This window comes from Chenopodium album, chromosome 9 (genome assembly GCF_948465745.1).
Source record: "Chenopodium album chromosome 9, dcCheAlbu1.1, whole genome shotgun sequence".
NCBI lineage: Eukaryota > Viridiplantae > Streptophyta > Magnoliopsida > Caryophyllales > Amaranthaceae > Chenopodium > Chenopodium album.
This window is the reverse complement of record NC_137842.1, coordinates 62,424,368-62,496,456: the sequence shown is the minus strand read 5'-3', so window position 1 is coordinate 62,496,456 and position 72,089 is coordinate 62,424,368. Positions and strand designations below refer to the sequence as shown.

Below are 72,089 nucleotides of genomic sequence, written 5' to 3'. Positions count from 1 at the left end.
GACTAGAGGGGAAGCACCCAAAAAAAACAAAGTTAACACAAAAAATTTAAGGCAAAAATTGTCAATATGACATGCATAACAGAAAGATTGAGTAGTTAAAACTTTGAACCAGGTAATCTTCTCCATCTCTAAGTTTGTAAAACAACTAAAGTACAAAAAAAAAAAAAAAAAAAAAACACCTTATGCAAACAAGTCATGGCAAAACCCTTCACATGAATGCCTGAATGCAGCAGCCATAAAACGCTTGGATTTATAGTCATTGCAATTGTCAACCTTTTCCTAAATTGGAATCAATCTCTCACACCAAACAGCCAACACTGAACAAACATAATTAATTTTATAACTCGAGACAACTTGCCTTTTGACCTCGGCAAGTACAATCGAACATACCCTTATTTTATGGTCAAAGATCAGTCAAACCAAAAGATCAAACCAACCTAGGAAGATCTAGATTTAATCACCTTATTAAATATGATCAGGAATAAAGCGTTAAACAACAGAATTTTTAGTAGAGCAACAACTTAACATACATTAATGATAAAACATAGATCAAATGGCTGCATTGGGTAAATCAGGGGCAATTTTATATCATCTAAGTTCATAGGTAAAAGAACAGAAGTGAAACAAAAACTTCATTGTAGATAATTTAACAAGTGGTGAATTCTTTATAAGTGACTTTCCAAAGTCAAGATCTTATGTGTATATCAACATTGTGGACCTTGTGTGTTTTCAAAATCATAAAGCAGACAATTCTTATGTATTTGAAGATTAGGTGTTAACATAAATTATGAGATCAATCTAATATTAAGGACCTTATGGAAAACATAATTCAATGTTCAACAAATCTCCCATCCAGCCACACTAAGAAGCCCTGAACATATCTCAAGGACTCAACCCATGTGCCATGTTTTGAACCATACCGCACAGTGACTTCTCTCATTAACACCCTTCAATGTTGTCTAGATCTTATGGACATCCTTAGACTTGATGACTCCAACAACATCCATACAAATTGTAGTTCCAACCTTGAGTACGCTTACATAAATACGAGTATTCACATTTTTAGGCTCAGACAAATTTGCACACAAATAACAATGAGTCTATGAGCACTTATTTGAAAGACTCCACATACCTAAACCAATAGTCATTAGGCAAATGAAACTAAGTATTCACCTAGATCTTCTAATACAACTAGGATATCCATCATCATCCTAATTCCGATTTACAAGTGAATAGAGGGAAATCAACCAGACCTGGGCACTTACGAAACATATCCCAAGTTGGACTTCACAACATATTGGTTTCATATAGAGCTTGTATATGAGCATTTTGTCACAATCCTTGACAAAGTTATTAGAATCAAAAGTTGCGCTATTTAACACATGGTAATTGGACACCCACCCTCTTAGCATAAGGTGCTCATTGCTCAACAGGTTGAGATTTGGAGCTAACTTTAAGTCTTTATTAAGATATCATGCTTCTTTCATTTGTCATTGTAATGGTCTGATGGATAACACTCATTGACTCATTAAAACATCTTAGAGAAGTAACGCCAATGTGGCAATAGTCAATGTGGGTCTCTTGTATGTTGAATGTTCCCAAGTGGAAGTGTGGAGCTCCACAAAAATGCCTATGCACCCAACAACAATAAGAAAAAAGAGCAAAACACTGCTACTTAATATATTTTCTAAAGGTTTGAGATCAGGAGAATTTTCTTATTCAAAACATTTTTTGGGAGAAACGAATACAACATAACCCGAACAAGAACCTAACGCAATCCATATAAAAACAAAAGTAGGTAGCTTTGTCATAGAAACATCTCCAAAAATAATACTTGTATTGCTCTAACGATCCAATGCAAGGCCATAATTCCGAAATTATCCATCCTATTCACTATATAGTACTCCTTATTTATCAGAACATATTAATCATCCAATCAAATCTACTGTAATTCATCATATCACACTACACTAACTCGCAGTCTCGCACCACATTACACAATATTCAATCAAAATTACTGACTTCCTTGTCAATCAACTGCAGTTAGCCCAAGATAAACAATACCAACGCATAAAAACTAAGAAAACATATTACAGATAACACATATTCGCCAATGCCAATGATAATACATCAAAATTCTCCGAATAAAGACTAAAACTACATAATTGGAGAAATTTACAGAACTGAAAATACCTCAAAATTCTCAAACAGCCCAACAACATACATACTGTATTTCTTAGCAAATGCCTCAGCTTCAACAACTGAATTCAATCTAACAACAGGCTCACCCGTCTTCTTCCTTGCCCAAATCATTATCTCCTCCCTAATCAAAAACCCCATCTCAAAATTTCAGGAAAAAATCCAAATTAATAATGCCTTTCAAATTCAAATTTAACAAAAATTAAAATTAGAATCTTACGCAGAAAATCCACCAGTATACTGCTGAGAAGTGCCATTGATGAAAAGAAGCAGAGTAGGGTAACCCTTAATACCCAAAGACGACGCCGTTTTAGGGTACCTTTCAGCATCAAGCTTAGCCATCAAAAGGGGGGAACCCAAATCATTCAAAAAATTCGCAGATTCAGCGAATTGGGGCATTAATTCAGCACTTCTAGGGCACCAAGGGGTATAACCCAGAAGAAGAACAAACTCATTTTGGTCAATAACTTTCTGGGTATTATCATTATTTAATTCTACCACAATTCTCTGAGCTTTGCTCAATACTCTAGCTTCTGAAGATGGTGATGAAGAACCATGGTCGATTTCATCTTGTTCGTCGAGTGCTAGGAGTTCTTCGAACTCCGATATGTCATCGCCGTCGTCGGCGGCGGAGGAGGTGGGGTTGTCGGCGGAGGAAGATGAAAGAAGGGGGGTTAAGAGGAGGAGGAGAAGGAGGAGAGAGAAATGGAGGGGTTTGGACATGGCGATTTAGGAGAGAGAAAATGTGTATGAGAAATGGAGTGAGTGTGAGTGAGATGCAGAAAGTGATGGCGAAATGGTTTGCGTTGATCGCGGAACTGGAAATGGGAACGATGGAAATTGATGGGGGAAGAGAGAACTTTTACATAATTTTGACTAGAATAAGGGTTTGACTTTTTTTTAATAAGGTGTGTTCGATTTACCTTTAAAAAAAATACTCAATGTGTAGATGACGTATTGAACTATTTATATTATGCGCAAAATAATCCAATTAAGCCTGTGAATTTTATGTCATGGTGACTCTTGATATTGTATAAGTTGACTAACTTAACCAAAAACTTAGGCCCTGTTTGGGAGAAAGCTGAAAGGTGAAGCTGATTGAGTTAGCTGATTTTGACTAGCTGATTTTATTAACTGATTTGACTAACTTATTGTATTAACTGATTATATAAAAGTGTTTGGTAAATAACTGATAGCTTAAAGGTGATTGAGTATGTGAAATGACCAATAAGCTAATTGTGGGGTAGGTAGTTTAGATAGGATTTTAAATTAAATGAGGTTATAAATGTCATTTCACAATAATTAATGAATAAGCTAATTGAAAAAGCTCCTAAAGTGAGCTTTTTCAAAAAGAGCTTATTTAGTGGAATAAGCTCTTTCAATAAGCTTGCTACCAAACACTTGTATTAGCTTGTTTGACTAGTCAATCAGCTAAAGTTAGTCAAATAAGCTAATATACCCCCAATAAGCTTACTACCAAACAGGGCCTTAAATTTATGATCGAAGTCTATGATCGATATATTTATATTATCAATTTTTACTATATTTTACAATACTTTTAGCTTTTCGGGTCTATGATTCAATCATAACATATCAAGACCGATTTAATTAGGGGGTAGTAAAAGGTAAAAATTCATGGTTAATCAAATCGAATAGGGCAAGTTCAAGGGCAATGAATTATTGTGATGAGGTATAAATGTGTAATGTCATAGAAATTCTATCAATATATTAAAACTCATGGCAATGATTGTAACCTTGCCACGTGTCGCCATATCACCTATATTAATTACCAATGTTTCCTCACAAAAATTTATTATTTGTTAGTATTAAGCCGTAACCTTTATATACATTAAAATTGAACTTTGATCCAATAACGCATCTTATATGATAATAAAGTTGTACGGAGTATTATAAAAAGAGTTATTTATGTTCATAATTAAATTCAAAAATTATAATTGTGAACTTATATGTGGATATTTTAACAATAATATGATTACAAATTTATTTCATTTCTTTCAGGTACTCAACAATAATGCATATAGGTGTTAATTAAAATATGTAACCCAAAAATGCATAACAATTTTACATGTTTTTTCTTTTTACCGCAAAATACATTTAATCAAAGGAATTTATTAATTATGAGTTTATGACTGTAAAAATCCTAACAGTTACAACAAACTGATACAATTTATAACATTTAGATTACTGCATAATAAATAATTATTAGTTTTGATGTTCAATTACATTTACAAAATTTAACAAATGATATTATTTTTATAAAACCACCAATATATTTCACTCTATTTTGTTGTACTTTTTAATATACAAGCAATGACCCGGGGCATCGCCCAGGCCAAAACCTAGTTATGATTTCAAAAGACAACTAGGTTAGTCCATTGAGAGGCTTGGTTTTAGCATTAAGAATTTTGCTCATTTAATTTGTTTATAATATTAATAATTTAAGTTAAGCATAATAAATTACGATTATTCTCTATGGATATAATTCATTAATTTGTGCTAATTAAAAAGAAAAACATGATATTATATTCTATTTACATGTTATACTATGTACTTTATAATGTAGCTAAGGGCCTATTCTCTCAGCCTATTTTCAGTTCAGTTAAGTTCGGTTCATTTCAGCTCCAATCAGTTTAGTTTAGTTCAGTTCATACTTTCCTTCTCACATAAAATATTCAGTACAGTTCAGCCCCAATCAGTTCAATTTGGTTCAGTTCAGTTTAGCTTAGTTCAATAAATGTGAACATGCCCTAAGTACTCCGTAGTTAAGTAAAAGATGAGACAAATTTGAAGTGATTAACAATCAATTTTTATTTTTCTTGATTACGTAGGAAATTGTGGAGTGTAACTAGTCAATTTAATCACTATTAAAATCTAAAAAAGTTATGAAAAATTGAAAATGTACAATCTATCTACCTTTTCCGAGTCTTTCATTTGAAAGCAAAGAAAAAAATGTCACTAACAGTTTTGGCGGAAAATATTTATATGAGAATTGATTGGAAGCCAATACATGGACAACAGTGATGTCAGTGGTTATTACATTAGAAGATTCAATGTTAACTTAATAAAAGCCTACCTAAGACCTTAGGAAAATAATCTAATAAGTTCACCAACAACAGATGCAGTGTAACACCCCCAAATCTCCCTTTATGTAAATACTATATTTATACGTATAGAAATACCGTAGAGATAGACTTGGGCGTATTACCGCCACGTGAAAATGTAAGGCTTAATTAATTACTCAAATTGCAGCGGAAAAATAACTAACTTTTATTAATAATATGAATAACCGTAATAACTGTTTCAAAATAAACCAATAAAAACTTGTCCATAAATAAAATTAATTCCTAACTATGTGATCCCCATTCCCGACTCTAGTATGCGCACGAACAACTTCACACCTGAAATCAAGACTGCTTACCAAAATGGTAAACAGGGTGAACCAAAACAAAAAGGAGAACTGATTAGCAAAAACGCTAAGTACGTATAAGTGCAAGGCATGTAAATACTTTTATTAGGCAAACATGCTTTCGAAATAACCATTTAAATTTAAACCTGTCACGAGTCATTTTCCAAAATTAAATTTTCCAAAAATAATTAAACCTTCCAAGGGTAGTAATATCCATCAATAAAAGCTTTCCAAACCAATAGATTTCCAATTTATAAACTTCTCAATTTTTGATATATTTCTAAACCAATTTTCCTCACCTAGGTGTGCACACCCCCCAAGCAAGTTATACTCGAGGAAAGACCAGATCATACAAAGTTCATGGTTTTACTTAACCAGTCCCGGGTAGAGGGACAATTAAAATATCAAATACTCAGGCTCATAATGAGCTGCAATTTAATTGAATCAAGTGATTTATAAATCAAACAACTTTTATTAAATCGATCAACACTTTTAGAGATCAAACCTTCAAATCCTAAAATTATACACCTTAACTCGTCATGAAAATTGTTAACTTAAATATTCATACGCAACATTTATTCAACCAATCATTAAAACAAACATTATACAAAACACGCATTCAAATTGTATCAAGGACTTAGCCACCTATACGTACCTTGATTACGAGAACAAAAAGGTACGACTACTAAACTTGACCACGATCGAGAGACTCCTCCTACACAAATAAAATAACCTTAATTAATATAAGGTTAACAAAATAACACAAAACCAAAATAAAAAACACCATTCTATTATGCATGAACTACCTAAATATTAACCTTTATCAAAATAGTGCTATTAGTATAGTTGGGTGGTCGTTGGTGGCGGAAGAGGTAGTTGTTCGGTGGCAACAACTTGGTTATGGGTTGCAGAGTTTATTTAAGCTAGATAGAGTAAGAAGAAGGGGTGATGAGATAGAGAGTAGAGAAGAGGATTTCTGATTTGGTGTGAATAAGTGGGAAGAATTAAGGGCCTATTTATAGTGTTTAAGGGGTAGTAAGATAGAGTTAAAGGAGGATTGAGATTAACATGGGAACATGATAAATGTAAGTTTGTTAAATGAATATGAGTGAAATTTAGTCTAGGTTAATTCATGTGGGAAAATACAATGGAAAGGATTAGGGATGGAAGTAAGATAGATGCTAATATGGTTAAGAAAGATAAATTAAGAGAAATTAAGAAATTTAAGTTAAAATAGGATAATGGTAAGTAGGCTTCATACTCACGGCCTTTTTTTTTTTTTTTTTTTTTTTTTTTTTTTTTTTTTTTTTTTGAAAATCATAGTTTAAGATAATGATTTGATAATGAAGTAAAAAAAAATATATATATATTAGATAATATCAAACTAAAATAGTTGTATATCATAAAATATGAACTAACCAAAATAATTAATTATTATTGATTTAAAAACTAAAATAAATAATTAAATACTTATTTTTTTGCGCCAAAATTTAATTTTGGCTCCTAATTCAAATAATTGAATAAATTATTAAAATATTTATTTATTATTTTTTTCAAAATTTCGGGGTATTACATGCAGCCTGGTTCGATATATTTGTCTGACTTTCAATTTCCTTGAAAAAAATTATTGGGTGTATATGTATAGTAATTGATAAGTTTAAATAAGTTAAGAAATATGTACAAGTGATTGTCGAGTTTCATATAAACTCTCATAAGTGAAAATCAAATGAACCAAGCACATTCGAACAATTTTTTTTATAAACTTGTTTGAACTTATAAACTTTTACATGAAATTAATTTTGCTAAACTTAATTGAAAAAGCTAGGTTGGCATAAACTGAGCATAATTATTAGGTTGATGATAAAATCTTATTAGAGGAGAATTCTCTAGTACTGATAGAATATTAAACATATTCCCGAGTCTCAAATTCTCAATCATAAGCTTAAGCTTTTGTTTGAATTGGTTCACTAACATGGTATTGGAGCCAGCGCGACACAAAGGTCACTGGTTCAAATTTCATCCACCCCTCCTTTCAAAGTGGAATATTTCGTGTAGGGTATGCGGGAGGCCCATGCTGCATTCACACTTCCAGCTCAAAGGACTCTCATGTGAGGGGGCGTGATAGAGTATAAAACATATTTTTGGGTCTCAACCATCAGTTTAAGCTTTTGATTAAATTGGTCCACTAACAAGTACTTTGTATTATATATCATGTTAAATTGTTGATATTTCTAGATTAACCCTGCACGATTTGAAAATAACTTTCTCATTTTTCCTAACTAATTTCTAATTAAATATAAATATACAATTCTCAAAAGTGCATAATTTTCATATTTAATTAAGAAATTTCAATTAAATTATATTACTACGTATTAACTATTGTTAACAACTCGTAAATAACCAAATAGTATAACATGTAAAATTTAAAATTTAAAAATTCAAATGGAATATATTTTTCAAGCTATGTTAATTAGATAGGGTAACTTAAAAATTAAAAGCAAAAATTATAATTAAAAAAAAAGTGACACATAGGCAATGGTGACATCATCGGTTGTTATTTTAGTATATATATTGTGTTCAGTGCGTTTCTGGTGCGGCTGGCCGCACCATGCGGCAGGGTGCCAAATCAGCAAATGACAAAGTAACCCCACCAACTTAGTAACCCCACTAACCTAGTAACCCTTCCAACCAAGTAACCCCTGACCGGACCAAGTAACTCATGACCTAGTAACCCCTGATCGGACCAAGTAACCCATCTAGTAACCCCTTAAGTAACCCCTTCGACTTAGTAACCCCTCCGACTTAGTAACCCCACTTAAGTAACCCTCAAGTAACCTCACTTAAATAACCCCCCAATTAACCCTTAGTAACCCCTTCAAGTAACCCCACTTAAGTAACCTATCTAGTAATAACCCCTTAAGTAACCCCCGACCTACCCATCTAGTAACCCCTTAAGTAACTCCCGACCTAGTAACCCTTGACCCACCACCACCCCCAAAATTCCACTAGCCCCACCCCCGATACGCCACCACCACCACCATACACCAAACCCACAAACAAACATAGATCCAACCGAACCCACAACCAAACCGTTAAAAAAAAAAATTTAAATCGAACAAATACCTTTAAAATTAATAATGGCTTTGAATTTCACTTCAAATATGGCTAAAAAGACCAAATTCGACCATGAAAACTCTAGATCTAGAGTTTTTATGGCCGAATTTGGTCTTAAAAACCTTTAACTATTTTTCGACGACGGAGTACAAGGAGCTCACGGAGCACGACGACGGGTTGGTGGAAGATATGCATTCCCTTTTTTGGAAAAAGGAGGAGAGAAAGAGGAGATAGCTTGGTAAAGGGGATGATATGAGTGGCTAATTGGAGAAAAAAAAAATTAAAAGAGGAGAGACAAATAGGACACAGAGAAGAGAGAGAAGAAGAATTAAAAAATAAAAAAAAATATATTGTGACTGGCAGTACAGTGCAATCAGCCACATATGAAACTTTGTGTATTATTCTCTCAATAAGATAAGTTTTGAAAATTTTGGTCATGTAACCGATCTAAAATGTCGAATGAATCCACATCCAAAAAGTTCCACCTTATTGGGTTTCGTTTCTTGCACATCCTCTTGGTGATTCAAATGGGACCATCGTATTGTTTTTGATGAGTCTTAATGACTCATCTTGCAAAGAACTAAGTTGTTCGTTGGAGTAGAATATTCATCATTTTGCCTTTCTTACAACGCTCAACATTGTCCTTCTCGAATGCTCCAGTGAAATTTACCAAAATTCTAATATACTAATTTTTAAGATAGGCTTTAATGCTCATAGTGGAATTTGATCTAAACCTTTATCAATTGGCCAAATTTTAATTGTACTTTTGTCACATGACAATCAAGTTCTAGAATTAATTAAATTTATACTACTCCATAATACATTAATTATTAGTGAGAAATTTCTAATGATTAAGTGGAATTAATTAAAGGGATCTTTTAATTAAATCCCATAAGATAATTATAGTTAGGTAAAAATAAACCAAGAAGGGTCATTGTCAGCTGAGATGTTTATGAAATAATTAATGAAAACATTTATAGTTCTTATAATTTCATGTGCTCATGTGCCTAAATGCCTAATTCGATCGTGTTCACACATCCCTTTTTTTATTTTAATTTTTGTGTTGTGTAAATGTCGAAGAAACGTTTCCTACAATCCTACATAGGTTTAGTTGGCATCTCTAGTTCTCTAGAGCTGTATTGTGTTGCACACCATCTAGTCATCTAGTCCCGGATTCTAATACCATGTTAAATTTCAAGACAATATGAAATATAACCCGAACAAGGAGGAGGCAAGATTTAGGATCTTCCGTACTAAAACCAATTGTTAATAGTATGGGTAACTCCTCTACCTAATAAAATTAAACTATCTCTCCTCTTTCTTTAATATGGGACAATCACAAGTGGGTTATAATGGATTTCAACAGAGCCCTCTAGTAAAACTTCGTTCTATGTTATAATTAAGGGCATGTTCACAAAAGTAGGAACTGAGCTGAATTGAATTGATTGGAACTGAACTGATTGGAGCTGAACTGAACTGAAATTCAGTAAATGTGAACAAGCCCTCTAACAATAACATTGGTTCAATTCTCATATACAATAATGATAATTTTTCTTATCATCCGAAACAATGAGATACTATTTTTCTTTTACTAAACAGTAGCCTAATTTTTTCCTTTGTCAATATTACTACTGATGGAGTGTATGAATCAATTCCGAGCTTCAAACATACATTAGCTTAAACTTTTGGCTCATCTCTGCTGGTCCTTTAATATAGTATAAACGTCAATGTAACACAAACGTTACAGGTTCAAATTTCATCTACTTTCCATTTTTCAAGTGGAATATTTTGTATTTTTGCACTGAGTATAAAGGGTCAGCCATATATTTCAAGCTCTCATGTGAATGGACAGCTCTCATTTTTTTTCCTTCGCTAAAACTAGGGGAAAAGATAATAGGCATCCATCATTATCATTCATATTTTTTTCATTAATACTTCTAACACAGGGAAAGAAATCTGAGTTCTTTGTCTACGGGGTTCCAAATCTTGCAACTATAATAACGATAGAGATTTTATCTTTATTTTTTATCTTATTTTTTATTTTACATTTTTTTGACATATATATATATATATATATATATATATATATATATATATATATATATATATATATATATATATATATATATATATATATATATATATATATATATATATATATGCAATAAAAGGTACAGTACAACTTATTACATGTATTAAAATAATTTAATGTTTATTATTTCAAAATATGTATATTGATTCCAGCACAATGATAGGTACAGTATATTTATTATTCATATACCCTTAAATTCAACTCCTATCTATTTTGTTTAGTTGTAAATAAGTATCGAATCAAGAAAAAATCTAGATTGTTGTTTAAATATTGTAGATTCAACCATTTCCAACCTTGAAGAATTTTTATGAATTTCCCTTTTCCATGTAAATGAAAAGAATGAAATCAACTTATACTTACATGTCCAAAATAGTACTCCATATAAAATAGTACTCCGTACTAGTAAATTATATTGTAATAGATGGTTACTACCAATAATAATAATAATAATAATAATAATAATAATTATAATAATAATAATTATAATAAAAAAAAACTTTTAATTTATCTTATCAAATAGATCTCATTATTATTTGTTTTATTGACTCATTGGAAGGATTTTATGTCTACATCTTCAAAGTATATATACTAAGGAGCGAGGTAAGACTGCTATAGGAAGTCATTGTTAAGGGTCATGCGGCCCATGCATGTGTACAATGCAAGGGGCACTAGCTACTGTTAGATAGTTAAAAGGAAAAGATTAACCAGAAATTATTGTTTAATACGAAATAATATTTAACATTGTGCAATGCAAATTAAAATATCCTTGGTAGGCCAAGATAGATTATGACCTGTTATCATCATACATGAACCTACTATGAACCTAACTTAATTAACTCATTCGACAGGTCTAAGCTAAATTTTACATATTGATTGGATTTCGCATGAAATTTAAAGATATACTCTGTATATCATGTTTCAATACTTTTTAATTGTTCAAGTCAGATCAATGACCATCACAAATACAAAAAAATTTATATATATAATCGATCCACATATCTGAATATTTAACATCTCTTATTATGTAGTTTTAGTCTCTTTTCCTCAAGATCAAATACAACCCTATTTTTCGACAATCTTTCCAGGTGACCATTGGCCAATGTCCATCTAAAAAAATAAAAAAAAATTATTGCATATGGGTAGGAGTCTAGTACACTGGTACATAATTACATATACACATTAGCATTAGCTATTAGCTATTCATCTGAATTAAGGGTCATCAACTAACCTAAAAAGGAGTTTACCCTACAACATAAATTATATATCCAATAAATACAATCTCAACCTCAGTTTTCCAGCTTTATTTCCCATCTAATTTCCACAATTCCGTGTGCTTTGCGTCTTTGCAACATCCACACTTCTTTTTCACAATATACCCACGTGCCTTTTTACCTTCAATTAATACAACAACTTGCTACATTCTTTTAATTATATTGTATTATATTCCTATATTATATTATGTTATATTATATTATATTATAAAATTATACTACAACTATAAGATTTTCATGTTGAAAATCTCTCTAGAATCACCAAAAATCACAAACATTTTAAACCCAAAACCATCCTAAAAAAACCATATAGTATATATCAAAATAATATAATTTTTTTACAATATGGTTTATGGTGAGCCAAAAAAGAAAATGATCATATTAGTACCATATCCAGCACAAGGCCATGTAACACCCATGCTAAAACTAGCCTCATCATTATCAACCTTCGGGTTTCGACCATTGGTGGTCTTGCCGGAGTTCATACACAGGTTGATTTTCAATAAAGTCAACGCCGCCACCAAGGGTGGGATCGTGTGTGTATCGATCCCAGACGGGTTGGATGAGGAGAGTAAGTCTCGCGATTTCTTTAATATTGAAAAAGCAATGGAGGATCACATGCCGCCTTACATGGAGCGTCTAATTCGTAAGACTAATAATAATAATGGTGGTGAAAATATAGCATGCATGGTTGTTGATCTACTAGCTTCTTGGGCTTTTGATGTTGGGACTAAATGTGGTGTTGCTGTTGCTGGGTTTTGGCCTGCGATGTTGGCTACTTATTCTTTGATATCTTCTATTCCAGAGTTGGTCCAAAGATGTCTCATCTCCGAGTCAGGTAAATTTTCCGTTTCTTAATATTAGTAATAGTTGCAACATTTTGACCTATCACTATTACGAGATAACATATAAATAGTTCTTGTTAGGTTTCTCTCATATGAATTTTAAGAGATCAGATCTTTTGTAAAGCAAATACTTGTATTTTATAATTTAAATTAAAGTTAAGCATAAAATAACATCAACGTGTAACTTGTAGTACAGTACTAACTTGTAGTACAGTGTATTAGTTTTCGTCTTTTTGGATTAATATCGGAGGTTTCATTTGTACAAGTGTACATCAACAGTACTCTAACCAAATCTAACTACAGAGTGCTTAACTAAAAACAACACGTTCGAGTTATTACTTTATCATATTCGTTTAAAATTATATTAATAGCCACATAACTACTTACGTAGTATTATAGTACAATTAGTTGACATTTACCCTTGGACGAAAGAAAGATAAAATATGTTAATCTCCTTTAAGTTAAGGGCTAAAAGCCTAAAGTAAAGTATACACATGGTAGTAATAATAATACCTGAACTCCTGAAGTATACACACAATACTACACATTGAGGGCGAGGAATAACTCATGTGGTTAGAGATCTCCTCCTAATTTTAGACGATCTTGGATTCAATTCTCATGACATTAGAGAAGACTATATCTATAATGTTGATGTCATGTCGCCATGTTAATACTCCGTACAAAAATAATTATTCAATTATATCGCCTTCTGTTTTCACACGCAATTAATTAAGGTAATAAGGTATATTATCTACTGTAAAGAAGTAAAATCTACTTATTTAAGACAAGATCTTTCTATGCATGTTGACATGTTGTTGATCAAGATTATTTTTTAAAAGGTGTGCCACGTTGTAGCCACGTAGATTATAAAATATTACGAGTATTATATATTTTAACAATAAAGAATATAGGGTGATGTTGACAAATAGTTTTATTTATTTTATTTATTATAAATTCTCAAGTCAATAACTGAACAAGACAACAAGTCAACTTGCGATAAAATACCATGAATCAATCAATCGTATTTCATATCAAGTGATATTAAAATAATTTCATGTATTTTAATCAACCCATGATCCTATGCGTGTTTAAGCAGTGTTCCCTCCTCTAATCTCCATTTACAAATGTCCAAAATAAATGTTGATGTTCTGGTTATATGGTACTCCTTCCGTCCCTAAATTACATTCCTCTTTCTCCACATAATAATAGAGATAAAGAGGAATGTAATTTAGGGACGGAGAGAGTACTATTTTTAATTTAAGCTTCGTTAATGTTCTTCGTTTATTTATTTTTTTTTTATTTTTTAAAATTCATTTCAATATAAAGTGTCAATTTTTTGTTGAATTCATTGCAAAATAAAGGGTCAATGATAATGACAACGAAAAAATTCAAATTTAAAACTCTAATTATCAATTTGACCTTTTGTTCGAGTTGATTCTTTAACCCAAAATCGGAGTCACCATGACAATAGAAGGGCTGGAGTTTAAATCTCATCCATCCCTCATTTTTAAAGTAGAGACTTTTCTTAACAAAAAGTCGTGTTTACCACATAATGTCATATACTCATATAGTCATATTAACATGAAATATTTATTCAAAATTTGTAGGGCTCCCACAATTTCATGGACCAATATCATTTCAACATGACCAACCACTTCTTAAGAGTGAAGATTTACCTTGGTTAATTGGAACTCAAGCTGCTAAAAAGGCAAGATTTAAGTTTTGGGCCTAGACCATGGACCGGTCCAGATCTCTCAGGTGGATCCTTGTCAACTCTTTCCCAAACGAGTCACAAAAGATATGGGCCAAAACTCCAGAGTACGGCCCAACCACTTATTCAATCGGCCCATTAGGCAGTAATGAAGTGAGTGAAAGCCCAACTTTTTGGGAAGCAGATGAAAGCTGTTTGGGCTGGCTAGAGCAACAAGAGCCCAACTCAGTGATATACATATCGTTTGGAAGTTGGGTTAGCCCAATTGGCGAAGCAAAGGTGAGAAATTTGGCCTTAGCATTGGAAGAGCTAAGAAGCCCATTTGTTTGGGTTCTTGGGCCTGAATGGAGAGATGGGCTGCCCAAAGGGTACATAGAAAGATTAGGTCCAAAAGGGAAGATAGTTGCATGGGCACCACAAGTTGAAGTATTGCAACATAAGGCAGTTGGGTGTTACATCACACATTGTGGATGGAATTCTACTATGGAGGCTATACAATGTAAGAAATGCCTCTTGTGTTTTCCGGTGGCCGGCGATCAATCCTTGAATTGTGAATACATCGTGAATGTGTGGGAAATCGGGGTTAAGATGAATGGGTTTAGTGTAAAGGATGTCTGTGACGGTGTTAAAAGTGTGATGCAAGATCGAGAGATGAAGAAGAGAATCGAGGCTTTGAACATGAGGGTCATGGGGGAGAAGGCAAGCTTGGAAGTTAAAGATAATTTGTTAGGTTTCGTGAAAGATCTTAAGAGAACGTTTAATGCATTACAATTTAATATATGAAGCATCATATTGTAAGGAAAGCTTGTGAAGTTTGTGTACTATATTACCTTTCATTTGTCAACTTTGTGAATAAACTATCTTTTTTTGTACTATATATATACCTTTTTTGGGAAATTCTCATTGGTAGCCATCAACTTTTGCTTATTTTCATTGGTAGCCACTTTGTATATGAATTATCTTTGGTAACCTTCAACTTTTAAAATGTTACTTTTGTAACCTTATTTGGTTAAATACCGTTAATTGGCTGTTAAGTTTAACTGAGGTTAGTTTCATAAAAATTAAAAAAGTTTAACTAAGGTTAATTATATTATAATTTGATTAAAAAAAAAAACCCTCCCGCAACCAGTCCAGCCACCCCCTCTTCTCCCCCTTCGCTGCCGGCAACGGCCCACCCTTTCCCGTCGGCGCCCAATTCCCGACACCCCAGCCCCAACCGTCCCTCTACACTACTACTCATGCTGCCTCGGTGCCTCCCCTGCTCCCTCACGCACCAAACCCACAACACTAGCCGACAACCAGGCAACTCCCCACAACCGTCACATTGTAGCTGCCGAACAACCAACCGCCGTCGCACCAACCCGCAGCCAGCAGCTCCAAACCGCCGCAGTACCGAGCAGCGCCGCAAGCTCCAATTATAGCCCAATCAATCCCACCCAACAATCGAATCAAATATCACCACCATGCCCTCACCACAATCGAACCACCATGGAGAACATGGATTACGCTTCAAAGGGAAATTGTTATTCGATGATTACAAAATCATCTTACCTCACAAACTATTTCAATGGATGACAGAAAGCTCAAAAGTCGTTTCAATGGAGAACTCAGAGAGTCAAAGTAAGCTATAAGGAGGCTTAGATCTACCTTTCATCAAACAATTTGGGGGAGAATTCTAAGAGATATAAATAATTAATTAGCAAAGGGAGGAGAGAAAGAGGAACAGTACGGGGGTGGAGGAGGAGGAAAGATGAAAAACATTTTTTTTAACGTTTTTATTTTAACAATTTTAAAGATAATTTTAAAGATTAATTAACAATTAAAATGGCTCTAAATCAAAGTTAACTTTTATTTTAACGTTTTTATCCATATAAGGTTACGGAAGTAACATTTTAAAAGTTAAAGGCTACCAAAGATAATTCATATACAAAGTGGCTACCAATGGAAATAAGCAAAAGTTGATGGCTACCAATGAGAATTTCCCATCTTTTTTTTTGTAAACTACGAATTATAGTTTTTGTTTTGTTTTGTTTAACACTACTTAATAAAAATCTTGACCTACAACTCATTATGATTCCAATCCAGGGCCGTAGCAAGGGGAGGGCAGCTGAGGCGGCTGCCCTAGGCCTCTTGTTAAAAAGCCCAGTTTCAATACAATACAAGACCCCAAATAAATATATTTCGTATTAAATAATATTACGTATATATACATTTAACAAAAAAGAAAGAAAGAAAGCAAGAAGTGTATACTGTACAAACGGGCCTAGACCACCGAAATCTCAGAAAACGGGCCTGTTCCAATCACACACCATTGGCTTCCAATGGCTTAATTCACTTTATAATTAAATGAATTAGAAATCAACAAGTAAATATCAATCATAAAAATATGTGATTGGGGTTTAAGTATATACATTTGAAATATTTCAAATTACTTCGTTATTTTGTATAGCATGTACCATTTTTTTTTCTAATCTTTGGATAATGCACCTTATCAAGGAGTGGTCAGGAAGAAAGACTACCAAAGAACCTCCAAATATGTACACTTAATGCTCTATAATCAAGGGTGTAGATGTGTAGTCGCATTCAAACCAAATTCTAAGTATCTAGTGGTTATGATAATTATGTTTGTGATGGTTACTCTTATAAATTAGCTATACTCTCTTTTTTTTAATTAATGATTTTTTCACAAACAATATCACACCTTGACAATGTCTTATGTAAAGCTTCACCAGCATAAAAGCATTATCTTTGTGATAGAAGGCTAGAGTAGTTTGCACTACTAGAAAATGGCTTAATACCGACGGAATTTTTACGACGGACCTATTTTCTGTCGCAAATTTTAATTTCAGCGACGGAATTAAGTTTGTTGCTAAAATGCATCGGAAAATGTGAATTGCGACGGAAATTCCCTCGCAAAATTTGCGACGGAGTCTATTTCTGTCGGAAAATTAATTTTGCGACGGAAAATTCCGTAGCAAAATTTATTGCGACGGAATTTTCCGTCGAAAAATATTTACCGACAGAAATTAATTCCGTCGCAAATTTTTGAACTAGAAATTAGGTTGCAAACCAGAAAGAAAGAGGAAAAAAAACACGGGGGAAGAGAGAGAAAGAAAGAAAGAAAGAAAGGGAGAAAGAGAGAGAAAGAGGAGAGGACGCGCCTCCGCCTGACCGCCGCCGTCGCCTCCGCCTGAGCGCACCTCCGCCTGACCACCGGATCCCGCTGCCGCTGTTCTCCCCGACGGTAAGCCGCTGTTAGGTTTTTGTTTTTTTTTTTAAATTCGCAAAAGCCGCACTAACCACCGGGGCTTGTGAACAGCCACCACCGGCTTGTAGCAGCCGCCGTCACACCTACCCGGCCGGCGGCATTCCAAGAATTCCGGCTGCAGCGCCGGTGAGGTATTTTTATAATTTTTTTTTTTTTTTTTTTTTTTTTTTTTTTTTTTTTTTTATGTTTTAATTTTTTTATTTAACCCTAACACCCCTTTTGTTTCAAGTGCCTCCACCGTTCCGCCTCCTACCAGAACCACCACCACCTTCATCCTCCCGGTGGTAAATTATTGAACATAATTTGTCTTTTTTTTTTTCATTTTTTTAAATAAAAATTGACATTTTACACCTTAAATAATGCTTAATTGTTAATATTTGTAGGATTTGTATCTTTGCCTTGCTTTGAATCTCAATAAAAAGTGCAGATCTATAGGTTCGTGACATTCTAATTTCTAAAATTGTTATTTTAGTTTATACTTGGCATGTTAGTGACTTAGATAAATGTTAGTTTGGTTTGCTTTGGTTTTATTATAATAAATAATAATGGTTGATATGTTAGTTAAGTTTAATTTGGTTTGGCATTTTTATAATAATGTAAGACATGACATGTAAATTTTGTTTGGTTTAGTATAATAATGTATGACATGATATGTTAGTTTAGGTTGATATTTTATAAAAAAATGTACCGCATGTAGAAGTAATGAAAAGACGACGCGTGAACATCATGTGCCTCCAAGAGACAAGATGGACAGGAGAAGGAGCTCGAGGCTTGGTTTTGGGGTATAAGGTATGGTATGTTGGGCAAGAAACGAGCCACAGAACAAGGAATGGTGGAGCTAGGAACGGAGTTGGTGTGGTTCTCGATGAGAGGTTGGCAAAAGAGGTGATCGAGGTCTATCGGAAGAACGATAGGTTGATAAGGCTGAAGTTGCTATGTGGCAAGGAGATTGTGAATGTTATCAGTGCTTATGCTCCCCAAGTGGGTTTAGATGCAGAAGAGAAACGACAATTTTGGGAGGACCTAGACGAGGTGGTGCAGGGTGTCCACCACTCAGAGAAGTTATATATTGGAGGGGATCTAAATGGGCACGTTGGGGCGAGCCGAGATGGCTATGAGAGTGTCCATGGAGGCTTTGGGTATGGGCAGAGGGACGCCGGTGGTGAAGCTATTATGGATTTTGCCCAATCATATGATTTAATTTTGGCTAATACTTGGTTTAAGAAGAGGGATTCACACTTGATAACTTTTCGGAATGGAGCAAATGCAACTCAAATAGACTTCCTGCTCACAAGGAGCATAGATAGACAAAGTTGCATAAACTGTAAGGTTATCCCAGGGGAGAGTGTGGTCACCCAACACCGGCTATTGGTAATGACTATTCGTCTGAAAGAGAAGGCGAAGAAAAAAGTTAGACAAGAAGAACCAAGGATAAGATGGTGGACCCTAAGGGATGCAAAAGCTAAGGTTTTTACAGAAAAGGTAATTGAAGAAGCGGATTGGGATGGAGAGGTGGATCCGGACATGACTTGGTTACGAATGAAGAACTGTTTCCTAAGAGTGGCCAAAGAGGTCTTAGGGGAAGTAAGGGGAAGAACTTCGGTACAGAGAGATACTTCGTGGTGGAATGAAGAGGTGAAAGCAGTAATTAAGCAAAAAAGGGAATGCTATCAAGCCTTAGGAAAATGTAGGAGTGATGAAACCTTTGCAGCGTATAAGGAGGCTAAGAGTAAGGCAAAGGCAGCTGTTCGCCAAGCAAAAGAAAAGGCATATCAGGAGGTTTATGAAAAGCTTGATTCCAAGGAGGGAGAAAGGATCATTTATAAGATGGCAAAGAGAAGACAAGAGGCAAGGAAGGATATTGGCATGGTGAAGTGTGTCAAAGATAAGAACCAAATGGTCCTAGTGCAAGAGGAGGGCATCAAGGACAGGTGGAAGGGGTACTTCGATGAATTATTTAATGGAAGTAATGGAGTTGCGATAGGAGATACCTCTATGAGTGATGAAGAAATCAACATGGAGTATGTGCGAAGGATTAGGAGAGTAGAGGTGGAGATTGCACTGAGGAAGATGAAACCTAAGAAGGCGGTTGGCCCTGATGGGGTACCGATAGAGGTGTGGAGGTGTTTGGGTAAGATTGGTATTGATTGGTTAACAAACCTTTTCAACAAGATATGGACGGCTACAAGGATCCCACAAGATTGGAGGAAGAGCACCTTGGTCCCGGTTTATAAAAACAAAGGAGACGCTCAAGATTGTTCTAACTATCGAGGAATTAAGCTTATGAGCCATACTATGAAGTTGTGGGAAAGGGTGATTGAACAAAGGTTGAGGGCATGCACAAGCATTTCAGATAACCAATTTGGTTTTATGCCTGGGAGATCTACTATGGAGGCAATCCATTTGATAAGACAAATGATGGAGTTTTATAGGGTAAAGAAGAAAGATCTTCATATGGTCTTTATTGATTTAGAGAAGGCATATGACAAGGTGCCAAGAGAGATACTTTGGTGGGCAATGTTGAAGAAAGGTATCCCACGAAGGTATGTAGACCTAGTTAAGGATATGTATCGGGATGTGTCAACAAATGTGAGGACATGCGGAGGGTTGACAAAAGATTTTCCTATTACAATCGGATTGCATCAAGGGTCTGCATTAAGCCCTTTTCTTTTTGCAACGGTTCTAGATGAATTAACTAGACCAATTCAAGATGAGGTTCCATGGTGTATGCTGTTCGCAGATGATATCGTTTTGGTGGATGAGACTAAGGATGGGGTTAATGTCAAGTTGGAGCAATGGAGGCAAAGGTTGGAATCTAGAGGGTTTAAGCTAAGTCGGAGTAAGACTGAATATTTGGTATGTCGTTTTGGCACTCAGAGGGGGACAAGCAATGAAGTGGTGAGTTTGGATGGAAAGGATTTGACCATGAGTGAATGTTTTAAGTACCTAGGGTCGATCATCCAGAAGAATGGTGACATTGATCAAGACGTGACCCACAGGATTAAGTCAGGGTGGCTTAAATGGAGAGCGGCCACGGGAGTGTTATGCGACCGCAGCATTCCCTTAAAGTTGAAGGGAAAATTCTACAGGACTGCCATAAGACCAGTGTTGCTCTATGGTACAGAATGTTGGGCTTCTAAGAAAGAGCATATTAAAAAGATGGAGGTTACGGAAATGCGCATGTTAAGGTGGATGTGTGGAAACACTTTAAGAGATAGAATCAGAAATGAGGTTATTCGCAAGAAAGTAGGTGTGGCGGGCATTGTAGATAAATTAAGGGAAAATCGTCTGCGTTGGTTTGGACATGTAAGACGGAGACCCGAGGGTGCACCGGTGCGAAGAGTGGAAGAGTGGGACCATGGAGGGATTAAACGAGGAAGAGGGAGACCAAAGATGACTTGGTTGGAAGGAGTGAGGAAGGATATGAAGTGCATGGATTTACGTGAGGATGAAGTTTTGGATCGTAAGGGATGGAGGAGAAAGATTTATGTTGATGACTACACGGAATAATCAAATTTGGTTCATGTTAGCCGACCCCACTTTTGGGATTAAGGCTTTGATTGATTGATTGATTGATTGATGATATGTTAGTTTACATTGATTTAGTTTATTATAATAATGTATGTTAGTTTAGTTTAATTTATTATTATTTAATAATGTATGTTAGTTTTGTTTAGTTTAATATAATGTATGTTAGTTTAATTTAATGCATGTTAGTTAATTTAGTAAAAAATATTTGTTTTATATAATTTTAAATGTAATGATTACTATATAATTGTTTATATCAATTTAATTATGATTATGATATATTTGGTTTACTTATAATGATTGTGTTATGTAATTTGCTTGGCATATTTTTAAATGACCGTGTTATATTTACTTGATATATTTATGAATGAATCATTTGCATCATCATTTGCCTAGATACCCGTTCAAGGCATACTCATTAGGAGTATGTCTTGGCTAGTCCCCGGTTGGGACTGTCCTTGGACGTTTATTCTCACTTAGGTGGTGAATGTATGCCTTGTTATTGATTCTAGGGAATATCCTGGCTAATCATTTCTCTACAATGTTCTCTGGGTACATATGACGGGTTATCTAATAGCCTACATCGTGTACTTGGAGAACATAAGGGAAATGCTGCCGGATTTTCCATAGAATTGATAACCTGGCATACATTCGCTAGTGAGATTAAATGTCCAAGGATGGGTTAGGTTGGAGTGATAAGGACCTTTGGACATCATGTACAATCTTATTATCATATTTTTAACATTTAGATGGTTAATGAATATTCAATACGCGTTGTGACTAATGTGATTATACATATTCATGAGTTTGTGTAGAAGTTGTAATCATGAAACGAACAGAACGTAGCTGGATGTATGAAAGGAAGGTTGGGCATTCTATTAATCCGGAATTTGTGAAAAGGGTAGATGAATTCCTTAAATACGTGGAAGACCATCCCGAGAGTAGCAACCCGAATGAAGTTAGGTGTCCATGTTTTAAATGTAAGAACAAACGACTTTGGGATGCGGAAACTGTTAAAATTCATTTGTACCGCAAGGGTTTCATACCTAATTACTATGAGTGGATGTGTCATGGGGAAGGCTTTCCGGGAGCTCCTGAAGGACCGTCAAATGAATACCGTGAAATGGTTTTCGATGCTTTTGGTCATAATGAAGATCAAGGGCATTCAGAAGAGGCAGAGGAGGAGCCTAATGCACAAGCTAAGCCTAATGCAGAAGAGGCGGATCGATGGACAATGTGGTTGAGCCAACCCATTACCAGGGTTCAATTTCATCTGTACAACATGCTAAAAGGATGGTGAGTTTGTTTTTTAGGCAATTGAAAAAGACAACAATTATGGTTACATTGAAATGATAAGCTTAATTTGGTTTGGTGCATGTACGTTCAAAGGCGGCGGAAAACAATGGCCAGTTACCAACTGCACATGATCTTTTCATGAAGACACACTTCAAGGAGATCCCTAGGAAAGGAAAGGTGCCAGCAAATGCCAAAGTCAAGAACATTGCGGTAACAACTTTAATATAATTTTGGCTTTAAACATATTAATTCGGCTTGAAATGGCTTCACTTTAAAGATATGGACCATTAAACTTAGTACATTTGCTTGCTTATGTGATTTCAAGTCATAAACTCTTATAAATTTGTAAATATGGGATGGTTTGAGAAAGAATGAATTCAAAAGTTAAGAAATAAAGAAAATAGGCATATAAGAACCCATTTTGGCTTGAAATGACTTGATTTTGAGGATATGGAACCATAAACTTAGTAAAATTGCTTCTTTTATGTGATTTCAAGTCATAAACTCTTATAAATATGTAAATATGGGATGGTTTGAGAAAGAATGAGTTCAAAAGTTAAGAAATAAAGAAAATAGGCATGTAAGAACCCATTTTGGCTTGAAATGGCTTGATTTTGAGGATATGGACCCAAAAACTTATAAAATTGCTACTTTTATGTGATTTCAAGTCATAAACTCTTATAAATATGTAAATATGGGATGGTTTGAGAAAGAATGAGTTTAAAAGTTAAGAAATAAAGAAAATAGGCATGTAAGTACCCATTTTGGCTTGAAATGGGTTGATTTTGAGGATATGGACCCAAAAACTTATAAAATTGCTACTTTTATGTGATTTCAAGTCATAAACTCTTATAAATATGTAAATATGGGGTGGTTTGAGGAAGAATGAGTTTAAAAGTTAAGAAATAAAGAAAATAGGCATGTAAGTACCCATTTTGGCTTGAAATGGCTTCATTTTGAGGATATGGACCCAAAAACTTATAAATTTGATACTTTTATGTGATTTCAAGTCATAAAATCTTATAAATATGTAAATATGGGATGGTTTGAGAAAGAATGAGTTCAAAAGTTAAGAAATAAAGAAAATAGGCATGTAAGTACCCATTTTGGCTTGAAATGACTTGATTTTGAGGATATGGAACCATAAACTTAAGAAAATTGCTTCTTTTATGTGATTTCAAGTCATAAACTCTTATAAATATGTAAATATGAGATGGTTTGAGGAAGAATGAGTTTAAAAGTTAAGAAATAAAGAAAATAGGCATGTAAGTACCCATTTTGGCTTGAAATGGGTTGATTTTGAGGATATGGACCCAAAAACTTATAAAATTGCTACTTTTATGTGATTTCAAGTTATAAACTCTTATAAATATATAAATATGGGATGGTTTGAGAAAGAATGAGTTCAAAAGTTAAGAAATGAAGAAAATAGGCATGTAAGAACCCATTTTGGCTTGAAATGGCTTGATTTTGAGGATATGGACCCAAAAACTTATAAAATTGCTACTTTTATGTGATTTCAAGTCATAAACTCTTATAAATATGTAAATATGGGATGGTTTGAGAAAGAATGAGTTTAAAAGTTAAGAAATAAAGAAAATAGGCATGTAAGTACCCATTTTGGCTTGAAATGGGTTGATTTTGAGGATATGGACCCAAAAACTTATAAAATTGCTACTTTTATGTGATTTCAAGTCATAAACTCTTATAAATATGTAAATATGGGATGGTTTGAGAAAGAATGAGTTTAAAAGTTAAGAAATAAAGAAAATAGGCATGTAAGTACTCATTTTGGCTTGAAATGACTTGATTTTGAGGATATGGAACCATAAACTTAAGAAAATTGCTTCTTTTATGTGATTTCAAGTCATAAACTCTTATAAATATGTAAATATGAGATGGTTTGAGGAAGAATGAGTTTAAAAGTTAAGAAATAAAGAAAATAGGCATGTAAGTACCCATTTTGGCTTGAAATGGGTTGATTTTGAGGATATGGACCCAAAAACTTATAAAATTGCTACTTTTATGTGATTTCAAGTTATAAACTCTTATAAATATATAAATATGGGATGGTTTGAGAAAGAATGAGTTCAAAAGTTAAGAAATAAAGAAAATAGGCATGTAAGAACCCATTTTGGCTTGAAATGGCTTGATTTTGAGGATATGGACCCAAAAACTTATAAAATTGCTACTTTTATGTGATTTCAAGTCATAAACTCTTATAAATATGTAAATATGGGATGGTTTGAGAAAGAATGAGTTTAAAAGTTAAGAAATAAAGAAAATAGGCATGTAAGTACCCATTTTGGCTTGAAATGGGTTGATTTTGAGGATATGGACCCAAAAACTTATAAAATTGCTACTTTTATGTGATTTCAAGTCATAAACTCTTATAAATATGTAAATATGGGGTGGTTTGAGGAAGAATGAGTTTAAAAGTTAAGAAATAAAGAAAATAGGCATGTAAGTACCCATTTTGGCTTGAAATGGCTTCATTTTGAGGATATGGACCCAAAAACTTATAAATTTGATACTTTTATGTGATTTCAAGTCATAAAATCTTATAAATATGTAAATATGGGATGGTTTGAGAAAGAATGAGTTCAAAAGTTAAGAAATAAAGAAAATAGGCATGTAAGTACCCATTTTGGCTTGAAATGACTTGATTTTGAGGATATGGAACCATAAACTTAAGAAAATTGCTTCTTTTATGTGATTTCAAGTCATAAACTCTTATAAATATGTAAATATGAGATGGTTTGAGGAAGAATGAGTTTAAAAGTTAAGAAATAAAGAAAATAGGCATGTAAGTACCCATTTTGGCTTGAAATGGGTTGATTTTGAGGATATGGACCCAAAAACTTATAAAATTGCTACTTTTATGTGATTTCAAGTTATAAACTCTTATAAATATATAAATATGGGATGGTTTGAGAAAGAATGAGTTCAAAAGTTAAGAAATGAAGAATATAGGCATGTAAGAACCCATTTTGGCTTGAAATGGCTTGATTTTGAGGATATGGACCCAAAAACTTATAAAATTGCTACTTTTATGTGATTTCAAGTCATAAACTCTTATAAATATGTAAATATGGGATGGTTTGAGAAAGAATGAGTTTAAAAGTTAAGAAATAAAGAAAATAGGCATGTAAGTACCCATTTTGGCTTGAAATGGGTTGATTTTGAGGATATGGACCCAAAAACTTATAAAATTGCTACTTTTATGTGATTTCAAGTCATAAACTCTTATAAATATGTAAATATGGGATGGTTTGAGAAAGAATGAGTTTAAAAGTTAAGAAATAAAGAAAATAGGCATGTAAGTACTCATTTTGGCTTGAAATGACTTGATTTTGAGGATATGGAACCATAAACTTAAGAAAATTGCTTCTTTTATGTGATTTCAAGTCATAAACTCTTATAAATATGTAAATATGAGATGGTTTGAGGAAGAATGAGTTTAAAAGTTAAGAAATAAAGAAAATAGGCATGTAAGTACCCATTTTGGCTTGAAATGGGTTGATTTTGAGGATATGGACCCAAAAACTTATAAAATTGCTACTTTTATGTGATTTCAAGTTATAAACTCTTATAAATATATAAATATGGGATGGTTTGAGAAAGAATGAGTTCAAAAGTTAAGAAATAAAGAAAATAGGCATGTAAGAACCCATTTTGGCTTGAAATGGCTTGATTTTGAGGATATGGACCCAAAAACTTATAAAATTGCTACTTTTATGTGATTTCAAGTCATAAACTCTTATAAATATGTAAATATGGGATGGTTTGAGAAAGAATGAGTTTAAAAGTTAAGAAATAAAGAAAATAGGCATGTAAGTACCCATTTTGGCTTGAAATGGGTTGATTTTGAGGATATGGACCCAAAAACTTATAAAATTGCTACTTTTATGTGATTTCAAGTCATAAACTCTTATAAATATGTAAATATGGGGTGGTTTGAGGAAGAATGAGTTTAAAAGTTAAGAATTAAAGAAAATAGGCATGTAAGTACCCATTTTGGCTTGAAATGGCTTCATTTTGAGGATATGGACCCAAAAACTTATAAATTTGATACTTTTATGTGATTTCAAGTCATAAAATCTTATAAATATGTAAATATGGGATGGTTTGAGAAAGAATGAGTTCAAAAGTTAAGAAATAAAGAAAATAGGCATGTAAGTACCCATTTTGGCTTGAAATGACTTGATTTTGAGGATATGGAACCATAAACTTAAGAAAATTGCTTCTTTTATGTGATTTCAAGTCATAAACTCTTATAAATATGTAAATATGAGATGGTTTGAGGAAGAATGAGTTTAAAAGTTAAGAAATAAAGAAAATAGGCATGTAAGTACCCATTTTGGCTTGAAATGGGTTGATTTTGAGGATATGGACCCAAAAACTTATAAAATTGCTACTTTTATGTGATTTCAAGTTATAAACTCTTATAAATATATAAATATGGGATGGTTTGAGAAAGAATGAGTTCAAAAGTTAAGAAATGAAGAAAATAGGCATGTAAGAACCCATTTTGGCTTGAAATGGCTTGATTTTGAGGATATGGACCCAAAAACTTATAAAATTGCTACTTTTATGTGATTTCAAGTCATAAACTCTTATAAATATGTAAATATGGGATGGTTTGAGAAAGAATGAGTTTAAAAGTTAAGAAATAAAGAAAATAGGCATGTAAGTACCCATTTTGGCTTGAAATGGGTTGATTTTGAGGATATGGACCCAAAAACTTATAAAATTGCTACTTTTATGTGATTTCAAGTCATAAACTCTTATAAATATGTAAATATGGGATGGTTTGAGAAAGAATGAGTTTAAAAGTTAAGAAATAAAGAAAATAGGCATGTAAGTACTCATTTTGGCTTGAAATGACTTGATTTTGAGGATATGGAACCATAAACTTAAGAAAATTGCTTCTTTTATGTGATTTCAAGTCATAAACTCTTATAAATATGTAAATATGAGATGGTTTGAGGAAGAATGAGTTTAAAAGTTAAGAAATAAAGAAAATAGGCATGTAAGTACCCATTTTGGCTTGAAATGGGTTGATTTTGAGGATATGGACCCAAAAACTTATAAAATTGCTACTTTTATGTGATTTCAAGTTATAAACTCTTATAAATATATAAATATGGGATGGTTTGAGAAAGAATGAGTTCAAAAGTTAAGAAATAAAGAAAATAGGCATGTAAGAACCCATTTTGGCTTGAAATGGCTTGATTTTGAGGATATGGACCCAAAAACTTATAAAATTGCTACTTTTATGTGATTTCAAGTCATAAACTCTTATAAATATGTAAATATGGGATGGTTTGAGAAAGAATGAGTTTAAAAGTTAAGAAATAAAGAAAATAGGCATGTAAGTACCCATTTTGGCTTGAAATGGGTTGATTTTGAGGATATGGACCCAAAAACTTATAAAATTGCTACTTTTATGTGATTTCAAGTCATAAACTCTTATAAATATGTAAATATGGGGTGGTTTGAGGAAGAATGAGTTTAAAAGTTAAGAAATAAAGAAAATAGGCATGTAAGTACCCATTTTGGCTTGAAATGGCTTCATTTTGAGGATATGGACCCAAAAACTTATAAATTTGATACTTTTATGTGATTTCAAGTCATAAAATCTTATAAATATGTAAATATGGGATGGTTTGAGAAAGAATGAGTTCAAAAGTTAAGAAATAAAGAAAATAGGCATGTAAGTACCCATTTTGGCTTGAAATGACTTGATTTTGAGGATATGGAACCATAAACTTAAGAAAATTGCTTCTTTTATGTGATTTCAAGTCATAAACTCTTATAAATATGTAAATATGAGATGGTTTGAGGAAGAATGAGTTTAAAAGTTAAGAAATAAAGAAAATAGGCATGTAAGTACCCATTTTGGCTTGAAATGGGTTGATTTTGAGGATATGGACCCAAAAACTTATAAAATTGCTACTTTTATGTGATTTCAAGTCTTCACTTATATGTTTATTTGCTTTACTTGTAACTTATGTTGTTGGTTAATTGTTTAAACTATATATTATTGTGTAATGTCTTTCTTGTAGGAGAACTACCAGAAGAATGTTGAAGAAGCCACCACTCAAGGGATTAAAAAGAGTCCTAATGAGTTGTTTTGGGAGAGTGTGGGTGGTCGCAACAAGAAGGGTCGAGTGAGGGGACTTGGCCAAAGTGCAGAGCTGTAATTTGGAAACCGGACGGGTCGAGGTTCTAGGTCTTCACAACAGTACACACCGTCTGTTGTTAGTCAGATGCAGGACCAGATGGACCATAGGGTGGAGGCTCTTCGTAGTGAGATACGCAATGAACTCCGGAGTGAAATACGAAGTGAACTTCGGAGTGAAATGGAAGTTGAGATGCAAGCTCAAATTCAAGCTGAAGTAGCCCAAATGGAAAGGAGGGCCGAGGAGAGGTGGAATGACTTCATGAGACGATTTGGCAACGACACCTGTTCCACCATTCAGCCTCAGCGACGAGACCCTAGGGATGACCCGGGTAGTGGAGGAGCAAGCCAGGGTACCCCTGCAGTTTTTTAGCCTAGCTTAGGTTTATGTAGTACGGACAAGTAGTTAATTAGAATTTATGTAGCATTTGATGATTTTCCCGCTTTTGTAGAATTACTATATATTATGTAGCTTTTGGATATGTTTAACTTCAGAATAGCTTTTGTGGAAATATATATATTTATATTTCCGAAATTGGTTTATGATTTTAATTTTCACAGGTATTAGGTGCAGAAACATAGGTTATTAATGCTGGACAACTAGAATTGTGGCTTTGTGAATTATATTATGCGACGGAAATAATTAATATTTAGTTTGTCGGAATTGATTTGCGACGGAAAAATGAAGAATATTCTGTCGCTGACACAATCCTTAACGACGGAAACTTCCCTCGCAAAAGTTAAAAGTTTGCGAGGGATTTAAATTCCGTCGCAATTAATATTTTAGCGAGGGAATTTTCCGTCGCAGTTAATATTTTTGCAAGGGAATTTTCCGTCGCAATTAATATTTTATCAAGGGAATTTTCCGTCGCAAATAATATTTCAGCAAGGGATTTTTCCTTCGCAAATAATATTTTAGCAAGGGAATTTTCCGTCGCAAACTACCGACGAAAAACAATTCCGTCGCAAATATTGAACTTTAGCGAGGGATTTTTCCGTCGTAAGTTATTATTCAACGACGGAATTTTCCATCGTAAATCTGCGACGGATAACACTTGAAAGTCAGATTTTCTTGCGACGGATGATATAACGTCGGTATTTCCGTCGTAAAAGACATTTGCGACGGAATTTCCCTCGGAAATTCTTTTTTTTCCTACGAAAGGTTTTGCGACGGACCGTTACGACGGAATTCCGTCGGAAATGCTATTTGCGACGGAATTTGGCCTTTTTGCAAGGGAAAATTTCCGTCGCTATTTAACCTTTTTCTTGTAGTGTTGGCTAGTTCTTCGTCTTTTAGGTATGAGGGCAGGGGTTAAATCTCACCAAGCTCATTTTAAGAGGGATTTCCCTTAAATTCACCCTTTTTAGGATGGACCTTTTCTTTACCATAAAATAAAAAAATAAATAAAAAAAAACATATATTTTTTAATTCATCTACCATTCATACGACAAAGGGTCATAAATTGAAGGAAAATTTGTTAATTACTACCTAAAAAAAGGGGTTTTTGTGAATTACTACCCCTATAAAAAAAGTTGTTAATTACTATCCTAAAACTTATGAATTCTATAGATTGTTACCATTTTCCCTAATCAGCCCCTAATTAGGTGATTTAATCTATTAATGATATCATTATCCGGCTAATTTGTAATTAGTTACTTTTAAGACATGATTAATTAAATAAACCCTAACACCACCTCTAAACCACCACTACACCACCTCCGGCAGCCCCCTTACCCCATCCCCACCATCTCCGGCAGCCTACCCCCGCCCCGGCATTGACCCAACTTCTAACCGCCTATTGCGCCACCTCTAAACCCCCCAACAATCCCTCCAACCCTCGAAAAAATCCCTCCTCCCCACCCCACCGGCGACCCTAGCCCCCTCCCCCTTGCCAGAGAACCCTATTAGGCCCGCAGGTAGGGGATGGGGGTATCGTGAAAGGAAGGTGGTTTTAGGGTGGGCAGTGGTGGTTTTAGGGTGGGGAGTTGGAGGAGGTAGGTCGGTAGTGGGTGGAGGGTGGCCGGAGGTGGTGCAAATAAAGGTGGTGTGGAGGTGGTTTTAGGGTTTAATTAATTATTTAAGGTTTAAAAACAATTAATTACAAATTAGCCGGATAATGATATCATTATAGATTAAATCACCTAATTAGGGGTTGATTAGGAAAAATGGTAGCAATTTATAGAATTCATCAGTTTTAGGGTAATAATTAACTACTTTTTTTTTTAGGGGTAGTAATTCACAAAGACCCCCTTTTTGAGGTAGTAATTAACAAATTTTCCTAAATTAAATAAGTTGTAATTAAATTAGAAAAGAAAAGAAATGCAATATAAAAACTTTTGAATACACAAGACATCTAGCTAGTTATCTACAAGTATCACTAATTCACTACCTACACTTCCCAAAGGCCAAAACTATGATAACAATAACAAATTGATAACTCTTGCATCAGCCAAATTAAGCATTTGATCAAAAGTATGAACAAGTATTCTTCCTAAATTTGATAGGCTTGGTGCTTAGATAATCGACTGTAATGTTACAGGATACGTGCAAACGATGCTTCGTTTTCACTAGCTTCCCAACGACATATCCTCGAGAATGGATCTCCGTTTCGAGAATGAACGGAACCTGGCCACCTTGCTCGTTAGAGACATCTACGCTTGATCCAGCACCATACAACGGTACTTTGTCTCCGTATACTGTAATTGAAGTAGTCCTTCTACTCTTTCTTGGCTGATAATGTTTCAGTAACTGTAATGATCACAAGTATTATTATAATTGTCGTTTTTTCTACATAATAGGCTACATTTCTTTATCAGGTCGTGATAAATTTGAATTTACTATAATGGTAAAAAATAAGTACTGCTATATGTAGAAACAGAATACTGACCTGACCAGTAGCAACTGTAATCTCCGAGTAGAGAAGAGCAATGGGGGTTGAGCTAACATGGATGCCGAAAAATGTGGCAGGATTGTGTATGCCTAGCTTCAGTGAGCCATTGAATGTCATTACTCTTGTTGGTACACCGGAAAAATCTGTTGCCTCCGACACAGAGAAGTAGTGTACTGATAAGCTCTGCCAAGAAGCCAAGCCAAGCCAAATTTAGCCAAATTTCGAAGAACAAATTTAACAAGTTGGTTTTGTTTAATTTGTTTTAATGTGTATTGTACATTTAACAAATATTATACTAATTACGGAGTAATTATACGTAATGATTTTTATTTTAAGGTATAGTGACGGTGGTCTAAACAAAAATTGACTACTAAAATCAATATCAATTGTAACTCTCTCAATCACCTTTTTCTTATCTCTTAGTGTTTTATGAGTTAAATAAGACAAGTAAAATGAGACAGATTTGTATAAAACGTTTGTAAATAATGATTCTTTTTCTTTTATTTTGAATATTATAATGAGTTTATCACACTTCCCCTTGTTTTCTTGTGCCAACAAGGAGTTTAATGATTGTCCATAGATTTATAACACAATCTCTGGCACATGACCTAATAATGAGATTTAATTACACAAGCTAAATGAAGAAATTAATAAAAGCAACTTAAAACCACGATATCCTTACCACTCTTAACGACCATGTTTAAGCTATTTTGATCAACTAATTATCCTTTTACATTTTTTTGAAGACAATTATCCTTTTACATTTTAATCTCTTTTAAAAACCGTTTTCAAAATTAAAGAATGTGTTTTGAAACATAGTTTAACTCAAAGTCTACCAAAGTAGTAATGACCATCTTATAATTACTTAATTAGTTAACAACCTAATAAAGTATATACTAAAGTAACTAAACCATATTAAGCTAGTGGATAATATTGAGATTAATAAATTAACAAAAACAAAGAACCAAACAATTGTCCTTTGCTAACAACAAAAAAACTAATTAACATAGTACTTATCAATATATGAGCAAGACAATTAGTAATAAAAGACAAGAAAAATAAAAAAGTTATTACCTTCAAAGTGACTTGAGTTTTAAAAGGTCTACTAGCACCCCAAATGATCAAGCAAAACAAAGTAAACAACACAACAAAGCTAAACACCGCAATTAAGGCTTGAACCCTTCTTGACAACCCTTTCTCATCAACACCATCATAGTGACCTTCTTCAAGAATTACATTACACTCAGGCCAACCTTTCTCATTCCTCCTTCGGCTCCCTTTTCGCCCCGAGGAAGACCGAAACACACCCGAAAACCGGCTTGCGGATGAGTTCCTTGAGTGCCTACCCATGGAAGGATGTGAAGGGGACTCCATAGGACTATTGTACATAGGTGTTGCTTGTAATGAAGCCGACTTGTTATCTCCATCATGTGAGTCTCTTGATGGACTTTGTACATAGTATATTGGCCTTTTTGGTGATCTTGAAGGTGATGATGGTGCTGAACTTGTTAAATCTGACTCTGATTTTGCGTGTATCATTCTTGTATTTTGGAGATAAAATATGAGAGTTGATGAAAAAAAAAAAAAAAACAGGGGAATTTAATAAGGGAGTAGGGAGAGTTTTTATTTTTGGTGGAGGGAGGGACCAATAATAAGTGAAGCAAGTTGTGTTAGTCGCGTTTTATATACTTTTTATCGTTATAGCCATTCGTACAAGATTTTATGTAAGTGAAAAATTACAAAGAATTAAAATAAATGAGTGATCATGTGGCCCAACTAAGGAGAAAAGGTTCATTATTAAACATGGAGATAGGGTATGTAAATTTGTAACCCTATATAGAAAATTTAATAGTAAATTGAGACGAAGGGAATTTTAAAAAATAAATGGATGAGTGACTATGTGAGTATGTGGCCTAGCAAATAAGAAAAAAGGTACAAGTATATATATGTGAATTGAAAACCTTATATGGAAAAGTTACGAGTAAAATGAGACAAACGAAATAAAATAAGCATTTACAAATAATAAAAATTGAAAGATGGCCAACAGAAAAATATGCTGTAGTAGGTGACAAGGGATACAACAGTATAAGGATTAAAGAGTGAGGACTAGACTATATATACCTCAAAATTACTACCACTAATATTATAGTGCAAGTGCAAGTGCAACTGCCTTTAACTTGTGTGGATATGTTCGATTGTAGGGCTAAAAGTGTCGGCAACCGACGAATTTCTACCAAATTATGATAGAGATCGAATTAGAATCTCTTTTACAAAAACTAGACAATGCAAGGTTATGTTGAATTATTAAAGATTATAATTAGCATGTCATTGTGATGGGATTTCCATATATACCTTAATTTTTGAAATTTGACTTTGTTTTAGGTTGGGTGGTATGAATGACACGAGATATGACATAGTTTCATTGCTGGTAGGTGTAAATTAAGTTGTCTATTCATTTAGCAATGTCGAGTTAGATTAAAATATTTTACATAATAATTTTTAAAACACTAATTAAACAATCTATAATCTAAAGAAGATAATATATACCTAATAACCTTTTATATTAGAATCTACACCTATTAATTTTAAATATTATAACTTGGATTATTGTGAGTTATAAAATGAATGCATAATGATCTTCAAATAATTTTATACATAATAGCAAAAAGTGACCTACATATAAATAACAACAAAATGTAACACAACTTGTTTCCAATGGCAACAAACAAAAAAATATGTTATCATCTAGCAACATTAGTTTAGACAACTTATTTCTAATGGCAACAATTCAAAAATTCATTGCCTTTGTTTGTTTCTAAATCAATAAAAATAAAATTTTTGTTGCCATAGTTTGTTACTATATGGCAACAAGAGAAAAATATGATGCCATATAGTAACAACTAGTAAGAAAATTTGTTTAAAACAACAACAAATAAAAAACATTTAGCCATTAATTATTAAAAAACTAAAGCATAAAATGTCGATTTTAATTAGGCAATGAAAAAAATTATAAGAGCAACGTTTTAAAAATCTGTTGCCAAACTTATTAGTTGTTAAAAAACTTTTATTTTTGTAGTGAATTGGTGAACTTTTCCTATTGTTACATCACTATTGTAACTATTTAGGGTATAGGAGTACGTATATATATAATGCAATAAGGAACACATATTATTTTGTCAATATTGTCTCCATCATCCATTGATGTGTGTATTTTATTTTTATATGATGAAAAAAATAATAATAACTTAAGGTGCAAAATCATCAAATGTTATTGACGTTTATGGTTCATGTCTTTAGCGGTTTAACTTTTAAGGTTATGATAAATACTACAAATATATAAAACAAGTTAAACAACCCATGATTGGTATATATCATTATATCCTGGATAAATGAAAGAAAGCTAATCAATTGTATGATTAGGATATGAATGCGATTAAGCAAACTTAGACAAATAATGAAATCCTTTTGAAAGTAATTGATGAAAACTTATGATAATGATATGAATTGGACTATAATTCCTCAAGATTTCATTTTTTCAATATAAGTCTATTTGATGGAGCATCAAGTTCTGATAGAGATTATGCTAATAATCTCTTTGTATTCTGTTAATATTCTTTATGTATAATTAGCATTTATTGTATTTCTCATATTAGGTTTGTACCACCCCTTTATATATACGGTTGAATGAAAAAGCGTCCTCAAGGAGAATTACACAATCTTATTATCTTACAAGTTCGACCAAAATTGAAACTTGAATTATCTCGAGTCTTGAATGAAATACTTTAAAATCAAGGAAAAATATTGCTTACTACTACATATCTTCATTTTCAATTGTAACATTTAAATTTGACATTATCTATTATGAGTATTTTTTTTTAGGTAATAAGAATAAAAGGTTTTTGAGGGGAGAGGCAAAAAAATCCAATCCCTTAGATGAGTTCCATAAGATTTAATCTTTAGACATAAATTTGAGGTGGATAACATTTGTGGGATACTACTTCTCTACCCCCTCCCCCTCCCCCTCCCCATCCCCCTATAACGATATACCAATTTATGTAACACTTTTTATGATTTAAAAAAAAATTACAAAGTATTAAAGAATGGAAGAACTAAATTTATGTAACACTTTTTATGATAAAAATAAAGTGCATAGTATTAAAGAATGGAAGAACTAGATGCAACTCCAAAATAGTGGACTGTAAAGCAAGAAAGCTCTCCAAAGACTTCCTTACCTACCAATAATAGAAATCAAGAAATGAGTACAAAACCAAAAGAAAAGTGAATACGACAAAGTATTAATACACTATACACCTTTTAATTATAATAGCCAGCCAATAACATTGGTCCACATTGGATTAAGACTAAACACCTTGTATTTTAATATTTTAAAGTTTGATATGTATTTGCAAATACATATCAAACCTGTATTAGTACTTCCTCAAACAGCTTTCGTTGCCCAAATTATTAGTGGAATAGTGGTAGTTACTATTACAGTTATCCGTTTACCCCATCTCATGGATCGACATCATAGCCCAAAATATACAGTGGTCACTCTTAAGCGGGCCTATAGTTTAATATTGGGCTAAGTTTGGGCCTAAAAAGACTTGGTCTTTCATTCATTTTTAGTGGACACTTCGTTATAGTGTAAGCTTATAATAATGCTAAATTCTTCATCCGTTGTATTTTAGTATTCTCACGTAGTATCATATTTTCATGTTTGCCAAATTGTCAATATATGAATTTAAAAAACTTATATCTTCAATATCATCAAGACAAAGTTATAATGTGACTATATTGAAATATAATATACATTGTGACGAATATTACACACGACTATGTTTATTCTCAAGTATAAATCACAAAATGAAGCTAAAATGAGTTTGTAAATAGTGAGATAAAATATTTATGACCATTTCTCTCTTTCCTATTTTCACAAAGTTTAATTTGCAACTCTAAAAGTCAATCAAACCATTTTAAAAATATTTAATGCTTTTTAAAAAAAAAAAAAATTTTAAAAAATTTAACGGATATTCGATGCTTATTTTGTCATGCACTCCTAAATCGAATAAAGAAGATATTTAATGCTTATTTGTAGCCTGAGTACATATATATGGCATTACATTATCAAAAAATAATACACTCCTCTCATGAATATTTTATTTAGGTTGAATTTAATCGAAACCTAGATATTTAGATGGAGGATGAGCTTTGATCTCTGCATAAAATCAGCTCCAATCTAAATATGATTTATGCAAGGACGCAAGGTAAACTATCAACTAGCAAAGTGTCACAAATTAAGGTTTTTTCTATTTTTTTTTTTTTTTTTTTTTTTTTTTTTTTGGTAATAAAGGATGTCTAGAAAGGTTGTTAGATGATTAGATCATGCCTCATTCATTATGAGAGGAATAGGGGACTATCATGTCTATCAATATTCTCGCTCAAAGATAGTGCATAATCTTTCTTCATGAGGATTCCATATGTGTAGCATAATTGTTGCATCTCGATTTAGGACATACAATGCCCCTAATTTATAAAAGTACAATAGAACCTTAATTAGCTTATCAAAAGGTTTTGTGTGAGACCGGACTCATGTGAGACCGGGCTCAATAACAAAAGTCTAACAAAAAAGTGTGGGCTAACTAAACCCGATCGCGAGGCCCGCAACACCAATTACATGACATGACAGTAATATTCTAATACCCGACAATAATATTCTTATACATGACACTAATATTTTAATACCTGACAATAATATTCTATTACATGACAATAATATTCTAATACCTGACAATAATATTCTTATACATGACACTAATATTTTAATATTTGACAATAATATTCTAATACATGAAAGTAATATTCTAATACCTGACAATAATATTCTTATACATGACACTAATATTTTAATATCTGACACTAATATTCTAATACATGACACTAATATTCTTATACCTGACAATAATATTCTAATTCCTGACTAAAATGGTCTTATTCCTGATAAAAATTATCTTATTCCTTACTAAAATTATCTTATTCCTGACTAAAATATCTTAATCTTGACTAAAATTTTCTAATTCCTGACAAATATAAACAATATTTATATTAATCTAATCCTGACAATACTAATCTAATACCCGACAATAAACATTTAATACCAAACAATAAACATTTAATACCTGACATTATTTTCTCCTTCCCTACTGACCTCTTCTTCCATGGCTACAATATTTTTCTCTCCTCATTACATCCCCAAATTGGAAGTGGATAACGAGAATACTTCTCAGTCTCAGAGAAGATTCTAGATTGAAACATTGGAGTATAAGCAGAGCTCCATACTTGCGGCAAAGCATCCTAAACGAAAGCTCAGAGCAATCAACCATGGGAGCAACTATCAATTTAGGCCGACCCAACTTCTTCTAATGGGCCCAAGCCCGACACTGTGAGTTGGGATTTGTTGGAAGAAATTTTTGAAGAGCTTAAGTTTCCTACAGCTTTTATTAATTTCATATACGAAATCCAATCAAATCAGTGACAATCGGCCAATCTGTCACCCAACTTACTTAAACAACCTAAAGGCGGTAGCGTGTGGTTAGAGTAGCCATGAATGAGAGCTTTGGAAGTTGAACAATGTGATGGTTATGGCGGAGGAGAGAGAATCTCATTATCAGATCATTGCTTGCCGGCAATTTCTTGTTGCGGGGGAAAGCAACGGTGGTGGAGGAAGAAGGTGGAAGTGGATAACGAGGTGATAATGGTTGGATTTGGATTTTAGTGAGAGTTGGTGAATGAATGGTGTTGTGAGTGTTGGTGGCGGACTCACGGTGAGTCCGTCTCACCCAAAACTTTACCCTAGCTTATTTCTGTCTAACAAAAGGGATACAAAGTGATATATCATTGTCTTCGTTCAAGTTGCATGCTCTAAAGCTTATCACGATTTGGTGAATATGTCCAATATGATCAGTTTTCTAATTAATCTAAGCTACATTCGATTGGGATTGGTTTGGTTAGTTCAAGTTATGTTCAATTTAATCTAGCTCGAATGGTTTAAATTATGAGACTTGGATAGGCGAGTAAGTATTAAACATTATTATGCTCAATTCATCATTTATGTAAATTTTTCATTTGATTCGAACTAAGGTATAATTTCCCATCAATATATGTATATAAAGTTTCATACTAATCTCATATATAAATTACTATAAAATTAAACCATTTTTTTCAACCAGCTAGTCTGAATATTCAATGAAATAATTCGGTCAAACCAGTCAATATAGTTTATTATTAACAACTAATTACCCAACAATGACTTTTATCGATCTTTACTCTTTTTTAATTTTTCTTACCCTACTTTCATAAATGTCATCTTTATCTTACAGTCTTACACATCAACCACTTGCTTGAACACTCATATATGGCTAACAGTAAAATGGCCGGTGTTAAATATCACACATAAATAGTTTAAAAAACGAACAATGTAGTAAAATTTCTCGGAATCCAATGCATAAAGATAACAACATAACTTCCATGCAACTTTAAGGAAATGCATGTGGCATATCTTAACATCAGACAATGCAACTTCAATACTACAAAAAATTAAAACTTTGACAAAAGTGTGTTAAGTTTGTGGATTCCTCTTGCTTTTTTTTTTTTTTTTTTTTTTTTTTTTTTTTTTTTTTTTTTGCATGAATATGCAGAGTCATGTACACAGATCCATCCTCTTTTTTGCTTTAATTTCTTCCTTTATAAAAGCTTTGCTTGATGAAAGAATACAATATTATCTATAAAAATATATATTTATATATAGAGTAAAAAGCAACATTAAAATAATGTCATATTTAAAGAGAAGCAAAAATGGTTGGAAAGACAACATTATGTAGAGAAAAAAAAAAGATGAGAAGGGTTGGCGTATGTAAAAGTAGCCATTTTTTTTGGGATGTAAAGCCGTTGATAATTTAACCATTTATTTACCTGCAAAAGAGAAAGAAGTATGATTAATCAGAATGTGAAAAAAAATAATTATCAAGTAAATTATGTAGTTTTGACTTATAATATGACAACTAAATCTAAATGTAAGTAGTGTAAAGGAGTATAAAGCTTACTACTTCCAGCGAAAACTCGGCAAATGAAAGTGAGAAATATGATGACAATCACAATTGCAGCTAGTAGTCCAATTACCAGTGCAAAATTTTTCACTCCCCTATTTTTGTCATCGGTTCCTCCTACAAAGAAAAAAAGGAAAATAAAGATAAATGAGTAAGTCAAATTTACAAACTAATGTTACAATGATATGGATCCTAGTCATTAGTCACCACAAAGCTAAGAAATTAAATTAATCAAAGTCTAAATTAAAAGTTTAAAACACAACAATATAAGTATATAACATTACATTTACATGTATACGAAGTACTATATGGTCTATCTTTACTGTTCTCAAAAAAATTATGGTGTATCTTGAGTGATTATTTATTGATTGTACTACGTATTAGGTTAATTATGGTCCAAGCTTCCAACTACGGAAATGGACATTTTCAAAAAGTAACTTCACATATTCATAGAATTTTGTTGTGAATGACTCTTGCTTTAATTAATTAGAGTATATTCATAACATGAATTATTTTGCTAAAACTTGCCTTTTTGTAATTTTACTTTAAGTTACATTTATTAAAGTTAATTTTTTTTGGTGCATAGAGAGCTACATGTGATAGTAAATCTTTAATTGACCTATGATATCAACGTTCAATACATTAACCAATTTAATTAGTTGTCATTCACTACAAGGACATGCTAAACATCTAAAATTCTAATACTCCACATATATACACTTTATATAATACTCCGTATTATATAAGCTTATCGATTATATAGAGTAGAAAAATAGTATTGACTTGTTTCTCCATTCACACTTATGTGATTTATCAGTTACGATAGCAAAATCAAAACTTAGTTAAGCTTAGATAAAAGTATTCATATTGTCATAACAACTATAATTTAAGTAACATATTATTGTCTAAATGTCAAGCATATGTGGAGAATACAAGTAATGAATTCATGTTGCACTAGCTACGAAAAAAGAACAGAGAGAGTATCGATTAAATCATTTTATGAAAGAAGTGGTTAGATAATAATTTGTGTTTATATATATTATATAGAAAAACTTACCAATACCATTATTATTGAAATATCCACGACCACCTCCAATAGTATACCTAACGTAACATTTTTCCAAATACATATCACCATAACCACTCGTAGCACATTCCGTCTTTACTTGATCAACACTCTCTTTCAAGCAATCTTGACATTGTCCTTCACTCAAATCCCCTACACACTGCGCAATCACCGCCACATCCTTTGACCCGCCGGCTCGATAAAACCCTCCTCCGTTCCCCACCACCCCTTCCAACACCGCGTCACGGTTCGCAATCTTATCTTGGTTCCCCGTAGGTTGTCCACACTTTTTCATCACCACGGTCTTATCCTCGGCCCCGATGAAGGTGTCGTTGTCGTACTTAACGTAGCACCCTTGGAGTTGGATGGCCCCGCCGCATGACCCGGGGCATAAGGCTCCTAGACGGCTAACCGAGTTGGCTACGCACGTGGCGCAGTCCGGCATGGAGAGGTCGCCACGGCATTGGTAGAGGCCGTAGACGACCTCGTGCGTGGAGGTACCGGCGATGGCGAAGTGGTTGTAGGCCATGTAGGTGGCTGAGTTGACTAGGGAGGTGAGGAGGGAGTTGAGGTTTGAGGTGTAGGCGACGTCGGAGGAGGAGTATTTGAGTTGGGAGCAGCCGCCGTAGACGAAGGAGTTGAGGGTGGAGGAGTCGGAGGCGGTGGCGAGGGAGAGGAGGAGTAAGAGAGGGAGTATTGGAAGTGAAGTTGCCATGTGATGATAATAATGCAAGGGTTTGAGCTTTGGGAGGAAAAGGGAAAGAAAATGATGTAGAAAATGAAGTTGGTAATGTTGGAAGCTTACATTAGCATATATCACTTGCTAGGGTTACTTGTTTTTTCTAATGTTATGTTATGCTTCCAAAGTCTTTAAGGATAATGTTAGGGGTATTATTGTAAAACTATAAAGATATATATAGAGTATTAGAGTGTGTAGTATTATCATTGATATATATACTTCTTACAATCTTACTGTTAGGATCGGAGTATAGGAAAATATATTATTGTGATATATTTTCCATATAGATATTATGATATTATAAAAGAATAAATAAAATAAAATGAAATGTAGGTATCATAGGACGTTGTAGGATTATGTCAATTTTTTTTTTCAATAGATCTCTAGCTAATTTGATTTTGTTTGCCCAAGTAATAATTATCCCTATGTTTCATTTAATTTTTAATCTAAAATTTTAGCTCTATACATACATTATTGTCTACATCATTGGATTTTCTTAGGTTCAATAACATGATTTTTACATATGAAAACAATTAAAATTAAAAAGTACAAAATAGATTTCATTATCTACCAAAAAAAATAAGGCCTCATTTTAATTACGGAGTATATGATATATACTTGTACTGGAGTACTAGACATGGTATCAAGTTCACACCAAATTCCAAGATTGACTCAACACTTAGCTTAATTATTAAATTGGTCTTAACTAGTTTAAAGTCAAATCACAAACAATAAACATGGTATTTGAATCGGATTTGTAACCGGGTCATAGAATTTGGATTGTATATTCGGTCTAACTCCCTTTTACTTTAGTTTTTTTGGTTGGTATGACTTATCATCATAATTGGACTACATCATATTCATACATATTCAAATTAGTAGCTTTTAGGTGAAAGAGATTCGGTTTGTTCAAATAAAGCTTAAATCCTTATGAAATAAAGGTTCTTCATTTTGAATTTTACAAAAAGCATAGGTAAAGGCTAAAGGGAGAGCACACTATAATGTATATACTCAAATCTCATTGGGAGAAACTTGAAAAAAAAGATGCTTAAAGATTAAAAGATCATCTATTACTCACTTTATAAAAGTTTATCTAATAAGAATATTATGATTTAATGGCTGCTTTTAGTAATCTGATGAATGATACAGCTTACTTGTTGGACCATTTGTAGAAGGCCCATTAGCCCATAATCTCTAGACTAGCCTTGGACGGACACGCTTTGGATATAGAGCTGTCAAATCGGGTGTACAAATCAGACTTGATTTAAATTTGGTCAAGACATATTAGATTTGGCTTATTTTAAGTCAATGAATTCTTGCAAATCAAATATGAAGTATGAGTTAAGTTCTATAATCTATATGGATCAATCTTGGGTTGGATAGCACTAGAATTTGGATCGTCAAATTATATATGATGCTCTCTTCATGTCCGAATATACAAGGGTGATTGAAATTCGAGCAGCTCAATTCTTGCCCTTTAACGGGTGCAATACACCGTTAATCTCTTTCCTTGACCCTTCAATAATCTCATCCTTAGCTATGTTATATAGACACAACTGCTCTTGAATGAAGATGATGACGGACAATTGACAGCTTAATTGCGATCAAAAGGACGAGCTTTCCCATCCCCGTGAGAATCTCGCTAGCAATGATCTACGCCAAAAGGGCAACATGACTAGTTTGATATCACATACTTGCCTACCAAATTGTACAATGTACAAATGAGTGTACTACATCTACACGAATTGTATTAATTTAATAACTAGATATATTTGTATATCTAGTAATGGCTAGAGAGTATGATAGCTAGGAATGACAACGGCTCGGACTCGGAGCGGATTATGCTAAATCCGACTCCGACCCGACAGGAAGTCGGAGGTTAAATTCCGACTCCGACTCCGACATTCGACTCCGACCTCCGAATTCGACTCTGACTCCGATCCGACCCGACTCCGAGTTTTTTTTTTCATTATTCAGTATACTTTGAGATGTTGGGCTATTTGGGCCTTTACAACCCACACCCAATGCCACCATGACCCACACAAAAATCCACTATCTGTTGGAGTCGGAGTCGGATAATCCGTTAAAGTCGGACATTTGTCGAAGTCGGATTTTTTTCTCGGATTTTTTGTAGGATCAGACTCCGACCCTCCTCCGACTCGGAGTCGAATTATTTTAACGGAGTCGAACTCGGATTACTTTTTTCTCGGACTCGGAGCGGAAATCTTTACCTCGGATAGGAGCGGAGTAGGGTCGGATCCGGACTAGATTGCCATCCCTACTGATAGCTAGATATTTGGATAGTATCGGTTTGGGTGCTCGAATAACTTTTTTGGGCTTCTAATAATAACATGGGCAATCAAGTCCATTTGGACTCCGTTACATCAATAAAAAAAAGGTCCATAATCAACTCTTTTGTGCTACGCATGACAACATTGTGATATTAAGGCCAAGAATTCGGCATACAGAGGGGATCAACTAGCCAAGGCCCAAGGCACCAACTATCTCATGTAACTATACGTCTATACTACTCGTATTTGCTATCCCTCAAACCAATTACTTCCGAGAATCAAGGTTGACCTAATGGTTAGAGGTCCTCCTTCCACCCTTGTGCAAGTTGGATCCCTTATTTCCCCCCAACTTGCAAGGGAATTCTCCTCACCTAAAAAAAAAAAAAAAAAAAAAAAACCAATTACTTACAAGTACGGAGTATATGTTGTTAGTGGAGGAACCAGAATTTTTTACAATAATATTATCTGGAACCCTCTTATAAACAAATTATCTTTGGTAATCTATAATTTGTAAAATTTATTCAGTGGTAACATTAGTTAAGAATTTTAAGGAAAATTAACCATGGTTAATGTTTTAAAAGTGAGAGAAAAGCGAAAAGACTAAAATACCCCTTTTAACAAAAACCCACCACCCACTACTTCCCCTTGCCACCCCTGCCCGCCCAGCCCTATTCCCCTGCTCCCGGCCGGCCGCGCCCACCAAGATTCCCTCCCCAACGCTGGCTGAACCCCCTCCCCCTTGTCACCGCAACCCTAAACCACCCAATCCCACCCTCATAATCATTTCCTCTCTCTTTCGCGACACCGTTAATACCACTAACACCAACACCATCACATAAACCACCATCCGCCCAAAATCTCAAATCTCCTTCCACCAATTGTTAATGCCTTCAGACTTTTGCCGCTGTCAATTGTCTCTTGCAAACTCCGATCTCGCCGTCAATCGTCTCGACAACAAAAATTGGTTTTGTGGGTTTCAATAAGAATTCATGGGTTTCGATAAGGGTTTTCGTGGGGGATCTGAGAGGGAAGAAAAGGAGGCATCGCGACAGGGGGAGGGAATCGGCACAGACGGCGCCGAACCAAGGGGAGGGAGATATGGGATCGGCCGGCGCCGGGGGCACGTGAGTTGGGTTTGGGCGGTGGGCTGGGTGGAGTAGGCTGGTGGAGTGGTGGGTGATTTATTTTTTTAATTGTTAAAAAAATAAAGGAAAATTTAATTTTTAAGGATATGTTAGTCATTTTGCCTTTAATTAAGTATGGTTAGGTTTATAATTGTAAATTAATCTCATTAATGTCACCACTTAATTAGTAACACAAATAGGTGATTACCAAAGATAATTTGATTTTTTGATGTTTACCATTGAGAAAAATAAAAAGCTTAAGAGTACCATTGAGAATTTCCCAAAATTAATATACATTTAGGTGCTGCATATCAATCATAAAAGAATGCTTTTTTAATAGTAAAGGTAATGTTCTAAATACTAGGTTGTTGGTAAGCTTGAACATAATAATGGACTACGGAGTATGTATTTTATTTAAAGAAAATTTTAACTTACTTTTTTGCCCTATCAGGACACAAGGTGACTCCGCCACTGTATGCAGCACAAGCCACAACAACGTTACTCCATAGTCGAGTAGAATGTGACACTTTGACCAATTGTTCAAATAACTTATTATTATTATTATTATTATTATTATTATTTTTTTTTTTTTTTTTTTTTGACAAAGAGGATTCAAATAATGTTGTTAACAATGCATATATAAAATTACAAATAGAATTATTACTAACCATACATAAATGAGGTTACTAATGAAGTTGGGGATTCGTAGATGAAACAATGTTGAATGGTGATGAGAGTGAATGTAAATGTAATGGTGTTGGACAGTTGATGGTGGGTGACACACAATTTCAGTTTCCAGGGTTAATCCGAAATTAAAGCATATAAAATAATAAAATATTTCATATTCTACTACTCCAACACACACCCACGTCTTCATATTACCATCTAATCCAAATTTGGCACGTCAAAATTTTATACTCCCAACACATTCACACATCATACTAAATATCTATCCTCATTTTTAGTCCTTCTTTCTCACATAGTCATAATACACAAAATTTAGGATGGCATTTTAGATTTTACACACTCTACCAACCAATATTACTTGGATAATTTATTCTTTTTGTTCCTTTAAATGTCCATAATAAATTTTCACTTTATTAATTAACACTTATAGTGGCAATGTAGATTTGTTATTCAATATGTGAGATGATAAATTTAAGAAGAGTAATTCCAAAGGCTATTCTCATTACAATGAATGAATCTGACCTATTTTTATTAAAAAAGAAAACAGGTCAATATTTAAGGAACGAAGAATTACATAATCTCGTGTTCAACTAGGAAAATGGTACAATGACTTAACACATGAGGGGCGATTGTCAATCATAAATTCATAATACAACCAATAGACAAATTGAGGTGAGTACAAAATAACACTAGAGTATAGATGATTTATTATAATAATATACTACTCCCTCCATCCCTAAATTACAAATTTAGTTCTAGTATTTATTCCTCATTCAATAGAGATAAATAGGATTATAATTTAGAAACGGAGAGAGTATGTACAATATTAATGAATACTTAAAAAGTCTAATCAATGAACATGACACTAAAGAACAGAAAGGGTACCCTCAAAGTTGGGAGGAAAAATTATTAATAACACTAAAATGTAAGCAAAGTTTGGAATATGTGCCAGACTTCAATTATGTAATCATAAATACGCAAACAAATGGATCATTTACATTTGGAAGGCTAGAGATGGGCATTTCAGGCTCCCACTTCTCTCTGTATATAAAAAGCCAACCTCTGCTTCTGCTAACTTTCTATATTTTACCACATTTAGCTTTTGAAACTTGAAACTTTGTTTTTCCCTAATAAAAGAAAAAAAATAGTACAATTGAGTTTATCTTTTCTGGGTTTTTAAGATAAGAATCAATCAGATCATATCTCATCTGGGTTTTTGTTTTGGAGAGAAACAGAGAAAATGTTGGAAGGTAAAGCTTTGATAGAGGATACTGATATGCCTTTGAAGATGCAGATCCAAGCTATGGCTTCTGCTTCTCATGCTCTTGATCTTTTTGATGTTTTTGACTACAAATCTATAGCTGCTCATATTAAAAAGGTATTCTACGAAAAACCCGACTAGAGTTTTCATTTTAATTTTTATCCGTTACTCATGTCGGACATAGGTACATGTCAAAGCGTCAGGCTTAGTGATATAAAGAAACAACTTCATGGTTTTGTACAAACAAAGTGTCAAATGTTCATTATGTTAAATCTCACATAGGTGGGGTTCGTGTGTGTTTAATGAAAAGTCCGAGTAACATATACTGTAATAAATATGATTGTTTTCTGATATGTTATGTGCAAAATGTAACAGGATTTTGACAAGAAATATGGAGGAGGATGGCAATGTGTGGTGGGATCAAATTTTGGGTGTTTCTTCACACATTCAAAAGGAAGTTTCATCTACTTCACACTTGAGACACTCAAATTCCTCATCTTCAAAGGGGCTATTTCTTCTTCTTGACTTATGTAGTAAATAGAAAAGAAAACAATAAAGGGGAAAAGGGCAATTAATTGCCCTTTTATTATTCTTATGTTTGTAATGTTTGTTTAATTTTCTAGGCTTTGTTAATGTCATCCCACTTTAAAGTGTAAATGGGTGATTTTCAGTCTTGAGAGCAGATGCAAGGTTAGTTTAGGTATTTTCCTTGCTGTGATTTAAGACAATTTCATCTGCCCTGTTTCACCAGTTTGAAAATATTAATATACTTAGTAGTAGTATTATCATGATGCATTACTGCATTATTATAATTATAATCTAATACGAAGTACGGAGTAATATTTATTTATCCTATGGAATATAATTTGTCAAATAAAAATAGTCTCACTACTGCATGTCTGCATTAATTGTTTTGATGAGTATACGATAAGATTGTGATTTCTTACAAATATAAGAAATCTAAGCGTATGGGAGTCTTCTATTTCTAATTTGGATGGTTAATGGTGATTATAATGTATAAATGAAATTTTAACAAATGGAAATACTCCTACTTTAATTGAATCATTCAATTGGATCAAAACTAGCTTAACCGGTTAAAATCCTAGGATACATTCAATCCTCACCAAGTGTTATGCATCTACCCTCACTATTAAGGGCCTGTTCATATTTACTTATTTTCAGTTCAGTTCAGCTCCAATCAGTTCAGTTCAGTTCAGCTCCAATCAGTTCAGTTCAGTTCAGTTCAGCTCTTAATTTCCCTCTCTCATAAAATATTCATTTCAGCTTAGTTCAGTTCAGTTCAGTTCAGTTCCAATCAGTTCAGTTCAGTTCAGCTCCAATCAGTTCAGTTCAGTTCAGTAAATATGAACATGCCCTAATTATCATCTCTAATTAGATACATTTATAGCAAAATTTTCCCAACATTACAAGATATTACTTCATTATACGACTATCATTTTAGGACGGAGAGTGTACAGTGGTAACTAGGTAAGTCCATAGACGAACAAAAAGAGATGGACCCATGCACAATAATAATTTAACAATAATCACACTACATAACCATTGTTCTTACGCATTATATGCAGTTGCTATTGACGTTGACGTGCCCAAAAATATTGAATCAAGAATCACTTATTCATCCACTATACATATTGATGATTATTTAATCATGCCAAATTAACTTAATTAAGTGCCAATAATCAGTTTGGTTCAGTGCATCTTCCAAAACCCCAAAAAAGTAGGGCCTGTTATCAAGTACAGTAATTTTTACATTAAATTTAAAAAACATGTGCTCAAAGATGCTAATTTATGGATAAGGTGAACCAACTAATGTTAAGGCTTGGTCTTAGGGATGAGGTGAGAAACCTACCCATACATGCATATTATGTGATGCAGAAGCTGATAAAACGGCCATTCACAGATATGGAGGTGCAGGAAATGGCCTTCAACCCACATCATCATGTCAAGGATTGTCAACTAGTTATTCCAATCCGTCGACTCGTTGAGTCTAACCCTGTAGTTATTTACTTATTTCAATCCAACAAAATTTGGCTAATTGCCTAACAATTACACAACTAACCGAGACTTGATATCAATGGTGCTTTTACTTGAGATCAACAATAGTTCACTAATAATAGGTTTTAGAACATAATATCCACTATTTACTGCGGTGTTGCCTAGCTTATAAATGGTTCGATCCTCTCAGTGTCTCCATCAGAAGTGCTAGTATATTACAGATGTGAAATGGATGATAAAATTACTACTTGCATTAGTTTTAAGGATAACAAAGTGAATCACTGTAAAATGAAGATTTGTTGCAACTTTGTACATCCAAAATCAGATCAACAATATGTAAATGAGTTTTTATTTTAAAAAAAGGCAGATTTTGTGTGTGTGTATGAAAATCAATGATGCCTTTCATCGCCTTAGCTTACTGCAAAGATGAGAGAAAGCTCACAAGATAATACAGAGAGCAATGCGAGGCATCAAAGTGAAAAATCAGAGAATTACCAGAATCTCAGGCGAGCAGAGCCTTTTCATAGGTAATGCGGCGATAAAACAGATAGTGTTGATCTCAATGATCCGAAGTCTTCCATGCATTCAGATAATGTTAAATAACTGGAGTCAACAATGGCTCTTTTCGGAAATGTGCCTCTAGATTTCTGATCACGAGATCAGCCATGGCCTTGCAAGTTTCAACAGTGTCACTTCCAACATGAGATAACATCACCACGTTATCAAGCTTCAACAGTTCTTCAGGAACGTTTGGCTCATCCTCAAACACATCAAGCCCTGCACCACCTAATCTACCTTCAAGCAGAGCAGATACAAGCTCAGCTTCAACAACATGAGCACCTCTTCCAATGTTTATGAGGATACTCTTTGGACCCAGTGCATCAATAACATCACGGTTGATGATATGACGGGTTTCTTCAGTTAGGGAGCATGAAATGACAAGGATTTCACAGTTACCTGCCAAGTCAATAACCTTTTCATAGTATTTGTACTGCACATTAGGTTTCTTAGACCTGGAGCAGTAACTAACTTGGCATCCAAATGCTCCTGCTCTCTTTGCAATAGCAGAGCCAATCCTGCCCAATCCAAGAATTCCCACTGATTTACCAGTGAACTGGAAAGATGATAGGAGAAAAAGAACGAATATGAGAAAGACTATACAGATGACCAATCACAATAATGTTCCACTAACGTCAAAGCTGAACTATGACGTCATAACATTTGATAGTAAAGCATACAACTATACCAGACAGTTAGAATCTTATTGAAAACTGGCATTGCATCTTTGAGATTATATACTTCTATTTGTAGTAATTCGTAAACCTAAGCAAACATTTACAGTTTGGAAAGGAAGACAAGTCAAATGAAAGTTATGATAAAGCTTCTCATTTAAAAGGATATATAATCAACAAGCTGAAGATTCAACACAGACACAGTAGGCTTGAGGACCAGTTAGATGGCTCTGATCAACTTCTAAATGAAATTGTGATTTTCGGTCAATCATACTGAAGAAAGAAAACTTACTTCCTCAATGTTGCTAAATCTTATTCTATAGTACTTCGTATTGAACAGCTGACACTACTGGCTTAAAAGTGTTTTGATAATTTAATTGAGCAGCTTATTAAGTCTGGCTGACTAGCTTAAAAAGGTATAAATGATGGCATTATCATCTTATTTACAATGGAATCTTCCACCAGATATCCAACCATTACATTTTGGTTGCTGATGAGTGATGACATATGCTAAACACTAATGGACCTTTATCATCTATAACTCTTCACCTTTACGTAGGGATGGGGAATTTCTCTAATCGAAGTGAAATACGAGTACTGGTTTATTTCTTCTAACAGGCTGGTATTTATCTCTGTACAAATGCAACTCATGAGGTAAAACCTTTATCTTCATAATTCTTCCTATCCCTTTTATCTCAAGATTTAATTGAACAATTTATCACAGAGAAATAAAATAAAGTTCCAACACAAAACCTTCTCTCATAAATGTCCCATAACAAAACTCGAACAAGACCATCAAGTAATCAACTATCTCCTAGTAAAGAGAGGAAGAATAATGTACGTCCAAGCTTGTTCATACGATACAGAATCAGCATAAGCTTAATCTTATAATTAAAGTCCTTAATCCAAATACAAGAACAGTTTGATCAATAATCTTTTGGTGGCAGAAAACCAAATGGACAATAGTAAGATTACATGAAACATTTTACAAAAATTAAATGAGTTGTCCAAGGTCAATAACCACACACATAGAACAATGGCGCGATTAAATCTCAAGTCTTGAATACCACCTCCTAAGACTCAACCAACTCACTAATTGGCAATTTTGGCATTCCCTAATTCTCAAAAAGCTCAAACACTCAAGTAACAAACAAATGCACATAACATAGTCATAAACACCACCAATCAAACACCTAAGAATGAATCAAATAACATGAATCAAACAAATACTTAGTAAATAAATAATCTTTCTATAAAATTTAATTACAAGATTAAGAGAACAACCTTAGTAGACAAAGGAAAATCAGAATTCTTCCAACACCCATTTCTGACAAAAGCATCAGCAACACAAACCCTTCTAAGAGTGCTCAAAATCAACCCAATAGCCAAATCAGCAACATCATCAGTAAGAACATCAGGGGTATTAGTAACCTTAATTCCTCTCTTCTTACACAAACCCAGATCAATTTTATCAAACCCAACACTGTAACTTGCGATAATCTCTAAATTGGGGAGGGATTCGATCAATTCAGCGTTGGCACCATTTGCTGCATTACTTACAAATGCGTGGATTGAGTTTGAGTTTTGTTTGAGAAATTGTTGGGTTGAACAAGGGTTTTCCCAGATTTTGAAGAGGGTAAAGCGGGAATTGAGTTCGTGTTCTAAGTAAGGTAACATTGGAGAGGTCATTAGTACGCCTTTCTTCTCCATTTGTAAAGAGTAGAGAGATGTGAGAGAAAAGGAGTGATTAGAGAAGACTTGCTAATAGAACTATAACTATGATTTATGGTTTAGTTTGTTCGGTAAAATTGGTTTCATTTGGTGATTAGCCGGTAACGAATTAATGACATGATGTACACAAGATTTAATCCGAGATACTCCGTATTTAATTGAGTTTATGAATATCACCAATTAACCTCTATGGCTTTTATATGTCGAAATTATTTGGTAACACTACTGGACAATTTGTGGGTTCAAATATATTTGATTATGTACAATTGAGGTGTAAGTTGACCCCATTCAAGTATATAACCAACTTACAACATAAATATATTGTCAGGGTATTACTGTGTTGTCCGTGTATAACCTATTCCGTAAAAATGAGTCATTTACCGGTTTTACCTTGTTAATGGTGTACAAGAACTGAACTATACCGTATTATGTACAGGCAATTGTGTACAAATGCCAGAATGATAAGAAACAAAACTTGGGAGTTGGGAGATCTTATTTACTCATGTCTCTTAAAAACAAAAAACAGGGCTGTACACTGGTTAGCAAATGCCGGGATCAATCAAAGTGCAAGAATAGAGCTTGACCAACTCTCCAAATTAGGGAGAATTTATTCTTCATCATGACATTAATAGTTACAGAGTACGGAGAATTCTCTGTTTGAGGCCTAGCCACCTCTTTAGCACCCAAAAAGAAAAAAAAAAAAAAAAAAAAAAGACTGGTCTTGGGAATAAATAATGTTAAGCAGGGAATTCAATTTGCAATATAATACAACCGTGCTCAGTCAAATGATAAACGGTTCATTTCCCTAACAAAATAGTTTGTCCACAATCAGGAATCATATATTAATGGCCTACAATTACCCTGAACAATCAAACAACTGGAGTCAAGAGCGGTTTTCCATTGAAGTGAGCCTCCAAGTTCCCAAGAACAAGATTAGCCATGTCAGTACGAGTCTCCTCAGTCCCACTTGCAACATGAGGCAAGAGTACTACATTGTCAAGCTTGAACAACTCTTCAGGAACATGAGGTTCATTTGCAAAGACATCAAGCCCAGCTCCACCTAGCCGGCCATCAGAAAGTGCTTTTACTAGCTCTGGTTCGTCAACATGAGGGCCCCTTCCAATGTTGATCAGAACACCTTTAGGCCCCAAAGCGTCTATTACTTCACGATTGACAATATGTCGTGTTTCTTCAGTTAAGGCACAAGCAACTACCAGTATGTCGCAATTGGAGGCAAGCTCGATGACACTGGGATAATAAGTATAGTTTGAATCAGCCTTCTTAGATCTTGAGTAATAAGAAATCGGACAGTCAAATGCTTCAGCTCTCTTGGCAACTGCAGCACCAATCCTACCCAAACCTATAATTCCAACCCTTTTGCCACTGAACTGGAAAGAAAAAGCAAAAAGCACAGTTAGTGCTGAAAGGAACACTCATGGAATGAAATACAATAGAAAGTTGGCAATAGGTTTAGTCAAAAAGATGGTTGAGTACTCGTTTGCATTATCAGTCCCTTATATAAAAAGAGCAGCATGTAAATACCAATGAGGCAATGCATGATACAACAAAGTACAGCATGTAACATAGACTAATTGGCATATTTACTCTGTAAAGCAAGCAGCTCAATGGCAAGAACCTATTCAATACTGAATGGAGTTTGGTGGAGGAAATCAGTATTGGTAATAGATATGCTTGTAACAGGTTAAAAACTTAAAACTAGCCTAAGTTATCCAACTAGCTACAGCTTCATGGTATGGTAAACTGGTAAAGTATAGATGCAGGTTTCCAACTTCATAATCACAAGGACACATTTTGAGCATCCTCGGTTAGACAGAAATTTTAAACTAAAAAAAATGGATAAAAAAGAACAACAAAAAGAGGAATTTACAAGGGGAAATGGAGGATCAGTATTAATTCGCACAAGCAATTTCAAGATAATATCACCAATCATATTGTTTAGTTATGCATTAAATTAGTTACCACCTAACAATCTCCCGTTCATCTCCAGTCCAACATAACCAAAGCAAAGATCATCAAAAACAGCTAAAGCACAAGGAAGATATTGTCAACGTGATTTCCAAGCCCAAGTCCCCACCACACCCCACCCTATTTTGTGGTTCACAAAGACAGAGCCAGCTAAAGGGTCAGTGTTGATATAGAGAACCCTAATTAAAATTCAACATCTATGCTTGTAATCAGCATTTTAACATCTATGTGCTCTCATGCATAACAGCTAATCTAAATTTAAGGTTTCCGAGCAGCAAGTTTTCTGAGTTTTTGATGAGCTTCATGCTAATAGCTATATGATCAACAATATGGTGAATTAAAGATAAAGACTTGCAGTTGGGTTTTGATAGCCATAGTAAACATTTAAACTTAATCATGCTTGGAAACTTTGTAGATTAAAAAAACAGGACACCCCTACTAAAACTTTACAGGCTCTGCAACAACAACCCAGTGTAGATACCATAACAGTATCTTGCAAGTCAGATAAAAATCACGAATAGCCAATTCAGCAGGATAAAAAGTTCTCCCCAATTCCTGAAGTAGCAAAAATTAGGTTCTTTGCTCAAATTGCACTACAAACCATTTCTACAAAACTTAAGGTAGTATTTGGATTGAAGCATTTAATTTCAAATCTGGTATTTCAATTACTTGCATTCAAATCCAAATCACCTGTTTGGGAAAATTTGGAATTCCAAAAAAATCATTTCAAGTTTACTTGGTATGACCATATCCACTTAATTACCAAGACTAGCCATTATCTAATTTCTTAATTACCAAGACTAGCCATTATCTAATTTCTTTCTCTTCTCTAACATTGTTTCTCCTTCCCATTCTTCCTCCTCCTCTGCTATTAATCCTAAATCCCCTAATTATCGACCAAAATTAGTGAAAAATTAGCTCCCAAGATCTGCATGTCTTTTGATATCTCCTTTTGTTAAACTAGATTGTTTTTCAGATATTAGTTTATGAATATTGAGATGATGCTGCGGTGTCGCCATTGTTGGAAGGTAAATGTGGTATCTATGAAGGTTCCCGATGGGACATCAATGGAGATTGCTTATAGTGGGTAAGAGAGAGAAAGTTAGACATTATTAAGGGTGACTAAAGATCGAGTAGTCAGTAGACATTTTACAATAATTGGGGAAAATCAAGAGGAAGATAAGTAGAATGGTTCAAAGAATTTGAAATGCCATCAATTGATATTGGATTTCAAATTCTATAAAATGAACTTGATTATTGAAGGCTAGAATTTAAGTCAAATCCAAATGCAAATTCTTATAATTCCCAAACAGGTTATTTGGGACAAATCCATCATTTGAAATGAAATGATGGTTTCCAAACAAATCATAACAGAATTACAAATTCATCATTACCACAGGTAAAAAACAATAACCAAAATTTAAATTTGATATCAGTTTTAACTCAACTCAAATCATATCAAAGCATAACCAATTCAATATCAATAGAGCCAAATTATACCAAAGCATAACAATTCAATGTGATAGTGGCTCCCTTTCTAATCAAATTGCCACCCCAAACAGTATAATTAAAACCAAACTTGAAATCCACTTTGACATTAGTTTCTTTCTACTCAAATTACACCAAAGCAAATCAATTCAATTTCAACACAGTCACATTAATCATCAAACTACACCAAAATCTATCAACAACAACATCAATGAACTTCAGTATTTCATCATCAAAATATAAACAATTATAAATGAAAGAAAAATTAAAATTGGTTACCATTTAACTCAAATTACACCAAATCAGAATCAATCAAACTTTAGAATAACCATATTAACCATAATTCAATCAAAAAATTAATCAAACCCAATTCCATAAATAAAAGGGTAATCAAATTAAATCAAATTAACATACCCTAGTAGTCAATCGAAAATCCCCTTTCTTCCACAACCCATTACGAACATAAAGATCACACTGAGGAATCCTCCGTAAAACAGCAAGCATAAGCCCAATCGCCAAATCCGCAACATCATCAGTCAAAACATCAGGGGTATTCGTAACCTTAATTCCTCTTTCTTTGCATTTACCCAGATCAATTTTATCAAGTCCGACGCTAAAACTCGACACAATCTCGAGCTTCGGCAAAGCGTCGATAAGGGAGGCGTCGGCGCCGGCGAAAGCGTTACCGACGACGGCGCGAATGGAGTTGGCGTGTTGAGAGAGGAATTGGGTTCGGTCTGGAAAGTTGGAGAAGTGGAAGAGATTGTAGCGTTTGGTGAGTTCTTCTTCAAGGTAGGTGTTCATTGGGCATGCTAATAGTACTCCAATTGACTCCATTTTTTTGTTGGTGATGATGTTGTTGTTGATTGAGTTGAGTGTGTTTTTGTGAGAGTGTATTTTATGGATTGTGAATAAATTTGTGTGGAATTAGTGGTTGGAAATTATCAAATTAGAGTTGGTTTTGGTCGTGTCTTGTACTCTTGTGTGATTTGTTTGTTGTGCTATGTTAGGCATGTAGCATATATTCGAGCGACACGTACTTTAAGATTAGGGAGTCTTTGATGATAGGAATGTACCACCAAGGTCTCGGTCAGGTGGTTATGAACTTATGACTAAGGGGATAAATGCGAGTTTCATACGAGTATGTTTATTTGTAATTTGTATTGCCGAATCACTCGCGAAAAAAAAAAAATACGAAATTGGATGACGGATTAGATTAGGCGGTTCTTATTTACGAACATTGCAACTTACAAGTTTCTTCCTCTCTACATCACTCCCTCTCCCACTTTCCTTTCATCAAGTAAATGATTATATAATGATAAATGTTAAATGTGTTCAATTATAGCAAAAGAAATGTTATTTAATAGAGAATTAATGTATGCCAATTGATGATCTGATGTTATATTTTTTAAATTCTATTGTGTAAAAAACAAGCATAACAAATTATATAAATGAAGATTTGTGGGGCTTAATTCCAGTTTATATAATGCATAATGAGGAGATTCTACTTTCCTTCACTTTAGGAGATTTCAATCATTTCATCTCATGGTTGGGATGCCATGAGATAAAGAGGCCACAAAATCCTTTATGAGGAAATTTCTCCTCATGATGAGTGGGTTCGCTCTAAAGGGAATCCATTCTCTTCATCACTAGCATAATTTGTTGTCACCAAGCACCACAACTTCAAACCTTGTCAATATCAAAGAAGAGCCGACTACTTTCATAGCAAGTAACTATAGGCTATAGCCCACTACCAGGTATGGTCCATACCAAATACTTTTTATTTATTTATTTATTTTTATTTATACTGTTATTATTGATAAATATACTATTATTGTTGATTTTATACTGTTATTTTGTATTCTATACCGTTATTATTCCAATGAGATTTTCAATGAATAAAGAGGGAAAAAGAAAAGAGCATATTTTTGTATTATACAGTTATTATTAATTTTATACTATTATTATTGAATTTTATACTGTTTTTATCCCTTGGTATGAACCATACCGGGTAGCGGTCCATCATGCCATTAGACAACTAATAAGGGCGAAATGTCAATGGTGCATGCTTCAATCCCCAATCCTTATTCTACTTTTTCTTGAAGTCTTGAACCCATTGTCTAATACATTTTTCTTCAAAGGTGTCTTAAACACTTGAACAATTTGACCTACATTAGTGACCTAACTATTAACTAATTAGACAAATTGACTTTTCCCACCAATCCACCATTGCAATTGTGATCACCTACCACATCTATACCAATAGATGGTTGGATCAACCCAATATAAGGGTAGACAAATTATATCTATCATACAAGATAGAATCAAAGTTTAGTAACAATAATCATTTTCCTTAATTACTCTCTACAAATAAGTAAGAAACTTGTGATTAATGTTAGACAATAGTACTCGTACTTATTTTTGTATATATGATCGATGAATATTGTAAGCTCAGTAGACCTATATGCATGTTTGACATACTCCATTGAATTGTTCCATTTTAATTTTCCCATTTTTAATTTGAACTTTTTAATCACCTAACAAGATTTCAAATGAGAAAAAAGGAAAAAAAAAAAAGAAAGAAAAAGAAAAAGGGGGCATATATAGGTAAATAGAATTATAAGATGATTAACTAATACTCATTCTATTGACAATTAATTAGCTTTTATTTTTTATTTTGTTGAAATATTAAAAATATTCCTTTGTAATTTTGACAACAAGTCTTTTTAGAGATTTTTTTTTTTTTTTTTTTTTTTTTTTTTTTTTTTTCCCTAAGTGAAACACTATTATTTATGAATTATGATGGTGCTAGAGCACTTGTAATTGTATGGAATTTTGCGTTAAGGCATCATTCTCAATGTTTTTGGCGCGAATACATATGCAAACTTGTAATAGACGATCCAACACATACTTATATAGTTATGTATGTTAAATATCAAATGATATAATAACTAATTCATTAAAATAAAGCTTCTTTATATTTTGACCATAAAATGATACGAGTACACTCTTAAAATGCATTTATAATTAACATACACAATAACAATATCATCTAACATACACATAACATAATTATATAGATACACCTTATAATGTTCCCTATGAAAATGAAGAAATAGTTGTCGTATCCATTATTAATCAATCATGATGATGCCTTAGACGTGGCTGTTGGTTGGACTTTCTTGACTGTCCAAAACACTAATTAGCCAAAAATCCAAACTTTATTCTCCTTATCCTTAGATAAAACTTCCACTTTACCCTTAATCACCCCCTAATTAAATCATAATCAAATCTTAATTAAAATATTCTCTCTTTCATGACAACTTGTAACTTTTCCTCCCAAAACATGCACCCCACGTTCTTAACATCCTTTCTTTTCAAAAATAGTAAACTATCACAAAAACAATCATCCTACCAATTCTTTGCCAACCTAAACTATGCTTGATTTTTCTCTTCCCTCTTAACAATTTTTTTTCTTTTTTGTTACAATTTTTTTTTAAAAAAATTAAAAAAAAAAAATAAAAATAAACAAAAGTCAAATAAAGATTTCTTCTTCATTACAAACTTTTCTTCCTCTCTTTTTCTCCCCTTATTCTTATTATACTTCATGACACAAAAACATCCTTGTTGTTGCCATTAACAAAAATTTCTTTATTTTTGTGTCATGCAAAATTTTTTGTTCCAACCACAACCACATCCATTCCATGATAGTTAACACAAATTTAGCTAGGAAGGAAATGGTGCGCGCGTCGTTGGAGCAAGAACAAGAGAATTACAAGGCAAGGCTAAACCAAATTCGTGGAATGAATAGAGAAAGTGTTGGGAATAATAGCATGAGGCGCGGCCATTCACAAAGTATGATCCTAGAGAGCTCGAGCGCAGAGGACTTGGTTGAGGATCCAAGGGGTACCAAAAGTTATGCTTCTAAGATAGAACAACCTTTGTTGATTGGCCATAGGATTGGTTCTAGCTTAGAGAAGGATCAAGGTCCTGGTCCGCGATCAAGGTTGACCGCGTATGGTGGAGGTGATAGAGATGGCCTTCAGAAAGGTATGAACATAATTCATAACATTTTCAATATATTGTTCATGTACAATCATTAGATGATTTTATTATGGTTTTTGATGATATATTAATATAGTATTACCATGTTATAGGTGCATTGTAATTATTTAACGATTTTGATTTATGATTTTAGATATGGAAATGATGAAGGAGAGGTTTGCCAAGTTGCTCCTAGGCGAGGATATGTCTGGTGGAGGAAAGGGTGTGTCCTCAGCTTTGGCCTTGTCCAACGCCGTCACCAATTTAGCAGGTAAGGCCTATAACAACCCGAAAATATATCTGTTTTTGGTTGTTTTTTTTTTTTTTTTGCAACAGAGGTCTATAGTTGGAATAATATCAGATTGTTCATATTGTATACATGTGTATATGATTATAATTGCTCAAGTGTGCATTTTGATTCAATAGAATAGTAAATTTTGTTAGAATTGCATTTTAACCTTCAAACATAGGCTAATGTCTAAGGTTGATGTGTAATTTATGTATATCCATAATTATCTAGAACAATATACAAATAAATAGAGTACATTTCACTAACCATAGCGATGATTTGAGCAATAGCACGGGCGTGCAAGGCCTGCAGGACAATTTCTTGAGGCCACCATCTGCCCTGCATCATATTGAGAAAGTAATATTAGAATGGTCAATAAATTTGTTTCATGATTAACTAACACAAAGTAGTACCTTGTGCATTATTATGCAGCATCTGTGTTTGGAGAACAGAGGAAACTAGAGCCAATGGCCCCGGAAAACAGGTCTAGATGGAAGAAGGAAATCGATTGGCTGTTATCTGTTACTGATCATATAGTTGAATTTGTTCCTTCTCAACAAAAATCCGCGAATGGAACTAATATGGAGGCAAGTTTCTTCTTATCTAACACTTCATTTTGTCAAATTTGTTCATACTTTATTACAAGTTGGACTAATTGTATTATCATATCTTTGTAACAGATCATGATAACAAAACAAAGAACGGATATCCAAATGAATATCCCTGCCCTTCGAAAACTTGATGCCATGCTAATTGTAAGTTTTCAAATTAGGCTAAATTCGTATGTTATCTTATCTGTAGTACACTATTGTACATGTAAGTAATTCGGTTTTCAAAACAGAATTTGAATTGCTTGTATGTATCATGAATATAGGACTGTCTAGACAATTTCAAGGACCAAAACGAATTCTATTACATAGCTAAAGATGCTGATGATTCAGAGAAAGGGTCTAAAAGAGATGATAAATGGTGGTTACCTACAGTCAAAGTTCCTACGAATGGCCTATCTGAAGTCACCAAGAAATGGCTGCAGTTTCAGAAGGATTCTGTCAACCAAGTGCTTAAGGCCGCGATGGCTATCAATGCACAAGTCTTATCAGAAATGGAAATCCCCGAAAACTACATTGAATCCCTGCCTAAGGTTTTAATACTAAAGAACAGAATTCTTTGTTTCAGAAATACAAGTTTCCTAGATTTTTGCTGGTTTTTTGCTGATAAAAATGTCGCGTTTCCTTGGTAGAATGGAAGAGCTAGCCTTGGAGATGCACTATACAAAAGCATAACAGTTGAATATTTTGATCCTGAGCAATTTTTTACAATAATGGACTTATCATCCGAGCACAAAATTCTCGATCTCAAGAACAGAATTGAGGCTTCAGTAGTGATTTGGAGACGAAAAATGACCAACAAAGATGCCAAGTCTCCTTGGGGTTCAGCCGTGAGTATAGAGAAGAGGGAACTATTTGAAGAGAGGGCGGAAACCATCTTGATTATCATCAAGCAACGATTCCCTGGAATATCTCAATCTCAACTCGATATAAGCAAGATTCAATTTAACAAGGTAAAATTACATGCTAATCAAGGCCTCCTTTCATGTCATTTTTAGCTTTAATCAGCTGGTCAGCTCTTATCTGAACTTATTTTTAACACGACTTACTATGTATGAAGTCTAAATTAAGGGAACTTAGGTTTCAGATAACTCGAAACAAGAAACCTAAACAAGTTTGTGTAATGTGGTTATTTTATGGCTTTTGCAGGATATTGGTCATGCACTTCTCGAAAGCTACTCAAGAATCCTAGAGAGTTTAGCACACACAGTCTTATCGCGAATAGAAGATGTTCTGTATGCAGACTCTCTTGCTCAAAACCCATCACTCGCGCAAAAGAAGAGGAATCCCCTAGCAGACATCAAGATCACTTCAACAAAGTTCCCAAATGCAGATGAAGAAATAGAGAGACTAAATGCTGTAGGAACACCGCCATCTATGACACTCTCAGACTTCATGGGCTGGACTATGGACAACAATGAAGGAGACTTAAAAGCAAAGGAAGGAGCAGGAAATGAGGACATAAAAGATACAAGTGAGTTAAAAGTAGGAAAACTCGCGAACATTGCAGTGCCTAAGAAGGTATCCTACCTAGAGAATTTGGGTGGCTTAAGAAGTCCAACAGCTCGACATTGACAAGAGACAGTTAGATTACATTCCGAAATGATTGTAACTTCGATCTTGAGAGATATAATGGAGAGAGCGAGAGAGAAAGCACTTGTTAACAGAGCTTATAGAGATATATATATATGCTCAAACCACATGTAACTAATTATAGCTAAGCTAGTTTCCTCAACAGTTTTAACTTCCCTTGTTTTTTGTGGTTGGGGAAGCTAATGCATTGGGTTTGACAGCAAGCAAATTGTTCTTTCTTCGGCGTATAAGTACTGATGATGCATGTACACATAATCTTTAGACATAATCAACTAATTCAGATGTTAAGTTGTTGATCATGATCATTACTTCATTTGTCATTAAAATTTATAATTCTTAGTTTTACAACATGATTACTAGCACATGTCCAACATAGGCGAATCCAGGATTTTAAAGACAGGGTGTCGATATTATATCTACCAAAAGTAAAACAAATTAAACTCGTGCTTCTAATGGTGTTTAGGTTTACATTTTCCAATATCCGAGAAATCATCTTTAAATTCACATTTAAGTCCCTTGCAACATTTAACACCCGTGAAGTCACCACAAAGTTGGTCTTTTTTCATACACAATTTCCCTTTCTTACAAACTCCACCAGCATGCTGAAAATCACCTAGCAATATGCAATGTAGTCCTTTGCAACACTTGTATCCGGCTAGGCCTCCACAAAACTCGTTCTTCTTCTTACATTTCGGGTTTTTTGGTATACATTTTCCTTTCGCGTTTTTGAAATCATCTGTGCGTACACACTTCAATTTTTTGCAACATTTTGCTTCTGTAATGCCTCCACAAAAGTCGTACGCCTTCTTACATTTTGTACTTTTCGGTATACACTTTCCGATTTCATCGTCCGGAGAATCATCTTTAGTAATGCACTTTAGTCCTTTGCAACATTTTCTTCCGGTATCACCTCCACATAAGTCGTATGCTTTCTTACATTTCTTTGATTTAGCGGTAACTATAAGATTTAAGTTGTATAAGAGAGGAATTGAACTAGTTAAATATAAAGTTTGTGAAATATTAATCACTTAAAAAAAAAAAAAAATTGTTTTTAAATATCAAATTTGTACATTAGATAATGAAAGTTGAAACGATAATGCAATTCAGATCATCTGAAATATGAAGCAAAATCCTTATTGATGCATGTAAAACATGAATATTAATTTTGAACAATGTTGGACAACAGAGAATAATCATTTCAAGAAAGAAACATGTTACATGTACGTGTTATTTTTTGTTCTATTCACTTTAAGTTAATTCATACTTCCTTCGTTTTCTTTTACTTGCAACACTTCCCTAAAAAGAAAATGTCACAATACTTGTAACATACTATAAAAGGAAAGTTACTTTAGGGAATACTATATCCCTTATTTAAAGCACATGGCCCACTAAATTACACTCCTAATTTAACAACCACTAATCCTATTTTAAAGTTTATTATATCATGTAAACCTCACATTCCTTAATTACCGCGCTAAAGGATGTGTTGCATCTAAAAGAAAACGGAGGAAGTATTTGATAAACCTAGCTAGTCTCTATAATATTATCTCACAATATTACACATTTGTCACTTTAAGTTAATTTATCGAGCAGGTGCTTATTGCCCTAGAGGGGGGGGGGGGGGGGGGGGGGGGAGAGAGAGTTTACCTGATATGGTTTGGAAAGCCACTAGCATAATAGTGGTGATGAAAATTGTAGTGAGAGCTCTAGCCATTTGCAAATTATGATCGTCAGTGATCGATATCAAGGCAAAGTATGAGCAGGGTAGAATCAAAGACTTGACTACTATTATTATAAATAAGAGTTAATCATGAATTTTGTTAAGTTTGTATATATGCATAAAATCAAACTATATAATTGGTGCAAATAAAATTACTAATAAGATTAAAACTATATATATAGAGAGAGAGTAATAAGTTTTGACTTAATGAGTAGTAAGCTATTGCTTTGTTGATGTCTAACAATTTCATCATCTGGCGGTCACACTCTTTATTTTGCAGTTCATCCGCTTCACAAATTTGTTACTTTGCTATTCTTTTAATTCTCTTAACATTGTATTGTGAGTCAGGTATTAGATATACGAGTAAGTTGTATAATTAATAGTAGTAACAGTGGTAGATGTATATAAGTTGTATAATTTGGCTGTTACTTATTGGCTAATTTGCAATAGCCTCGCCTTGCTTACAATAATCACTCATAATAGGAAGTTTAGGGCTTGTTTGACATTGTTTTTTGTTTTCAGTTTTTTGTTTTTTTGAAAACAAAAAACCAAAAACAGGAAACAAGAAAAAGGTGTTTCCACTTTTCTGTTGTCAATTTTCAATATTATCATGATTTAAGTGGGTTTGCCTAATTTTTGTTTTATTATATGACATATATCATATGAGTTTGAAAACCAAAAAACAGAAAACCACAACGATGCTAAACGAACCCTTAACATTAAGTTTTTATCTAAGAGTAGCGCGTTACACGTACAAATCTACTTATTAATGCATAAGTATTACTAATTCATGATCAATTGGTTTTTCTTTGTTTGATTTAATTTTTCCAGGTTAAGGCATAGTGTAATTAACTTTTGTGTCATTTTAAGTTTATTAGCTTAGGTATCAAAAAAAAAAGTGTTTTGTTATTATAAGATACATTTTATATTATGAGTTAACTCGAATAAACTCTAAGCTAAATGACACAACACGACTAATCATTTTTAATAATATCGTACAAATTAAATTACGTGACCCGACTCAATCAAACTAAACATTCGATTTAGCAACTCTAATGAGTCGGAGTCTTGGATGTATAGCCTGAGCTTAACTCATGCACATTACAGTAATTATGAGGGAAAACACAATCGAAAAGCAAAGTTTATGGACCCAGAAACTGCTTATAAAGAAAAAAAAAACAAATTACTTAATACTAAATTTTATTACAATCAATTAACTCAGCAATGTTCTTGACAAATTTGATACAATCAAGAATCAACTAACTTTATTACATTCAACTAACTGAGCAAAGTTCTTGACAAATTTGTAACAATCAACTAACTCAGCAATGTTGTTGACACAAATCAAACACTTACAACTGATGAAAATCAATCAACAAACACAAACTTCTGTCTGCTGATTAACACACACACACACTACTAACATGCATGATTAGAAACCTCAGCATCAACCTAAAAACTGAGTGTAATCATACTTATTGACACCTAACATACTAAAACACCTAGAATTAAAGACTGATTATAATCTGTAGTCTGACATAAAAGAACTGATACCTAGGAAAAGTTCAGTATTGTACTAAAGACAGGATCACAAGTTCTTGCGTATGATCGACGACATTTTTGACAGCTTCTGACGCCAAACAGGCTTGCTTCTTCCTCTGCCTCCTCCCTGCATCATTCCGCGGAGCCTCTCATCTGCATCAGCTATACCTTCACTGCTCAACCCTGTTCGTATGCCTTCAAAATTAGCCTCCGAGTGAATCAAAGGGTGTCTCAACAGATCAGATGCTTCAGATCTGTCATGTGGAAGGTTCAGACAGCAGTCAATGAAATGCCTAAACTGAGGATCTGTCACTTTCTCAAACGCAGCAGGCCTTTCACCTCTCTGAACACACGACTTAACTTCAGCGCGATTTCTGCACTCGCTGTAAATCTTGTCTCTACTCATCATCTGAATCACACACATCCCGAAAGAATACATGTCAGCCCGCTGATCATAGTCCAACATAAAAACCTCTGGTGCCGTGTACTCGAGTGCACCAGGATAGTCCTGTAAATCAGCACCCTCTTCAAGCCTTATCGCGGCACCAAACTCTCCTAGCTTAACCTCGCCTGTATTCCCATTAATAAAGATGTTCTCCAGGCTAACATCACGGTGTATAATCGGCGGGGTTTGACTGTGAAGATAGTCCAATGCTAAAAGAATCTGTTTACACCATCTCCTGATTGTTTGCCTATTACCAACAAGATCATATTTCAGACTGTAATCCCTCAAATTCTCTGAAGAAAAAGCCTCAGTAATCATATGAACAGTCTTCAGATTTTCATCAGGCCAAAAATGGAAACATTTTACTATATTTTCATGTTGTAAAGACTGTAACAACTTAGGCTCAATACAGTAATCTTTGAATTTCTTCTTCTTCTTGACTTCTTCTTCTGTTGAAAGTCCTAAGACAATCTTACACCAGTAGATTTGTACACCAGTATCTGTATCAATTCCATCATAGACTAATTTCATGGGGTGGGGGTGTGATACTGTCATGTGGTACCTTTCGTATCGCCCCTCGGAATCTGCCTCCGCTACACCGCGTCGTAGCATTATCGCTTGTGAACTCGAACCCGAACCCGAACCCGACATGGCTGTGTACTGATGAAGGAGTGATTAACAGAAGAAGGGAAGAAAACAGAACAGAAACAGAGAGATTTCTGAGGATTTTTGGTGATGAAAGTAGTATTTCTGAAAATGTTGCTGTAATAATGAAGAGTGCTTGAAAAAGGGTTGAGGAATGATTTGATTTGTAAGGGTGGGTTGATATTTATAAGGGTAGTTTGGTTGTTACAGAATCAAGATTTTATCCAAACGAATTTATCTTCTTTGGTCTGAGAGTTTGTTATGGCAGTTAGTTAAATCGGTTATGATCAAGAAATGAAAAAACCCTTTCTTGATTTTTTTTTTTTTTTTTTTAATTTTTTTTTAATTTTTTTAGGAACCCTTTCTTGATTTTTATTTAACAAACTTTTTTTTTTCCCCCTTAAATAAAAATAGGAGTTGGCTACTTTAACTAGTTTGATTTGTAACTAGAAAGAAGTCGGTTATGTCAGTAATTTAAAACAAAGGAGCATTTCTGTAATAAAAAAATAAATAAATAAAAAAGAAAAAAATTAAGTTTTAAATAAAAAAAAGTATGCAAATGAAAAAAACAATGTAATGGTAGAGATAGGATTATCGATTTATCGTAGTATATAAGGAATTGCTTACAAAAATATATTAAAATATGGACTTACATTGTAAGATATTAATTCACTACATCAATAGTTCCACTACTTATACTTCATTAGCTATACTCAATCCATTATTTTTATGCTATTGTGTATGAACTGTTATAAAATAAGTGTATGGCCTGGTAAATCTCTTGTACTTTTGTTCACTTTTAAAGCTTTGCTCCGTACACAATTGAGAAAATCTATATGGATTGAACTCTTAAATTTCTCATTTTTCACTATAAATCCGTATATGATTTTGAGATGAATGTACATTAATTTATTATAAGCCAACTCTACTTGGTATTAATCTACTTATATGTCACTATATACACTATAAGATCTTCATATGAAAATAATCGTCACTATAACTAATTAAAAACTTCAATATTACTATAATAAAGCTAGAGGTTATCTATAATTTAAAAAAAAAAAAATTAAAAACCCTTATACTTGTATTAGGTTATGTGTAATTAAGTTTGTTGCAACTTATTTTTACTATAACACTTATTTATACTTAGATCCTTAGTGGTTTTTTTTTTTTCTTTCTCAAAAAAAAAAAATAAATAAATAAAAATCACTTAAAGAGAGGTAAACTTTTACCATACATATACATCTATTTACGCTTTGTCTAATGTAAGAAAAAAGTTACACTACTTTGTATACTTGTATTAAATTTATTTGTTTTGTCTCGACATGCAATTTTAATATATATTAGGTTAGATCCCGTGTCATGCACGGTTTACTAATTCCTAGCCAAACAATTTTATCATAGTGAACCCTAGTTTAACAATTAGGAGATAGCTCTTTGATTCCTATTGATTGCTCTTATCATATACTAGGTTAGATCCCGTGCCATGCACGGTTTTTCAACCTTTGTCACGGAGTATCAATTTAAATTTTTTTTTTTTTTAAATCTCAAATCAAGGTACTTAAAAAATATATATATATTTTTTTATCTTTTTTGAATATATACTATATTGCTTTCTTCTATTTGGAACCTTGATGACATTTTTTTCCCCAAATATGATAATTTTTCATTCACCAACTATGTTAAGTTGAAAAATATATATTCATGATTTTTTTAAGAAAAAACTATATATATATATATATATATATATATATATATATATATATATATATATATATATATATATATATATATATATATATAAATACTGTATATTATTATACGATTTTTTTTTTCTAAATTTTGGAAGTAAATATTTTGCGTACATTTTTTATCAATTTTTTAATTTATTTTTTTTTGTTAAAAAAATATACTAAGGACACACCAGAAGATGACACGTGTCGTTGCTGGTGTGTCTTTTAGTATATTGTTATTGATTGATTGATTGACTAACGTATTATATAGATGATAATGCAAAAAAAAATTGTATCTTATTTTATTATTTGAATATTATGATTTGATTTTACATGTTAAATATTTTATTTTTGCCGTTTTTTTTATACGAAATATGTGACAATATTATGTTTGACTAATTTATGTAAATCATTATTTATATAGATGCTTGTATCATGTTATCATAATATATATATATATATATATATATATATATATATATATATATATATATATATATATATATATATATATATATATATATATGTATATATATATATATATATATATATATATATATATATATATATATATATATACTATATAAATACTGTATATTATTATACGATTTTTTTTTTCTAAATTTTGGAAGTAAATATTTTGCGTACATTTTTTATCAATTTTTTAATTTTTTTTTTGTTAAAAAAATATACTAAGGACACACCAGAAGATGACACGTGTCGTTGCTGGTGTGTCTTTTAGTATATTGTTATTGATTGATTTATTGATTGACTAACGTATTATATAGATGATAATGCAAAAAAAAATTGTATCTTATTTTATTATTTGAATATTATGATTTGATTTTACATGTTAAATATTTTATTTTTGCCGTTTTTTTTATACGAAATATGTGACAATATTATGTTTGACTAATTTATGTAAATCATTATTTATATAGATGCTTGTATCATGTTATCATAATATTTATAGACTTTACAAATAAGATATGAAATTGCATTTTACTAATAAAGGTGTTAGTAATTAAGGAAGTATATATATACACGATATCACGATGTTACCATAATATTACTAATAGAATTAAGGATGTAAACTTTTAACATAATTAAGAAATCTATAAGAAGAGGCATAGTAGTTTACTAATTAAGGAAGTATATTTATGCACGGGTGCTATGCTACCATAATATTTTTTTGACGGGAATATTAAAGATTTCATTTATAAAATCATGCTCTGACCATTTACCATTATTATCACTATGCTAGACTTTACTAATTAAATGTGATATTACATTTTTTTTCCATAATATTTTATATAGTCATTTAGAATAACATACTTAAAATATTCTTGTTTTAATATGGAAGTATAAAACATTAAAAATAAAATAAAATAATATAAGATAGCGAATCATATAGCGACACTTGTCAGGCTCACATTGAGGCGCTTCTCTTTTAGTATAGATAGATAGATAGATAGATAGATAGATAGATAGATAGATAGATAGATAGATAGATAGATGTGCTCCAATTTTAATTACTTAATAAAATCTAATCTAATATCTAATATATATAAATAAAGTAGGCATTTTTGGAGAGCATTGGGAGTGCCACATAAGAAAAGGTATATTTTCGACCAATTAAAAATTAGATTTCTATTTTATTTTAGAATTAAAAAAATCACTCGCCACCTAAACAAAAGTGACGAATGAAATTTTAAATTTTTGCCATATAGGTAAAAACAACGAATAGTAATTCATTAGGACTTTAATTATTTAAGAACATTAAATTTTATCATTTTTATTTGTTACAAAACTAAATATTATCTTTAGATATTAGGATTTATATTATTTAAAAAACTAAAAATTATATTTTGATATTTAAAAAATATAAATTATCATTTGATGTTAATGATTTTATGTAAATATCTGTTGATATGATACTTTCATACAAAATTTTAAAACTTATAATGCAAGAAAGAAATTAAGAGATCACCAAAAAAATATTTATATACAAAATGTATATAAAAATTCGTGCATCACACGCCACATAAGCAAAAGTAATATTTCGACCAATGAAAAATTAGATTTATATATTAATTTTTTTAAAATTTTCAGTCACTATATAAGAAAAATTAACAAATGAAATTTGAGAATTAAAAACAAAAAATAGTAATTTAATATTTAAATTATGAAAAAAAAAAACAAAAATTATCTTTTATATTATCTTTTACATTAGGATTTATATTATTTTTAACAAATAATTAGAAATTAAAAAATATATTTTGATTTAATGATTTTATCTAACTATCCGATGAATGAGATAATATTTATTTCAATTTATAAATTTAAGTTCTATATACGTAAAATTTGAATAAAAATAATTTAAAACTTAACAAAATATTTTACCTTAAATTAATGTTAAAATAATAGAATAGAAAATAAAAACAAAAAATATTAAGATATTACCAAAAAAATATACAGAATGAAATATTTAAAAACCGTGCATCGCACGGGCTTACATCTAGTATATAAATAAAGTAGGCATTTTTCGGGAGTATTCGGTGCGCCATATAAGAAAAGGTATTATTTTGACCAATGAAATTTTAGATTAATAATTTATTTTAGAATTAAAAAATTCATTCACCACCTAAGAAAAAGGGACGAATAAGATTTAAGAATTTTTCCAGGTAAAAATAACGAATAATGAACAATTAAAATTTAAACTATTTAAAAAACTAATAATTATCTTTTTTACATATATGGATGTAAATCTTTTTACGTTAAATATCTTTAATCTCTCCCTATCAAATATTATAAAAATTAGATATTAATAATGTACTGATCGAAACGAATAAAATTAAATCTCATATCACTATGTTTTTCCTTATATATAGAGAGAAATTTAATTAGAAGATTCCCCTAATTTTTTTAATAGTTAAAATATTCTAGATGAGACTAATATTTTGAAAGAGAATGATTATATAAAAAAAACGTATTTGCAAAGGACTTATTTTAACCAATAAATAAAATGATTTGTCATTTATTTTTTATTCAAAAATTTAATTGTCACCTAAGCAATAAAGAATAAGGTTTGGAATTTTAAATTCAAGCGACACGTAAGATAAATAAACCTACAAAAGATAACTTTAGTGTTAAAATTTTTTTTTAAAAAAATTATCTTATGATATTAGGAATTTTATCCAAATATCTAATGAATGATCTTCATATAAAAAAAATCTTAAATTAATAAAAATATTTACTAGAACCGTGCATCGCACGGGCTTATATCTAGTATATATAAATAAAGTAGGCATTTTTCGAGAGCATTTGACGCGCCACATAAGAAAAGGTATTATTTAGGCCAATGAAATTTTAGATTAATAATTTATTTTAGAATTAAAAAATTCACTCGCCACCTAAGAAAAAGTGACGAATAAGATTTAAGAATTTTGCCACCTGGGTAAAAATAACGAATAGTGAACAATTAAAATTTAAATTATTTAGAAAACTAATAATTATCTTTTTTACATATATGGATGTAAATATCTTTAATCTCTCCCTAGAAAATATTATAAAAATTAGATATTAAAAATGTACTCATCGAAACGAATAAAATTAAATCTCATATCCTTATGTTTTTCCTTATATACAAAGAGAAATTTAGAAGATTGCCCCTAATTTTTTTAATAGTTAAAAGATTTTAGATGATATTAACATTTTGAAACAGAACGAGTATATAAAAAAAGGCATTTGCAAAGGACTTATTTTAATCAATAAATAAAATGATTTGTCATTTATTTTTTATTAAGCAAAATTAAAGAATAAGGTTTGGAATTTTAAATTCAAGCGCCACGTAAAATAAATAAACCTACGAAAGATAACTTTAGTGTTAACATTAAATAAAAAAATTTAGAAATTTTAATC

General features: G+C 32.9%; 8 protein-coding genes and 1 pseudogene across 9 annotated transcripts in view; 3 read left to right on the top strand and 6 right to left on the bottom strand.

Moving 5' to 3' along the window:
* The window catches only part of LOC145558681 (protein disulfide isomerase-like 1-6), an 11,327-nt gene extending 8,230 nt beyond the window's left edge, over positions 1-3,097 (bottom strand). Inside the window, exons 1-2 of the mRNA XM_081619990.1 lie at positions 2,420-3,097; positions 2,194-2,323 (exon numbers count right to left, since the gene is read on the bottom strand). Coding sequence (XP_081476116.1) covers positions 2,194-2,323; positions 2,420-2,922 — 633 coding nt within the window. The 5' untranslated portion in view covers positions 2,923-3,097. The remainder of the gene's footprint in view (positions 1-2,193; positions 2,324-2,419) is intronic.
* Positions 3,098-12,448: 9,351 nt separating this feature from the next.
* Positions 12,449-15,442, top strand: LOC145560080 (UDP-glycosyltransferase 82A1-like; annotated as a pseudogene).
* A 15,777-nt stretch (positions 15,443-31,219) lies between these two features.
* Positions 31,220-33,748, bottom strand: LOC145560079 (uncharacterized). The gene is made up of 3 exons (XM_081621338.1): positions 32,901-33,748; positions 31,824-32,009; positions 31,220-31,684 (listed from the first exon to the last, which is right to left on the bottom strand). The coding sequence occupies exons 1-3, from the start codon at positions 33,363-33,365 to the stop codon at positions 31,403-31,405; spliced, it is 933 nt and encodes a 310-aa protein (XP_081477464.1). The 5' UTR covers positions 33,366-33,748; the 3' UTR covers positions 31,220-31,402.
* Positions 33,749-39,500: 5,752 nt separating this feature from the next.
* Positions 39,501-41,800, bottom strand: LOC145560078 (plasmodesmata-located protein 7-like). Of its 2 annotated transcripts, none has more exons than XM_081621337.1 (3): positions 40,992-41,800; positions 39,926-40,045; positions 39,501-39,794 (listed from the first exon to the last, which is right to left on the bottom strand). In XM_081621337.1, the coding sequence occupies exons 1-3, from the start codon at positions 41,707-41,709 to the stop codon at positions 39,787-39,789; spliced, it is 846 nt and encodes a 281-aa protein (XP_081477463.1). In that variant the 5' UTR covers positions 41,710-41,800; the 3' UTR covers positions 39,501-39,786. The 2 variants fall into 2 exon arrangements, with proteins under 2 accessions (XP_081477463.1, XP_081477462.1); XM_081621336.1 differs by having other exon boundaries at positions 39,643-39,794; positions 40,986-41,796.
* Positions 41,801-46,857: 5,057 nt separating this feature from the next.
* On the top strand, positions 46,858-47,902 carry LOC145558680 (dynein light chain 1, cytoplasmic-like). Its single transcript, XM_081619989.1, has 2 exons — positions 46,858-47,213; positions 47,472-47,902. Exons 1-2 carry the CDS (start codon positions 47,076-47,078, stop codon positions 47,619-47,621), a joined length of 288 nt encoding a protein of 95 aa, XP_081476115.1. The 5' UTR covers positions 46,858-47,075; the 3' UTR covers positions 47,622-47,902.
* Positions 47,903-49,200: 1,298 nt separating this feature from the next.
* Positions 49,201-52,125, bottom strand: LOC145558678 (glyoxylate/hydroxypyruvate/pyruvate reductase 2KGR-like). The gene is made up of 2 exons (XM_081619987.1): positions 51,629-52,125; positions 49,201-50,226 (listed from the first exon to the last, which is right to left on the bottom strand). The coding sequence occupies exons 1-2, from the start codon at positions 52,052-52,054 to the stop codon at positions 49,708-49,710; spliced, it is 945 nt and encodes a 314-aa protein (XP_081476113.1). The 5' UTR covers positions 52,055-52,125; the 3' UTR covers positions 49,201-49,707.
* Positions 52,126-52,654: 529 nt separating this feature from the next.
* Positions 52,655-56,481, bottom strand: LOC145558679 (hydroxyphenylpyruvate reductase-like). The gene is made up of 2 exons (XM_081619988.1): positions 55,964-56,481; positions 52,655-53,463 (listed from the first exon to the last, which is right to left on the bottom strand). Exons 1-2 carry the CDS (start codon positions 56,384-56,386, stop codon positions 52,945-52,947), a joined length of 942 nt encoding a protein of 313 aa, XP_081476114.1. The 5' UTR covers positions 56,387-56,481; the 3' UTR covers positions 52,655-52,944.
* A 2,728-nt stretch (positions 56,482-59,209) lies between these two features.
* Positions 59,210-62,125, top strand: LOC145558677 (rop guanine nucleotide exchange factor 12-like). The gene is made up of 7 exons (XM_081619986.1): positions 59,210-59,599; positions 59,748-59,864; positions 60,315-60,469; positions 60,563-60,637; positions 60,757-61,023; positions 61,123-61,443; positions 61,640-62,125. The coding sequence occupies exons 1-7, from the start codon at positions 59,254-59,256 to the stop codon at positions 62,063-62,065; spliced, it is 1,707 nt and encodes a 568-aa protein (XP_081476112.1). The 5' UTR covers positions 59,210-59,253; the 3' UTR covers positions 62,066-62,125.
* Positions 62,126-65,391: 3,266 nt separating this feature from the next.
* On the bottom strand, positions 65,392-66,441 carry LOC145557893 (putative serine/threonine-protein kinase WNK6). Its single transcript, XM_081619070.1, has one exon. It carries the CDS (start codon positions 66,439-66,441, stop codon positions 65,392-65,394), a length of 1,050 nt encoding a protein of 349 aa, XP_081475196.1.
* Between the last annotated feature and the right edge of the window lie 5,648 nt (positions 66,442-72,089).

Coding starts and splice junctions, on each gene's coding strand:
- LOC145558677 (XM_081619986.1), top strand. CDS start 59,254: ATGATAGTTAACACAAATTTAGCTAGGAAGGAAATGGTGCGCGCGTCG. Junction 59,865..60,314: donor CGCCGTCACCAATTTAGCAG/GTAAGGCCTATA, acceptor ATTATTATGCAG/CATCTGTGTTTGGAGAACAG. Junction 61,444..61,639: donor GCAAGATTCAATTTAACAAG/GTAAAATTACAT, acceptor TGGCTTTTGCAG/GATATTGGTCATGCACTTCT.
- LOC145558680 (XM_081619989.1), top strand. CDS start 47,076: ATGTTGGAAGGTAAAGCTTTGATAGAGGATACTGATATGCCTTTGAAG. Junction 47,214..47,471: donor TAGCTGCTCATATTAAAAAG/GTATTCTACGAA, acceptor AAAATGTAACAG/GATTTTGACAAGAAATATGG.
- LOC145558678 (XM_081619987.1), bottom strand. CDS start 52,054: ATGGAGAAGAAAGGCGTACTAATGACCTCTCCAATGTTACCTTACTTA. Junction 50,227..51,628: donor ATTTTCCTTTGTCTACTAAG/GTTGTTCTCTTA, acceptor TCATCTTTCCAG/TTCACTGGTAAATCAGTGGG.
- LOC145558679 (XM_081619988.1), bottom strand. CDS start 56,386: ATGGAGTCAATTGGAGTACTATTAGCATGCCCAATGAACACCTACCTT. Junction 53,464..55,963: donor ATTTTCGATTGACTACTAGG/GTATGTTAATTT, acceptor TTTTCTTTCCAG/TTCAGTGGCAAAAGGGTTGG.
- LOC145560078 (XM_081621336.1), bottom strand. CDS start 41,709: ATGGCAACTTCACTTCCAATACTCCCTCTCTTACTCCTCCTCTCCCTC. Junction 40,046..40,985: donor TTTCAATAATAATGGTATTG/GTAAGTTTTTCT, acceptor TTTTCTTTGTAG/GAGGAACCGATGACAAAAAT.
- LOC145560079 (XM_081621338.1), bottom strand. CDS start 33,365: ATGATACACGCAAAATCAGAGTCAGATTTAACAAGTTCAGCACCATCA. Junction 32,010..32,900: donor AAACTCAAGTCACTTTGAAG/GTAATAACTTTT, acceptor GCTTCTTGGCAG/AGCTTATCAGTACACTACTT. Junction 31,685..31,823: donor TTACAGTTGCTACTGGTCAG/GTCAGTATTCTG, acceptor TGATCATTACAG/TTACTGAAACATTATCAGCC.
- LOC145557893 (XM_081619070.1), bottom strand. CDS start 66,441: ATGTCGGGTTCGGGTTCGGGTTCGAGTTCACAAGCGATAATGCTACGA.